Source organism: Carcharhinus amblyrhynchos, chromosome 8 (genome assembly GCF_965287045.1).
Source record: "Carcharhinus amblyrhynchos chromosome 8, sCarAmb.v2.hapA, whole genome shotgun sequence".
Classification (NCBI taxonomy): domain Eukaryota; kingdom Metazoa; phylum Chordata; class Chondrichthyes; order Carcharhiniformes; family Carcharhinidae; genus Carcharhinus; species Carcharhinus amblyrhynchos.
The window spans coordinates 18,010,370-18,082,458 of record NC_137331.1 but is presented as its reverse complement, the minus strand read 5'-3'; the positions used below and the strand labels follow the sequence as shown (position 1 = coordinate 18,082,458).

Genomic DNA, 72,089 nt, shown 5'->3' with positions numbered 1-72,089 from the left:
TCCACCAATCTTGGCGTCGTCAGCAAATTTACTAACCCACCCTTTAGCCCCTTCTTCCAAGTCATTGCTAAATATCACAAAAAGCAGAGGACCCAGAACTGACCCCTGTGGTTCACCGCTGGTAACTGGCCTCCAGTCTGAAAATTTTCCCTCCACCACCAAGCTCTGTCTTCTATGAGACAGCCAGTTACTTATCCAATTGGCCAAATTTCCTTCTATCCCACACATCCTTATCTTCTTCATCAGCCTACCACAGGGAACCTTATCAAACGCCTTACTAAAATCCATGTATGCGACATCAACTGCTCTACCTTTGTCCACATACTTAGTTACCTGCTCAAAGAATTCAGTCAAATTTGTGAGGCAGGACTTACCCCTCACGAAACCATGCTGACTATCCCAGATTAAACTGCATCTTTCCAAGTGGTCATAAATCCTATTGCTCAGGACCCTTTCCATTAACTTACCGACCACCGAAGTAAGACTAACTGGCCTATAATTACCAGGGTCATTCCTAGTTCCTTTCTTGAAGAGTGGAACAACATTCGCCACTCTCCAATCCTCTGGCACTATCCCCTTGGACAGTGAGGACCCAAAGATCAAAGCCAAAGTCTCCGCAATCTCATCCCTTGCCTCCCAAAGAATCCTAGGATGTATCCCATCTGGCCCAGGCGATTTATCTACCCACAGGCTTTTCAAAATTGTCAATTCATCTCCCCTCAGAACATCTACCTCCTCCATCATATCACACTCTCATCCTCAAAACATGGCCCCTCTCCTTGGTGAACACTGAAAAAAAGTATTCATTCAACACCTCACCCATCTCTTCTAACTCCATGCACAAGTTCCCACTACTATCCTTGACCGGTCCTAACCTCACCCTGGCCATTCTTTTATTTCTCACATCAGAGTAAAAAGCCTTGGGGATTTCCTTGATCCGACCCGTCAAGGACTTCTCATGCCCCCTCCTAGCTCTCCTAAGCCCTTTTTAACTCATTCCTTGCTACCTTGTAACACTCAAGCGACCAACTGAACCTTGTTTTCTCATCTTTACATAAGCTTCCTTTTCCCTCTTGACAAGACATTCAACCTCCTTTGTGAACCATGGTTCCCTCACTCGGCCATTTCCTCCCTGCCTGACAGGGACATACCTGTCAAGGACACACAGTATTTGTTCCTTGAACAAGCTTCATTTTTCATTTATGCCTTTACCTGACAGTTTCTGTTCCGATCTTATGCTCCCTAATTCTTGCCTAATCGCATCATAATTACCCCTGCTCCAATTATAAACCTTGCCCTGCTCCATTGCAATAATGAAAGACACCAAATTGTGGTCACTATCTCCAAAGTGCCTTTCCACAAACAAATCTAACACTGGCCCGATTCATTCCCCAGTACCAAGTCCAATGTGGCTCCATCTCTTTTCCGCCTATCCACATATTGTGTCAGGAAACCCTCCTGCACACACTGTACAAAAACTGCCCTATCTGAACTATTCAACCTATAAAGGTTCCAATCAATATTTGGATAGTTAAAGTCACCCATGATAACTACCCTGTGACCTCCTCACCTATCTATAATCTGCTTTGCAATTTCCTCCTCCACATTTCTATTACTGTTTGGGGCCTATAGAAAACTCCTAACAATGTGACCGCTCCTTTCCTATTTCTAACTTAAGTCCATATTACCTCAGTCGGCAGAGGTACCTTCAGCAGCTGTTAAACTATCCTTGATTAACAATGCTATTCCTCCATCTCTTTTACCATCTTCCCTCATCTTACTGAAACGTCTATACCCTGGAACTGCCAACAACCATTCCTGTCCCTGTTCTAACCATGTCTACGTAATGGCCATAACATCGTAGTCCTAAATACCAATCCAAACTCCAAATTACCTACCTTATTCTGGATGCTCCTTGCATTGAACATAGAACATTACAGCGCAGAACAGGCCCTTCGGCCCACGATGTTGCGCCGACCAGTTAAAAAAAAACAACAACAATGACCCACTAACCTAAACCAATCCCTTTTCGTCCATAAACCTGTCCACAGACCTCTTAAACGCCCCCAAACTAGGCGCATTTACAACTGCAGCAGGCAGGGCATTCCAATCCCTCACCACCCTCTGGGTAAAGAACCTACCCCTGACATCTGTCCTATAACTACCCCCCCTTAGTTTAAAGCCATGCCCCCTCGTGCTAGATTTTTCCATCAGAGGAAAAAGGCTATCACTATCCACCCTATCTAAACCTCTAATCATCTTATATGTTTCAATAAGATCCCCTCTTAGCCGCCTTCTTTCCAGCGAAAACAACCCCAAATCCCTCAGCCTCTCCTCATAGGATCTCCCCTCCATACCAGGCAACATCCTGGTAAACCTCCTCTGCACCCTCTCCAAAGCCTCCACATCCTTCCTGTAATGTGGGGACCAGAACTGCACACAATACTCCAAGTGTGGCCGCACCAGAGTTGTGTACAGTTGCAACATAACGCTACGACTCCTAAATTCAATCCCCCTACCAGTAAACGCCAAGACACTGTATGCCTTCTTAACAACCTTATCTATTTGATTCCCAACTTTCAGGGATCTATGTACACATACACCTAGATCCCTCTGCTCCTCCACACTATTCAAAGTCTTCCCGTTAGCCCTATACTCAACACATCTGTTATTCCTACCAAAGTGAATTACCTCACATTTCTCTGCATTAAACTCCATCCGCCACCTCTCGGCCCAGCTCTGCAACCTGTCTAAGTCTTCCTGCACACTATGACACCCTTCCTCACTATCTACCACACCTCCGACTTTGGTGTCATCAGCAAATTTACTGATCCACCCAACTATACCCTCATCCAGATCATTAATAAAAATCACAAACAGCAGTGGCCCCAACACAGATCCCTGAGGCACACCACTTGTAACCGAACTCCATGATGAATATTTACCTTCAACCACTACCCTCTGTCTCCTATCCGCTAGCCAATTCCTAATCCAGTTCCCTAGATCACCCCCAATCCCATACATCTGCATTTTGTGCAGAAGCCTACCATGGTGAACCTTATCAAACGCCTTACTAAAATCCATATACACCACGTCCACTGCCTTACCCCCATCCACCTCTTTGGTCACTTTCTCAAAAAACTCAATAAGGTTAGTAAGGCACGACCTACCCGCCACAAAACCATGCTGACTATCTCCAATCAACTCATTACTCTCCAAATAACTATAAATCCTATCCCTAATAATTTTTTCCAAAACCTTGCCCACAACAGAAGTGAGACTCACCGGTCTATAATTCCCGGGGAAGTCTCTGTTCCCCTTCTTAAACAATGGGACAACATTCGCTAACCTCCAATCATCTGGTACTATACCAGAGGCCAACAACGACCTGAAGATCAGAGCCAGAGGCTCTGCAATCACTTCTCTTGCCTCCCAGAGAATCCTGGGGTAAATCCCATCCGGACCAGGGGACTTATCTATTTTCAGACCCTCCAGAATATCCAGCACATCCTCCTTATCAACTGTAGCACTGTCAATTCTACTCCCCTGCAACCCAGTGTCCTCCTCAGCTATATCCATGTCCCCCTGCGTGAACACCAAAGAGAAATATTGGTTCAATGCTTCACCAATCTCCTCCGGTTCCACACATAACTTCCCTCTGCCGTCTATAACTGGCCCTAACCTTGCCACACTTAACCCACTTCAACCCACAGTAGACACACTTCAACCCACCATCCTGTCTGCCGGTACACTCCTGCGATCTTGATACCTTCCTCAGTACCTCACTACAGTCAACACTGGCTTCTGGACTACAGCTTTTTTTCCCCATCCCCCTGACAAATTAGTTTAAACCCCCTGAAGAGCCGTAGCAAATTTCCCTCTCAGGATATGTAGTTCAGATGCAAATGGCCCTGATTGAACAGGTCCTACCTTCCCCAGAAAATGCTCCAATTATCCATGAAAATGAAACTTCCTCTCCAGTACCATCCTTGCAGCCACATGTTTATCTGCATTCTCTCCCTGTTCCTCAACTCGCTAGCATGTGGCACTGGCAGCAAACCAGAGATGACAACATGCTTTGTCCTGGCTCTCAGCTTCCATCCTAGCTCCCTAAATTCCTGTTTTAAATCCCCGTCCCTTCTCCTACTTATGTCGTTGGTACTGATGTGTACCATGGCTTGTGACTGATCCCTGTCCCCCTTAAGGATCCTGAAAACATGGTCCGAGGCACCACGGACCTGGTACCCTGAGTCTCTTTTGCTGCTGGAGAACCTCCTATCTGTCCCTGTAACTATTGAGTCCCCAATAATGATTACCCTTCTGCTCTCCCCCTTCCCTTCTGAGGCACAGGGACAGACTTAGCGCTGGAGATCCAGTCACCTTGGCTTACCACTAGTAGGTCATCCCCCTCAGCAGTAGTGTCCAATGTGGTATACTTACTGCTGAGAGGAATGAGCACAGGAGGTCCCTGCACTGGCTGCTTCCTCCCAGCCCCTCTCCTGTCACCCATCTATCTTCATGCTTTGGAGTATCTAAATCCCTGAAGCTTTTATCTACGATCACCTCTGCCTCCCAAATGATCTGAAGTTCATCCAGCTCCGGTTCCCTAACACGCTTTTTGAGGAACTGGAGATAGGTGCACTTAACATAAGAACATAAGAAATTGGCCATCTAGAGTTGGCCATCTAGCCCTTCGAGCCTGTCCCGCCATTCAATAAGATCATGGCTGATCTGTTGTGGCTCAGTCCCACATTGCTGCCCTCTCCCCATAACCCTTAATCCCCTCGCTTATCAAAAACCCATCAACCCGCATCTTAAAATTATTTAGCGAGGCAGCCTCCACCACTTCAACGGGCAGAGAATTCCAGAGATTCACCACCCTTTGAGTGAAGAAGTTCCTCCTCAACTCTGTTCTAAACTGCCCCCCCTTTATCTTGAGGCTATGCCCTCTAGTCCTACTGTCCTTTCTGAGCGGGAAGAGTCTCTCCACCTCTATCCTATCCATCCCAATCCCTCACCTCAAACATTCTGCACTGCCTTACCTGCCATTCCCTCTAGATAACTTGCTGATAAAAAGAAAGAATGATCTTGCCTGATATTCCTTCACTTCCCTTAGGTAGAGGAAGAAGCGAAAGTAAGAAGTGAAGGAAAAAAAAGAAGAAAGCTTACCTGGTCTCACTCCAAGTTTTTTTTTAGGTTCGAGGAGGGGGAAGGGTGGGTGACTCTACCCAGTTTCTGGGGTTTTCTCCCTGTTCAAATTTATTGGGCAAAAACAAAAAAACTTCCCACATCTCACTGGGGCCTACTTCAGTTTTACACCTCCAGCTGCCTTAGAAATACTCCAGAAAAAAAAGTAAGTTAAAAATCCTTCGTACCTACTGGTTCTCCTCACTTGAATCACCTGTCTAGCTGCTCCACTGGAACAGTGAGAGCATCACTACAACAATACATCTTATACTGATGACAGGATCCAGATGCTCCCTTTTTTCCAGGTTATCTTTTCATTGCTTGGAGGTCTTGGGATGCTGAGTTAGGCACCGGTTGGTTGGATATTTCCCTACAAGGAATCCGTATATTGTAGCTCTGTTTCTGTCATCCTGTGGAGGAGGGTGTGCACCATGGGTCATGGGCTCATGGTTTTATCCTGAGATCCCTCATCCTTTCTGATTTCCTTCTTTTATTCATACGAGAGGAGATATTTACAATGACTGATAATCTGAATTATTTATATGAATATTCATTGGTCTTTCATGTATGTTTATGTGGAATAATGATTGCTCTGTACTATACTCGATTTTGAGAATTTGTTGCATTTTGTGGTGTATATGAAATGAAAACTTTCAATAAAAAATCCTTTAAAAAATCTACTAAGTCTGTTTTATGTCTACCCAGCTTTTGTAAAGCAAGGGACAATTGCTGAATGAGTAATTACGGCTGTGTTTGTTCACTGTGTCTTCTGCCGATGTAAAATGGCTGCAGACACCTGTCTGCGCATGTGCACTTGTTCGTGCTTGCTCTGAAAACCTGAGACAATCTCACTGACAACAGAAAACAGATGTACAAATTGAAATTGTCACTTCGAATTTGTGGTTAAATAAAATATGATCTATATATTTCATATTCTCTTGAACTTCTAAAAAAATTGTTACAGATTTTCTGTATTCCTAACTTTTTAAAATTCAGATGACGCAGCAAATTGCTTTTTCACTAAAGTTCAATTTTAGAAAATGCCTTAAAAACATTTGTTCTTTAAAACTTGGGCTGACAGCACTTTTACAAAATGCTTGCCTGAGCCCCATTTCTACTCTCCGTTTCACCCACCCGCCTTCCATCTATCTCCATAGCCCCACTTCCCACCTCTCCAACGTTTGTGTTATTAACTTGGGCATATTGAACCATCCAGCTACAGAGCATCCAATACAACCAGTGAGGAGGATCACATACTCAAAAGGGCCAATTTCCCGACCCATTTTTAATGTCTCCAGGTGTTTCAGTAGCTTCAGGTGCAAGAACGTGAAAATCATTTGCATTTTGCATTTTAAAGGAAATTTGAAGTCTCCATCACCTCTGTATATATTCTTTTGTTTGAAATAGGTGCATGCCAGGGAAAAAGAAAAAGCGAAAGGTCATTTCCGAGACAAACATAGGTATTATATTTTGCTTTGAATAAAATACCCCTTTCTGGTTTCAAAATCTTAAAACAAAAATGAGTAAAAAGTATCACACTAAAGTTAGAACATGAATGGCAGTCAGATCTTTGTCACTTGCAGTGATGTCACAGAGTGAAGGGGTACAACTGCACAGGCATTGTGTTGGCAGCAAACGCAGCCGTCTTTGTTAGTATTATACTCAATTGAGTTCTTTATGGATAACCTGACCAGAAATAGGTAAATTCAGGTTGCCCCCTCCTTTCCTCTTTGTCCTCATTCTCATGTTACAAACCCCCTGCTCCTCATATGACTACTCCTCAATTGCTCACCATATAACTTAGGAAGGGCTGTTCTCTCGTAGCAAGGTTGTGCGGCATGTAGTAGACTACAATGAATCTTGACACCAACTGTGCCGAGTACTGCAGAGCTTCTGAAAGCAATACAGGCAGCAGAAGCATTGTTTCAGCACACAGTGGTTTGCTCTGTCACATTCAATGTTGCAGCATTAATTTCATTGGATGCATAAATTGTCGATGGTGGTGAAGAAAGCATTTGGCATGATTGGTTTCATTGGGCAGAACATTGAATACAGGAATTCGGCTTTCTTGTTGAAGTTGGACAAGGCATTAGTGAGGCCATGCTTGGAATATTGTGTACTGTTCTGGTCACCCTATTATCAAAAGGATATTATTAAACTAGCAAGATTTACTCGGATGCTACCGAGACTTGATGGTTTGAGTTATAAGGAGAGGTTGGATAGTCTGGGATTTTTTTCCTTGGAGCATAGGGGGCTTAGGGGTCATTGTGTAGAGATCTATAACATAATGAGGGGCATAGATAAGGTAGATAGTCAACATCTTTTCCCAAAGATAGGGGAATCTAAAACTAGAGAGCATTGGCTTAAGGAGAGATACAAATGGGTCCAAAGAGGAAATTTATTCACACAGAGGTTGATAAGAGGTAGTAATAGAAGGGTTACAATTTTGTCTTTTAAGAAGCATTTAGATAGTTTGGAGCAGCTTGTGCTAGAGCCCAGTATGTTACAGGCATTTCTGGATCTGGTGATGTGTAATGAGGCAGACTTGATCAGGGAACTTAAGGTGAAGGAACCCCTAGGGGGCAATGATCACAGTTTGATAGAATTCATCTTGTAGTTTGAGAGGGAGATGTTGGAATCGGATATAATGATGCCAACATTGAGTAAAGGAAACTATAAGACCATGAGGGAGGAACTGGCCAGATTTAATTGGAAAGGGAGCCTAGCAGGAAACACTGGAACAACGGCAAGAGTTTTTGGGGATAATTCAGAAGGTACAACATAAATTCATTCCAAGGAAGAGGAAGCATGTTAAGGAGAGGACAAGATATCCATGGCTGAAAAGGGAAGCCAGAGATAGCATAAAAGCAAAGGAAAGAGTATGTCAAGAGGCGAGGAGTAGTGGGAAGCCAGAGAATTGGGAAGCCTTTAAAAGCAAGCAGAGGAAATTAAAAAAATAATAAGGGTGGAGAAGATGAAATATAAAGGTAAGCTAGCTAGTAATATAAAAGAACATTGCAAGAGTTTTTTTAAGTATATAGTAGGTAAGAGAGAGGCAAGAACCGACAATAGACCACTGGAGAAGTAGTGTGGGACACAAAGATATGGCAGAGGAACTGAATGGGTACTTTGTATGAGTCACAGCAGAATACACCAATAACATGCCAGAACTTCAAGAAAGTCATGGGACACAGTAAATATAGTGGCCATCACTAAGGAGAAGGTGCTAGAGAAGCTGAAAGGTCTGAAAGTGGATAAATCACCCAGACTGGATGGATTACACCCCAGGTTCTAAAGAAGATAGGCTTTGCTGGTAATCTTTCAGGAATTACTGGATTCAGGGAAAGTCTCAGAGGGCTGAAAAAAGCTAATGGAACTCCCCTGTTTAAGAAGGGAGCGAGGCAGAAGATGGAAAATTATAGGCCAGTTAGTCTGACCTCGGTCATGAATAGAATCTTGGAGTCCATTATTAAGGATGAAATTGCAGAGTACTTGGAAATGTATGATAAAATAGGGCTGAGTTAGCACAGTTTCGTCAAAGAGGGGTCATGTTTGACAAATCTGTTAGAATTCTTTGAGGAAGTAATGAAGAAATTAGACAAAGGAGAGCCAGTGGACGTGATTTATTTCAATTTCCAGAAAACCTTTGACAAAGGGGTCTTACAGGAGGCTGCTAAATAAACTAAGAGCCAATGGTGTTAGAGGCAGGGTACTGGCATGAATAGAAGATTGGCTGACAGACAGAAGGCAGAGTGTGGGATAAAGGGGTCCTTTTCAGGATGGCAACCAGTGACTACTGGTGTTCCACAGGGGTCAGTGTTGGGACCACAAAATTTCACTAGAAACATTAATTAACCAGGACTGAACCAGGAGCCCCAAGTCCCTTTGTGCTTAACAAACATAACATAACCTCACACTTTCACTGGAAGATGGATCTGAGGGCATGGTTGCTAAATTTGCAGATGCCACAAAGATATAGAAATAGAGAAGAAAGGAGCAGGAGGAGGCAATTTGGCTCTTTGAGCCTGCTCCGCCATTCATTACAATCATGGCTGATCATCCAACTCAATAGTCTAATCCTGCTTTCTCCCCATAATCTTTGATCCCATTCACCCCAAGTGCTGTATCTGGCTGCCTCTTGAATACATTCAATGTTTTGGCATCAACTACTTCCTGTGATAATGAATTCCTCAGATTCATCACACTTTGGGTGAAGAAATGTCTCCTCACCTCCATCCTAAATGATCTACCACAAATCCTCAGACTGTGACCCCTGGTTCTGGACCCCACCCCCCGCATCGGGAATATCTTCCCTGCATCTACCTTGTCTAGTCCTGTTAGAATTTTAGAAGTGTCTGTGAAATCCACACTCATTCGTCTGAACTCCAGCAAAACAATCCTAACCTAGTCAATCTCTCCTCATACATCAGTCCCGTCATCCCTGAAATCACCTTGGCTGTATTCCCTCAAGAGCAAGAACATCCTTCCTCAGAAAAAGAGATCAAAACTGCATACAGTATTCTAGGTGTGGCCTCACCACGGCCCTGTATAATTGCAACAACACCCCTGCTCCTGTACTCAAAACCTCTTGCAATGAAGGTCAACATACCATTTGTCTCCTTTACTGCCTGCTGCACTTGCATGCTTACCTTCAGCGACTGCTGTACGAGGACAGCCAGGAACCATTGCACACTCCTGTCTTTCAATTTATAGTCATTCAGGTAGTAATCTGCCTTCTTGTTTTTGCTTCCAAAGTAAATAACCTCACATTTATGTAGAGGGACAGATACTATTGAGGAGATGGGAAGAGCTGTGGAGGCCAGGTCATTAAGTGTCTTTAAGACAGCGATAAATAAGTTCTTGATCAATAGGGGGATCAAGGTTACGGTGAGAAGGTAGAAGAATGGGAATATGAATGAAGTCAGCCACGATTGAATGGCAGAGCAGACTCAGTGGTCTTATGGGTGAAGTATTTCAAGACAAGACTGCCACTTATACCAGTTCCACTTTTGCATATAGGTTATGCTGACCCTACATCTGTGGACATATAACCTGATGTGGAGATGCTGGCATTGGACTGGGGCAAACACAGTAAGAAGTCTCACAACACCAGGTTAAAGTCCAATCCAATCAATGAGTTCATTGAGAACTCTCCATTCACCCGACGAAGGGGCAAACCCCGAAAGCTTGTGAGTTTACTATCAAATAAACTGGTTGGACTTTAACCTGGTGTTGTGAGACTTCCTACTGACATATAACATGGACAGTGGCCAGGACTTCTGTTGGTATTACTGTGCATGCAGAATGATGTGCATTATGCTGAACGTCAGCTCACTTTGTGTATCAATGGTCTGGTTACCATCATCTGACCGTATAGCTTGGCCAGACATTTTTGGGCAAATTTTTCCATCCTCCTGCCATGGGAATCATAGTGGGAGAGATGCGGACCATGGAAACGTCTGTTGACCTTGGGCAGGATTTTCTGTTTTGTGGTGAGCACGGCTGAAAAATTCCGCCCATGGCATCTCGACACTGTTTGGCACACACACTTGGTTGTTTAGAATGTTGTGCCGATCTGAATTTTCACTGTGGCTTTTATGATGTTACACCACTTGTTTTGGCTTTTGCTTTGTGCATCGACACTTGCATTGTCCTCTGGTGGCACATGCCTTGCAGACAGGATTGAAAACTAAACAGTTTCTGAATGCATGTATGAGATTGCACTGTCTATGTTGCTTACTAGGCATGCCTGAATTGGCTAGTGTGTCAATAGTGAACGAATGACACATAACCTGTGGACCCTGTATAACCAGTAGCATGGTTTCATATGTGCATCAACTTTGCATTATTGCTTCTACAGTACAACCTTTTTGGGTTGGTCCATGAGGTCTTTGTCCGCAATGCTTCTATCGGGATAGGGTATATCACAAGCTTGATTATTCTTTCAGCTATCTCTGCTGCCGTGAAGTCATAGTCACGTCCCTGACCTCTAAATCTACCTATAAATTGATCATTGCTTTCTGTTGGTTATTTTCTAATGGGCATAAAGTCCAGATGAAATTCAGTTTCACTCGGAATCAATCTTCAATACTAGAGTAATGTATAGTTAGAAAGAACAGAAGAGGTCTTTTGGCCCATTGAGTCTACACTGACAAAATTATATCTGGCCCATTGGCTTGAATGTTATGACATTTCAAATGCTCATCTGTGTACTTTTTAAAGGTTGTCAGGTTTCTTGCCTCTACAACCCTCCCAGGCAGTGCATTCGAAATTCCCACCATCCTCTGGGTGAAAAGATCTTTCCTCAGATTCCTTCTAAACCTTCTGTTCCTCACCTCAACCTCATTATTGACCCTTCAAGTAGGGTTGATTCCGATCCCTCTTGTCCACACCTCTCATAATCTTACGTACCTCAATCAGGACCCCTCTCAGCCTTCTCAGCTGTAAAGAAACAAACCCAACCTAAGCAGCATAGCTCAAATGCACTGTCCCAGACAAAATGTTTGTAAATCTCCTCTGCACCCTCTCCACTGCGATCACACCTTTCTATAGTGAGGCAACCAAAACCACATACAGTACTCCAGCTGTGGCCAAACCAAATAAAAATAGAAAATGCTGGAAAATCTCAGCAGGTCTGACAGCATCTGTGGGAGGAGAATAGAGCCAGCATTTCAAGTCTAGATGACCCTTTGTCAGAACTGTCCTTACCAATATAACCTCCAATATAACCTCCCTGTCCTTATAATCTATGGCACAATTGATAAAGGCAAGTGTCCTGTACGCCTTCTTAACTACCCTATTAATCTGTCTGTGCCTTCAGGAATATGTGGACAAGGACCCCAAGATCTCTCTGTTCCTCTGAGATTTTAATTCCCTTTCATTCATTGAGTACTCCTTTGTTACTCCTTCCAAAGCACATCAGCTTGCACTTTTCAGGGTTAAATTCCATCTGCCACTGATTTACCCATTGTAGTATGCCATCTTTTGCAGTGAGCTGCTGTCTTCTCTTCTAAAACAGGTGGAATTGGTGCAGTACTGGCCTTTACATTTCTCCCATTAGCATTAATTGTTTAATTTTTGTGAGGACCGGGTCCTTTTGCCTCCAAAGATATGTATTAGGGGCCCAAATTTATTATTTTCATTCTAAGTGCTGAATCTGGATGCAATTCAGATTTGACTTGGAAATCTGCTTTCAGGCGCCCCCATTAGCACTTAGCCTGAAAAAAAAATCACGAATCTGAATTGTGCTGTGGGCAGAGCTTACCACGCTTGAAACAATCAGAGCTATGAACTGCGCATGCGTAGTGAGGAAAAATATTTGAAAATCGCGCTGCTGTCACGTCGCTCCCGTGCCGTGAAAAGCGGATAAAGTGGCCCCGGAGCAAAAAGCAGGAGCAATGTCTCCCCACAGGCATTGCTCTCCTCCCACAACGTAACTGCCCCCTTATCCACCACACCACGCCACCTCCCCCCCCCCCACCGCTACCCAGACTGATTGCGACTCTCTGCCCCCATTCCTCCAACCGTCCGCCCACAGAGGGGCAGCGGACCCCTCTGCCCCTGCCCCATCCCCCCCTCCCAGAGATCCATGTGGCCTCTCCCCTCCCCCACCAGACAACAATCTGGCCTCCCTCCCCCTCAATCGGACATTAATCAGGCTTCCCTCCTCCCCATCCACCAGAGATACGTCTGACCCACCGCCTCCCTCGCATCCCCGCCACCAGAAAATGATCGGGCCTCCCTTCTCCTGCACCCCTACCAGAGAATGATCTGACCTGCCTCACTCCACCCTCCCCCACTGCGACCAGGGAATGATCTGGCCCACTTCCCCTCCCCCCTGCCAGAAATACATCTGACCCGCCTCGTCCTCCCTCCCCCACACCAGAGAATGATCTGGTCCGCCTCCCTCCCCCCTCCACCACCGATCTGAGTCAGAGAGCCTTTGGAAGTGCTGGAGCGCCTGAAACCTTGAAAGACGGCGACTGAGGGGGGGATCTAATAGAGGTATATAAGATTATGAAGGGTATAGATAGAGTAAACAGAGGTAAGCTATTTCCTATGTTAGAGACACACAGTACGAGGGGCCATGGGCTTAAGGTGAGGGGGGAGAGGTATAACACAGATATTAGAGGGAGGTTTTTCACACAGAGGGTAGTGGGGGTATGGAATGCTCTGCCAAGTAAGGTGGTGGAGGCAAACATGCTAGAGTCATTTAAGAGTAACTTAGACAGGCACATGAGTGGGTTGGAGGTGGGTGGATATAGGAGATTGTTTTAAATAAGATTCATTCGCATTGGGGCGTCCCTGGTAATGTAAATGGATATGGTATGATAATAATGTTTTTTCTCTTTTAATTCACAGGTTTTAAGTCAGTCTGCCTTGTTGTCCAACGAGGGGCATACACGCGATGGGTTGTACTTGGGCTGCTCTTGATTGTTCGAGATTGGCCTGGTGCTTCATGTCGTTAGTGTGTGCTTAAACTGGACCAGATGCTGGGCAACACGACAGCTCAGTGACTATCACTGTTTGCTGTGCAGACACATGGATTTGGGCCGGTGTCTGTGGGAGTTTGCGCATTCTCCCCGTGCTTGCGTGGGTTTTCTCCGGGTGCTCCGGTTTCCTCCCACACCCCAAAGATGTGCTATTAGGCTGATTGGAAGTAATAAATTGTCCCTAAATTAGTTTCCCTCAATGTGGATTGCCATAAAAATAATAGGTAAGGGTCATGGGTGGAGGGGGGGACTGGTAATGTTAAAATGGCGGCGTGGGCTCGTTGGGCCGAAGGGCCTGTTTCCCGGGCTGTTTTTGTTCTTTGAAACAGACCTTTGCCAAGCATGTCTGTTTCGTGCTGAATCTGGACACACGACACAATGGTAAAGGGGAAATGCTGAAAAAGTTGGGCAGGCAGTTTATTAATTCAATTTAAATGCATGCAAATGGAGAGGCATGATGCCTGAAAATGGCTTACCCCAAGCAAAGCCAGCTATTGGTGAACATATTCCTTAGGACCGTATTTTTTTTCTTAGTCATCACTGAAATAACTCAAAGAACAAAAGAACAAAGACAATGATATAGCACAAGAATTGTAGCCTTCAGCCCTCCAAGCCTGCACCAACCATGCTTCCCGACTGAACTAAAGCCCACTACCCTTCCAGGGACCATATCCCTCTATTCCCACCCTATTCATGTATTTGTCCAGACGCCCCGTGAAATTCACTATTCTATTTTTTTCTCTATCTCCCCCAGCAGTGAGTTGCAGCACTCACCACCCTTTGTGTAATCTCCTTTAAAACTTCCCCCTCGCACCCTAAACCTATGCACCCTAGTAATTGACTCTGCCACTCCGGGAAAAAGCTTCTGACTATCCACACTGTCCATGCCCCTCATAATCTTGTAGATAACTCTTCAGGGGTTGGTTTCCCTTCACCAGATTCCCTTTATTTACAAATTCAAGTCTATTCCTAAGAGTGCTCAGGCACAAAGTCAGAATCTGAAGTGTCAGTAGTCCTGACACTCCTCAATTAATATACAGATGAGACTCCTTGATTGGAAAGGCAATCATTACCTCAGTCAGAGAGCTCATACTCCAAAAGGCCAACCTCATGGGCATCGTTGAGGTCATTACAATGGTCCAGACCTTGAAAACGAGCTTAAAGAAACAGCCTGCTGCTTCCTTGGACATCAGACTTTCCAGATTACTGTTTGACTACAGAATAACCCCCAAGAACTCCTGGAATAGCACCAGCTGAGTTGCTCATGAGCAACTGACTGCACCAGGTTGAACCTGATTGAGGGTGGCATGGTGGCACGGTGGGTTAGCACTACTGCCTCACAGCACCAGGGTTCTGGGTTTAATTCCGACCTCGGGTCATGTCTGGCTGGAGTTTGTACATTCTCCTCGTGTCTCCTCCAGATGCTTTGGTTTCCTCCCACAATCCAAAAATGTACGGGTTAGGTTGATTGACCATGCTAACTTGACCCTAGTGTCAGGGGATTTGCAGGGTAAAGATGTGCAGATACAGGAATATGGCCTGGGTGGGATTGTAGTTGATGCAGGCTTGATGGGCTAAATGGCCTCCTTCTGCACTGTAGGGATCCTATTCTATGATCTTTGACTTCCCCGAACCTAAGGGGCAAGGTGGAAACGCATCACCCCTTTTGAAGAGCGGGCACTGGAGCTTGCAGGAGACAAGGAAATGCAGACCATTAGTGTCAGTATGTGTCGGACTGGAGTATAGAAGTGAGCACGTGCCAACCCTCCACTTCATGGAGAAATGTCAAGTAAGTTGCACGCAGCCCAGATTCCTCTCCCTCCCTTCTACTTAACCTTGTGTCCTGTGTTGCAGGAAGGGACCTTGATGCGTCCAGGCCATCTGGCATCGCGGCCCCTACTGCTGTTCCCATCCATCCTGTCCCTGGCAGCTCAGGGGACTTCTCGGAGTAAACCAGTGAAGGGATCTCCGAAGTCGATGTCAGTTTGGTGTCAGCTTCCACCTCGCAATTCACCATCCCAAGGACTATCACATCATTAGGTCAAGTTAATGGCGAGGCATCTGGGTCACTGTCTGGTGCTCATGACACATCTGCTGATGTATATTGGGATGTATATTGGAGGAAAGAAAGTCCGAGGCCACGCTGGGGCCTGCCGGAGGCGAGGGCTCAGCTGGCCCCAGGTTACATGTTGGGCCTCTGTGATCACTTTTCCCTGTTGGGAGTTGCAGCAACAGAGCAGGAAATGCAGGAGGGGCTGATGGCAGCCCTGCACCAACTGAAAGGCTGTTGGAAGGAGTCCCAAAGCTTCCAGGTGGGCCAACTATTGCCTGTCTTGTGTGGTTCCCAGGCCAACACTGGCATCCATAGTGGAAAGCCTGGGGTAGGTGATCCTCACCATGAGTGGCATGTGCCAAGCGAAGGCTGAGTCACAGCAGACCACGGCGGAATCCCAGAAGGCCAGGGCCCAGTCACAGCAGGCCACAGCTGAGGGTCTCAACAGGCCTCTTGAGTTTCTGCAGCCCATGACTGCAGAGCTTATTGGAGACCCAGCAGGATAGCGCTGGGACACATTGGACTACAGTAGCACTCCTTGAGAATGTGGCTGAGTCACAGGGGACCATGGCTGAGGAGCTGCAGAACATGGACCAGTCTCAGAGGGCATGCTGGCGCCATTGGCAGGCAGCACTCAACTCGGGTGGCCATCACAGAGGGCTTGACCACCATGGCTAGGTCCCAAGTGGTCTTCCAGGACTGGCAAGGCCAGGTGACACCAGAGCTTTTGGCGCTCACTGCAGAAGCCCAGCACTCAATGGAGTGACCCAGAAGCCCAAAGGACTCCGAGTGTGGAGGAAGAGCTCTGGCCTATGCCAGGTCCTTCCAGCCAGGAGACTGTGGCTGTGGCTACGCCTTCTGACTCCCTCCTTCCTGACACTGGGGCATATCAGGGGCAGTGGGATGAAGAGGGTGTTATGGATACATCCCAGACACCTGGAAGCCGGTTAGGGCCCTCAAGGTCCAGGCCCTCCAAAGGACGCTTGCTAAGGGCATTACAAGCCAGGGTAGGCACCTGGCCACCTCCACCTCCAATGTACATCCTGGGGAGACACACCCTCCCTGCCCGAAGTGCAACATGGACGCCACAAAACAACCTCTTCTGAGCTGCATGGAGCAACTCACTCACTTTCATTGATCAAGAACTTGAATCCAGCTTTTGTAGAGGAGTTGTTTTCCAGATGGATCTGTCTGCGACAAATGAGGTGGTAAAGGCAAGCGAGCTGGGATAATTGCATGCATCATAATGTCATTCGTGAAGTTCGCTAATACATTACGATGCATGCAGAAACATTAAAATTGATGTCTTGCCCATTTTCAGCAGGCTCCCTAATGTGCCAACTTTTTTTCTGTGGTAAGGTGGAAATGGATGGGAAAATGGGTGCCATTCGCACCAGTCATTTTATGCCTGATTTTATGGCATTTTCCCACCGCAAAACGGGTGTAAAGAAGTCGTAAAATTCTGCCTACTGAGTTCAAAATGGACACAGCAGACATAGCCACATTTACTCCCTTACCACCCGAAGGAAGGAGTGAACCCGTTCCTCGATGCTGTAGACAAAAGAAACCACCACTGGTTCATTACACCCCGCCTATTTTGGACGCAAAACTTATGAAACCAGCCCCAGCGCTTAAACGCCTCAAGAGTCTCTCTACACCAATCTGAAATCCCTATTTTCTTCAAGAAGGTAGCCATCATTCCAGTACCAAAGAAAAGCAAGACAGGATGCCTTAATGACTATTGTCCGGTGGCTCTGACATCCATCATTATGAAGTGCTTCGAAAGGTTAGTCATGGCACGAATCAGTTATGGCCATCCAGATTGCCTGGATCCATTACAGTAAGCCTATCACTGCAACAGGTCCACAGCAGATGCCATCTCCCCAGCCCTACACTCAACCCTGGAACACCTGGATAACAAGGACACCGATGTCAGACTCCTATTTATTGACTACAATTCAGCCCTGAACACCATTATTCCTACAAAACCTATCTCCAAACTCTGTGGCCTTGGGCTAAGCTTCTCCCTCTGCAGTTGGATCCTAAACTTCCTAACCCACAGATCACAATCTGTAAGGATAGAATCTGATGAACTGGTGCAACGACAATAATCCCTCCCTCAATGTCAACAAAATAAAGGAGATAGTCATCGAGTTCAGGAAGCATAGTGGAGGACATGTTCCTGTCTACATCAACGGGGACAAAGTAAAAATGGTTGAGAGCTTCAAGTTTCTAAGTGTCCAGATCACCAACAGTCTGACATGGTCCGCCCATGGCAATGCTATGGTTAAGAAAGCCCACCAATGCCTCTACTTTCTCAGAAGGCTAAGGAAATTTGGCATGTCTGCTATGACTCTCACCAACCTTTACAGATGCACCATAGAAAGCATTCTTTCTGGTTGTATCACAGCTTGGCATGGCTCCTGCTCTGTCCAAGACCGCAAAAAACTACACAGAGTTGTGAACGAAGCCCAGTCCATCACCCCAAAATAGCCTCCCATTGAATGACTCTGATTATACTTCCCGCTGCCTCGGAAAAGCAGCCAGCATAATCAAGAATCTCACGCACCCTGGACATACTCTCTTCACCTTCATTGGGAAAAAGGATAGAAAACTGATTGGCAGAGAGGAAACAAAGAATAGAAATTATTGGGTTATTTTCAAATTGGCAGGCAGTAACTAGGGGAGTGCCACAGGGATCGTTGCTGAGACCCCAGCTATTCATAATGTGTATTCATGATCTGGATGAGAGGACAAAATGTAACTTCTCAAAGTTTGCACATGATACTAAATTGGGTGGGAGAGTGAACTGTGATAAGAGTGCAGAGATCCTTCAGCAAGGTCTCGATGAATGGACAAATCCATTGCAGATGCAGTACGATTTGTATAAATGTGAGGTTATTCACTTTGGAAGCAAAAACAAGAAGCCATTACTTCCTGAATGGCTGTAAATTGGGAGCAGGACCTGGGTGTCCTTGTGCAAGGACAAGATAAGAATGCAGCTGCAGCAGGCAGTGAAGAAGGCAAATGGTACATTGGCCTTTATTGCAAGAGGTTTTGAGTACAGGAGCAAGGATGTGTTGTTGCAATTTTTCAGGGCCTTGGTGAGGTCACACCTAGAATATTGTGTGCAGTTTTGGCCTGCTTTTTTAAGGAAGAATGTCCTTGCTTCTGAGGGAGTGCAGTGAAGGTTTACCAGGCTGATTCCAAGGATAGCAGGACTGATGCATGAGGAGAGATTGACTAGAGTTTGTTGAAGTTCAGATGGGTGAGGGGGGATCTCATAGAGACTCATAAAGTTCTAACAGGACCACACAGGATACATGCAGGGAGGATATTCTGATGGTAGGGGAGTCCAGAACCAGGGGTCACAGTCTGAGGATTTGGGGTAGACCATTTAGGACAAAGATGAGGAGCCATTTCTTCACCCAAATAGTGGTGAGGGTGTGGAATTCATTATCACAGGAAATAGTTGATGTCAAACATTGAATCTATTCAAAAGGCGGTTAGATATAGCACTTTGGCCGAATGGGATCAAAGGTTATGAGGAGAAAGCTATTGAGTTGGATGATCAGCCATGATAGTAATGAATAGTGGAACTGGCACGAAGGGCTAAATTGCCTCCTCCTACTGCTATCTCCTACCTTTCTATACAAAAGTCTGAGGACACATACCAAGAACAGCTTCTTCCCTGCTGCCGTCAGATTTTGATCGTACCTACCTTATATTAAGCTGATCTTTCTCAACACAGTAGCTATAACTGTAACTCCACATTTTGCATTCTTTCCTTTTCTTTTCTATGTATAGATTGTAAGAAACCATACTTTTCACTCTATACTAATGCATGTGATAATAATAAATAAAATAAAATCAATTCACAGCAAACAAATCACCAAAGTTCCTTGAACCTAGAGGGGAAAGGATGTAATGGCTTTAACAAGGCCCACAATGTAGACCACTTGGAATATGAACTCCCTGATTAAGGCAATAATAGCTTGTCCAATCATGGACCTCTGCATGTGTACATAATTTGGATTGTCCAGCTTACTGGCACTCCGGGTTTATGCTCTGTTCAAGAAAGTACCTGTTGGAGTGTAGCTCACTGTGTAAATAAATATAGATTTGGTGAAGGGACATCAGCCTCAGAGGAGTTATTTCAGGCATGACACTAGGAAATTCTGTGGAACAATTCTGTGACATGTTTGTCATAGATCTGTAAAGGTGTAAGGGCATGTCAGTAGGGTGGTGAAAAAGACATATGGGACACTTGCCTTTATCAGTCGAGGTGTAAATTAGAGAAGCAGGGGAGCCATGTGGAGTTATATAGAACTTTAGTGAGGTCACAGCTAGGGTACTGCGTGCAGTCATTCTTACAGGAATGTGCCGGTCTTGAATTCCTATCAATTTACACTTGAAAGCCTCCCACATGCCAGATGTTGATTTGCCCTTAAACATCTGCCCCCAATCTACATTCTTCAGTTCCTGTCTAATATTTTTGTTATTAGCCTTCCCCCAGTTTAACACGTTAACTTGAGGACTACACTTATCTTCATCTGTCAGTATGTTAAAGCTTACTGAGTAAGCTCGTTAAAGCTTACTGAGTGGGCGGCACGGTAGCACAGTGGTTAGCACTGCTGCTTCACAGCTCCAGGGACCTGGGTTCAATTCCCGGCTCAGGTCACTGCCTGTGTGGAGTTTGCACATTCTCCTCATATCTGCATGGGCTTCCCCTGGGTGCTCCAGTTTCCTCCCACAGTCCAAAGATGTGCAGGTTAGGTTGATTGGCCGTGCTAAAATTGCCCGTAGTGTCCTGAGATGCGCAGGTTAGAGGGATTAGCAGGTAAAATATGTCGGGATATGAGGATAGGGCCTGGTGGGATTGTGGTCAGTGCAGACTCGGTGGCTTAAGGGCCTCTTTCTTCACTGTAGGGTTCTATGATTCTATGAATTGTGGTCACTGTTCCCAAACTGCTCCCCTTCTGAAACATTGACCACCAAGCCAGGCTCATTCCCCAATACCAGATCCAGTATGGCCTCTTCCCCAGTTGGACTATCTACATACTGTATCAAGAAGCCCTCCAGGATGTCCCTTACAAATTCTGTCCCGTCCATACCCCTAGCATTAAGTGAGTCCCAGTCAATATAGGGTAATGTAAAATCTCCCACCATAACAACCCTGTTACTTTTACACCTTGCCAAAATCTGCCTGCATATCTGTTTCTCTATCTCCCCCTGGCAGTTGCGTGGTTATAGTAAACCCCCAACATTTTGACTGCACCCCTCCTATTCCTAAGCTCTACCCATTTTGCTTCACTGTATGAGCCCTCCATGGTGTCTTCCCACAGTACAGCTGTGATATTCTCCATAACCAGTATGCCACTCCCCCCCCCAGCTTTTACATCCCCCTCTATCCCGCCTGAAGTACCTGTACCCTGGGACGTTAAGCTGCCAATTCTGCCCTTCTCCTAACCAAGTCTCTGTAATAGCAACAACATCATAGTTCCTCGTACTGATGCATGCTCTAAGTTCATCTGCCTTACCTGTACACTTGTCACATTGAAACAAATGCACTTCAGTCCACCAGACTTTGATGAGCAACCTCACCCTGCCTGCTCTTTCTCTGAGTTTTACTGGGCCTACTTTCTGGTTCTCCTTCAGCTAATTCACCTTTGCTTTGGTTTTCTGCCTGCAAAACTAGTTTAAATCCTCCCATGCGACACTAACAAACCTCTGGGCCAGAACAGTCCAAAGATGTGCAGGTTAGGTTGATAGGCCATGCTCAGAAATTGCCCCTTAGTGTCCTGGGATGCATAGGTTAGAGGGATCTGTAGGTAAAATATGTAGGGATATGGGGGTAAGGCCTGGGTGAGATTGTGTTCGGTGCAGACTCGATGGGCCGAAGGGCCTCTATCTGCACTGTCGGGTTCTATGATTTATGTTTATGCCCCTCCAGTTTAGATGCAACCATCCTTCTTGTACAGATCCTGCCTGCCCCTGAAGAGACCCCAATGGTCCAGATCCCTGAAACCCTCCCTCCTATGTCAGCTGTTTAGCCACATGTTAAGCTGCACTATCCTCTTATTCTTAGCCTTACCAGCATGTGGCACAGGGAGTAATCCTGAGACTACAACCCGAGAGGTCCTGCTTTTTAACTTTCCACCGAACTCCCTAAACTGCTGCTGCAGGACCTCATCACTCTTCCTACTATGTCATTATGATCAATATATACCATGACCTCTGGCTGTTCACCCTCTCCCCTCAGAATGCTTTCTGCCCATTCAGAGACATCCTGGACCCTTCTACCAGGGAGGCAACATATCATCCTCGAGTCTCTTTTACGTCCACAGAAGCACCAATCTGCACCCTTAACTGTAGAGTCCCCTATAACTATTGCTCTAGTGCTCTTTGTCCCTCCCTGCTTAACAACAGACTCAGCTGTGGTGCCACTGCTTTGGCTGCTGCTGCTTTCATTCCCTGATAGGCCATCCTCCCCAACAGTATCCAAAATGGTATATCTGTTAGAGAGGGGGACGACCACAGGGGTTCCTGCACTGACTGCCTGCCACTTCCAGTGTTTACCCATCTATGTGCCTGTGTAACCATGTCTCTAGAGCTCCTATCCATGATGCTTTCCACCATCTTCATGCTCATCCGTATAATGATCCTTGAAGTCTCCTGATATCTTACAGAGCACTTCACTGCTTCAGCGGCAATGAATATGAATTGGGGACTATCACTTTAAGCTCACTTGAACTTGACGTTAATGCCATGTTTAATCCCAACAAATGGGCCAGAGTTATCAGGCCATTCACACCAGAGGGATTGTGGTCCCCCTGGCAGTAAACTGCCTAATGCAGGTTTCCCAGCAGTGTGGAGTGGCTTCAATGGAAATTCCCATTGACAGTGGTGGACCAACAATGCGCTACCTCCAGCCATCAAGAAAATGCTGAGGAGAGCCCAGAGAAACTCACCCATGGTTGTTGATAACAGGAAAGTGTTAATTTAAGTGCTGGCCACCAAAATGCCATCCAGCCTCTTTAGTGAACACATGCAGGTCTTTTAAGTGGCATTCAGTCAAACAACTGATTCTGTATGGCTCTTCTGGGTTCAATTCTTTTACCAAGTTGGCACCTTGCATTAAATATGTGTCAAATTAGGGTTGCCGCTTGAGACTCATCTCGGCCCCTTCAGAGGCCCTTCAACATCAAAGTATCCAGTGAAATTCGCTCCCTTCATATCTAAGTCACATTTACATTGCCATTAAGTCAGTCCTGCTTTTATTGTCTTTCTCGAAATGATTGTTTGATGATGTGCCAGTACCTTGGATCATTGTTTTATCCAATCAGTGGAATGAAAAATGATTGCAGAGTGTTAGCATGGGACCGGTGTGACATTTCTATTTTCCACATTTGTAATCCTTATGACCAAGTTAGGAGAGACTGCCAGTTTAGTGATCACTTAGTGATGAATTATTGTTAGCTTTATGACATGTCTTATACGGATGAGCAACTGAATTGGGACTGTCCAAATTCATTTCACTTAGATTTCTCTGTCTGACACAGGGTGAGGAGACAGTTTCATCCCATTAGTTTGAACAAGGAACTAATTCATATTCAGTGGGCATTATCCAATCAGAGCCATGATATGAAACTGAACAATATTGTGATAGTACTACAAGGGCATCATGAATTGAAGAATATTGTTTTTCATCTTCCCTTTTCATGTTTTCTACATGCCTACTTTACAGTTCTACTAATTGAACCTCAAAGGGTTTGCATTTTGACCGATGCTTTGCAAGGCTTCACTCCTGAGATGAAATATAATTTGTTGTGAAGTGCAGAGGTTTAAATGCTCAAATTACCACAATCCTAATTTCCAATTGTTAAAGTAACTACTTAAAAAAGGAGTGCAGCACAAATCTACGATGCGAGTGCCATATTGTTTTCACCAGTTCATGCTGTTGTCAAGCAACGTTCTTAACCAAGAGTGGCACCACATAAAATTCACTGTGCGTACTGCTGGGAAGTCATTACCTCAATTGGTAAGATGGTTGGCTCATGATGCAGAGTGACACCAATATCATGGGTTCAATTCCAATACCAGCTGAGGTTATTCATGAAGGCTGGCATTCTCAGCCTTGCCCTTCACCTGAGATATGGTGAATTAATTCTCTCCCTCATGGAATTCAAAGAACTCCATTAATGGATGGAGCAAACTGATAAAATCATGCAAGAGATTGTGATCTCACTGGCACTGCATATCCGGTGTGATCAGCCTCTCGCCCATTTCCAGCAAGAGTATATATAATATATGAGAGTGAGTGAATATATTATTTAAATTATTTCAATTTTTCATTAACATGTGTTTGGTGAGCCTGCGATTCAAGTGTCCAGATTCACTTGCCATCAGGACAGTTCTGTCCAGCAATGAAACCACCTAGTCCCCAACAATGGGGAGCAATTGTGTTGGCCTCACTGGTAGAACCATGGAAGTTGAGGGGTAGGGTGCCCCATGCACATTGTTATCCTGGCACTTTGGCAGTGCCAGCATGGCACCTTGGCAATGCCCATGGGGTGGAATCTGAAGGAGTGGGATTTGAAGAGATGTGGCCAGGCCATGTCCAATTGGGGAGAGGTGGCCCGCTGCACACTCTGCAGCTGCGATTGGTGAGGGAGGGAGGAGGGTGCCCGCTGCACACTCTGCAGGCGATCATTGGGTGGGGGGCTACGATCAGTCTAGGCAGCAGGGGATGGGAGATATGATATTTCCGGGCAGTCTAAAGCTTGTGATCGTCTATGGGCCCCATGATAACTTGGAGAGTGGTTTGTTGAGGCCAGCTGCAGCAGCAGAAGCCTGATAGAACGCTCTCTGTCAGGCCTCTGCTGTTGCAATCGCCTATGTGCAGCCACAGAGGTCTGCAGATGCGCAATAACTCCCTCTGCTGCTAGATCAAGCTGGCTTGCAAATTAAGCCCCACCCATTGTCAGCTGTTTCTGGAAACAGTTTTGCCCATTTTTTCAAGCACTATGTGCATAAGGTTGGGAATAAAGACTCACCCCAAAAAACAAATCTGAAACTCTCCTATGTTCATGATAGCTGGGCACTTAGAATTTCTATCTTTAAAATTCCGTCTATAATGTCTTGCACAACCTCAGGCTTCTCAAAATATTTTTGAAGTATAGTCATTGTTGTAATGTAGGAAACACAACTACCAATGTGTGCACAACATGGTCCAGAAAACAACCATGAACAACCATCTGTTTTTTGATATTAGGAGGGGTAAATGCAAGAGATTAGGAGAACTTTCCTGTCCCTGTAATTGGAACATTTAGATCCAGCTGAGAACTTAATGGTCCATAACTTCCAGGTTCCCCACCGCCACATTTGGGGAATGATGTGATGAGGCAACTCTCATCACATCATAAGGGTTTACCCAGCAATTGCCCAAAAGTTTTTTGAGAAGGTGACCAAAGAGGTGGATGGGGGCAAGGCAGTTGACGTGGTATATATGGATTTTAGTAAGGCGTTCGATAAGGTTCACCATGGTAGGCTTCTGCAGAAAATGCAGATGTATGGGATTGTGGGCAATCTAGGAAGTTGGATCAGGAATTGGCTATCAGATAGGAGACAGAGGGTGGTGGTTGATGGTAAATATTCATCATGGAGTTCGGTTACGAGTGGTGTGCCTCAGGGATCTGTTTTGGGGCCACTGTTGTTTGTAATCTTTATTAATGATCTGGATGAGGGTATAGTTGGGTGGATTAGTAAATTTGCTGATGACACCAAAGTCGGAGGTGTGGTAGATTGTGAGGAAGGGTGTCATAGTCTGCAGGGAGACTTAGATAGGTTGCAGAGCTGGGCCGAGAGGTAGCAGATGGAATTTAATGCGGAGAAGTGTGAGGTAATTCACTTTGGTAGGAGCAACAGATGTGTCGAGTATAGGGCTAACGGGAGGACTTTGAATAGTGTGGATGAACAGAGGGATCTAGGTGTATGTGTACATAGATCCCTGAAAGCTGGGAATCAAGTAGATAAGGTTGTTAAGAAGGCGTACAGTGTCTTGGCGTTTATTGGTAGGGGGATTGAATTTAGGAGTCGCAGCGTCATGTTGCAACTGTACACTACTCTGGTGCGGCCGCACTTGGAGTACTGTATGCAGTTCTGGTCCCCACATTACAAGAAGGATGTGGAGGCTTTGGAGAGGGTGCAGAGGAGGTTTACTAGGATGTTGCCTGGTATGGTGGGGAGGTCCTATGAGGAGAGACTGAGGGATTTAGGGTTGTTTTCGTTGGAAAGAAGGCGGCTAAGAGGGGATCTTATTGAAACATATAAGATGATTAGAGGTTTAGATAGGGTGGATAGTGATAGCCTTTTTCCTCGGATGGAGAAAGCTAGCACGAGGGGGCATGGCTTTAAATTAAGGGGGGGTAGCTACAGGACGGATGTCAGGGGTAGGTTCTTTACCCAGCGGGTGGTGAGGGATTGGAATGCCCTGCCTGCTGCAGTTGTAAATGCGCCTAGTTTGGGGGCGTTTAAGAGATCTGTGGATAGGTTTATGGACGAAAAGGGATTGGTATAGGCTAGTGGGTCATTGTTTTTGTAACTGGTCAGCGCAACATCGTGGGCCGAAGGGCCTGTTCTGTGCTGTAATGTTCTATGTTCTATGTTCTAAAAGTGCTATCCTCCCCTGGACAATTGCATTGAGCTGAGAATCATCTGACAGAAGTGATTTAAATTGCTAACTTCAGATGGTCTGCCAGTTTTACCCTGATAGTAACTCTGAAAAAGTTAGAAGGTAAAAAACACTTCCAACTCCAGGGTAACTACCTAAACACCCAGACCCACCTCTCGCGGGAAACACACACACACATACACATACCCTACCTGGTCCGACCTGACCCCCACTCTAGCTCCAACACCCCACCTTGCTCTGACCACCCCCTCTGCTAGATACCCCTCTCTGGTCCGATATTGCCATGGCCCTGACTCCCCCCATGGCCTGAGAAATCAGCCCTGCCCTATCTGGGACATCCCCACCCTCTATGCCAACCCAATCTGCAAGTATGACATTGTAAATATAAATCTGTTCCAAAATTACAGTTCAAGATAAGAAATAGAAACTAAGCATGTTTTTGATTATTCTGATTTTTAATATTTCATTAGGTTAGGAATCAAAATAGGCCTCATAACAAATTATTAAAATATGTGATCATTGAGAAGCATAATTTCCAACAATCATCCTATATGGGATTTTTGAAAAAGTGACAAATTCATCAGGGGGAGCTGTATCATCTTCATGTTAGGTCCTGAGAAGTATTAAAGTGCTGCCTAATAATCCAAACCAAGATATAGTTGATAATGCAATAGAGCAAAATTATATTTTATTATCAGAGCAAGGTAATGTTACCAATAGTTTGTTAAGTTTAGTAATTCAGCATAAAATGTATTTTACATAGGATCACACACCTCCCACATGAACATTTTTTTACGTTCTCTATATGAAATATATACAAATGTTTTTTTCTGTAACTCACTGTTTAAAACATTGTAATGCTACAGGTCAAATTCAGTTTCTCACATCTCGAATGCAAAATGTTTTCAGCTCTTTCATTATAAAATTGGCACAACTATGTTATCTTCAAACTGGAAATGTCGTGCCTCAATTGTAAAGAAAATAGAATGAAAATTTACAACCAGATAAACAAAATATGCCACTCAGTGAATTTAAGGTATTACCTAATCTTGGGTTCACATTGGCTTTATGACTTACTCAAGCTTCACTCTTGTGCTTTATGGTTTCGGTTGAACCTTTTGGTTGGATTTCTGTTTTGTAACTATGTTCTTTATGGGTGTTTGAACAACAATTAAATCCCTATATTTTCTCAATGTCATCCGATTGAGGACATATCAGAAGGAACTTCAGCTGTTTACATTTTATCAAGATGGTTTGGTTCAGTAACTTATTTATCTGCATTTGTGAATTACTGTTGCTTTGGTGCACTCAATTTCATTCAATTTATTTTGATTTGAAGCAGTTCTGAGCAAAAATAAGTGTTTTAAATTTAATGATTTGAGTTTAAGATGCTGAACAAACATGACATCCTTGCTTTAACTGTACATCACGCACTGCTGTTTGACATTAAATAATGAAGATTAAGACATTATAGCCTGCATATAACATTCAAAATTGTATACTGTGTCAACATTTAACACTGCTGTATACCATAGCAAGTTTCAGCAAACTCATAATCTCAGTGCTTTTACCATTGTAAGTATGATTATTCTGTCAAAAAGGAAAGAAATCTACCAGAGAACAAAGTGACTGTAAGAAGCTTGATCAGGCTGCAAGGATTTTGCTGTTCTTCTCATGGATTAGGTGTCATTCTTTTCCCTAGAGGAGAAACACGGATTTGAAATTCAGTACATTTGTGGAGTCTATATATGTTTGTGTAATGGGCAAACACCAAGGGAGTACAGGTTACCAAAGGAATTCCATTGAAGAATAAAGACTTGATACTGGTGAATTATAATTAGAGTATGTATAGTTGTCTGACATAATGTATCAATTAAATATTACATTAGAATTGGTGAACTAATACAGTCTTCAGTCACGATACAGTTAGTTATAAGAAACAGAATAGCATGAATGTTTTCTATTGATTTTCAGTGTAGCAGGATTGCAGTTTTGTTTGTTTTCAACATTTTATCTTGGGCCTATGTATTTAACAATACTAACATTACTAGGATTTCTACCTGATTATTCTCTGTGTAAATTTTCTGTTTTATTTTGGAACTAGCCAGAAGGGAAAGGATGTAACATTAAATGGTCTTTTACATTTGTAAGTAAATTGAGAATTCTCAAATCTCCTTTAATATTCAAACATTTTGTTTGGAAGTATGGAATGTAACTGCAAATTGATTGTTGACTTTGCCAATTGCTAGAATGACTTCAAGTACTGAAAAATATGTGACCAAAACCATCATTTAAGAAAGTTGGTCTGTCTTAATTATATTTTAAGCCCTCATTTTATGTTGCCCCGTTTTAAATTATTTTGATTGTTACAGCTATCAGGCGGCACAGTAGCACAGCGGTTAGTACTGCTGCTTCACAGTTCCAGGGACCTAGGTTTGATTCCTGGGTTGGGTCACTGTCTGTGTGGAGTTTGCATGTTCTCCCCGTGTCTGTGTGGGTTTCATCCGGGTGCTCCAGTTTCCTTCCACAGTCCAAAGATGTGCAGGTTAGGTGCATTGGCTATGCTAAAATTGCCCCTTAGTATCATCAGATGCATAGATTAGAGGGATTAGCAGGTAAAATATGTAGGAATATAGGGGTAGGGACTGGCTGGGATTGTGGTTTGTGCAGACTCAATGGGCCAAATGGCCTCTTTCTGCACTGTAGGGTTTCTATGATTATAAAATGTTGGTTAGGCTACACTTGGAACACTGTATCCAATTCTGGTCACCACACTACCCGAAGGACATGGAGGCTTTGGAGAAAGTACAGAAAACGTTTACCAGCATGTTGCCTGGTAAACCTGGTATTAGCTATAAGGAAAGTTGAATAAACTGGGATTGTTCTCCCTCAAAAGATGGAGGCTGAGGAGCGACCTGATAGAAGTTTATAAAATGAGGGTCAGAAATAGGTTGTATAGATGGAAGTTTTTTCCCAGGTCAGAAATGACAATTACAAGAGGGCACAAGTTCAATGTAAAGGGGAAAGGTTCAGTAGAGATGTGCAGGGGCCTGGAATGCACTGCCAAATGAGGTCATTGAGGCAGAAATGTTAGCGACATTTAAGACTCACCTTGATAGACTCCTGAACAGACAGGAAATAGAGAGATACAGGCAGTTGGTCTAGGTAGGACAAAGTGATCGGCATTTGCTTGGAGGGCTGAAGCACACTTTCTGTGCTGTAGTGTTATTTGCTGTTTGATTTAATGCTGTGTTTTCACTGAGGCCAGTAGTTGCATTTAGCATGGTGACTTTAATGTCACTTTGCACCCTGCTTCCTTGACTCAAATGTAGAGTGGATGTTGGATGCAGTAGAGGAGAGGTCACCATGCTTCCTTGACTCAGCTGTAGAATGGATGCTGGGTGCAATGGTGCACCCCCCCCCCACCCCCTCACTCCCCCAACCCCAACAATGGCATATCCCCTAGATCTCTTGGACAGCGGGAAGGACAAGGTGACACATGACACCTGTGACACCCAAAAATCAGCTAGAGCCGTCCAGGTCCAGATCCTTCAGAGGATGCCCACCAAGGGCAGCACGGGCCAGAGGGCACAAAATGCAGCAGGCCGCCTCCACTTCTGCTGTGCATTCTGGGAAGATGCCTGGAAGGAGTGCGATGGATTAAGATTAAGAAGATAGAGAATCACTGAGTTGACGTGGGTGAAGTCACACAGCTTCAGTTAGGGAGAAAAGGACACTCAATGTAAATAATCACATTTATAGAAATCTGCACATCAAAACTTATATGCCTTTCATTCTCACTGCTCTTCTACGATGGAGAGAGAATTTATCCCCCCATTGGACCACTGAATCTCCTACAGGCCCCTCAGCCACACCCAGAATTGTGAAGCAATAAAGTCCATCAGTCTCAGACAATCTTGTATGACAACATCACCCGCCTATAAGCCAAAACCTCATGCTTTCCACCCCTTTAAACTGTGGCCCAAAAGAAATTGCCCTCCTTTTGCAGTCAGGCATGAGACTGGATGTCAGTGGACTCTCATTAGAAAGATAGGAGTCAGACTTTCTCAGAATCTGAGGAGCACCACAACTTTTCTCACAACAAATCATCATCACCCTCCTGCCTTGCGAAGAGATCCGCTGACATTTTCAACCCAGCCTCATCACCCTGGTGTGATGTCAAATGGATCCTTGGAGGGAGAGTTGGGAGCACTGGTCATGGGAAGGGGGAAGAGTTTGAAGGGAAGGGGTGGCGAGGTTCAGAGAAAGCTGGGGAGACAAAAGGGCAGAATTTTTCCAAAAAATTTCTAAGTGCCATAACGGTGAGAAAAATGTGGTGAACCGTGCCGGTCTCTCAGGCACGCTACATATCGCAATTTTCCGACACTTTGTTACTTCTTTATTTTGGGTTTCATGCAGTATTGAGAGGGCCTAAGTACGCTGTTGAACTGGCTGCACAGAGCTTTGGCACTGTTTCACACCGATGCTCCAATCATACAGTTTTAGAGTGCACTGGGAGATCCCCTCCTGCCCCCACCCCCACTGACACTGGGACCCCCCCGCCCTCATCAGTGGCATTACCCCCCTCCTCCAACACAGATCACCCACATCAAGACACGTGCCCCTACCAGACACCGACATGTTTGTCATCTCTTTCACAATCCACCCCTTCATGACTCCCCTCACAAAGCCCCATCCGGGCCCCACTTCCCTGGCAGGGCTCCTAGCGCACTGGCGGCACCCAACTGGTGCCACTGGGGTGCCTGGTGGCCACCACTGGGGTGCATAGTGGGCACCGCCATAGTGTCCACTGGGTACTGCCAAATGGGCACTGTCTGGCCATGCTTCCGGCCACCTGGAGGACTCCAGTAGCCTCAAAGCGTCCAACGTGACCATCGCAGCAGGTCTGAGATAGAGTAGACCTGTACTGATTCTCGCCGTTATGGCAGAAAACTAAAGGCCGGAAGATTCCCTGCACTAGATTTTGAATGGGCTATGCATATTTCAGTGCTACTTTAAATATGCAAATCAGTTTTGCGCCTTTCTCGGTGTAAAGCGGTTCGCCCCATTGTAGAGGTGCCAGCCACCAATTGAGTTTTTAGTGTCGCTGGGCACAGCGAGATGGTAAAATCATGCCTAAGGGATCTTGAAAAGGGGGAACAAGGGCATAGGGAAGGGAAAATATGGGGAATAGGAAGGGGGAGAACAAGGGATCAGGCAAGGGGAAAGTTTGAGGTTAAATGGGGTGGTGTGGTTTAAACTGCCAGACAAAGGCCCTCCTAGTTGGTGAATCTGGAGGCTGTGATGGCCTCCCTGGTCCTCTAGTCTTGTCAAATCCTTGCCACCATCTGTTCTCCATCCTCTGGGTCTCCTCAGGCTCTTTCCAGCACCTGCCCTGGCCCTCCTCTTGCTCTGACAAGATTATGTGTTTGTCTTCCATCATGTCGCCCCACTGCTAAGTTGGAGAGGATACAGCATGTGACCACTATCTGCAAGACCCACTGGAGGCAGTATTATAATGCACTTGGCCAAAGTGGTCCAAGCAACAGAACTGCATTTTCAGCTGCTCTATGCACCACTCTATGTTGTTCCTGGTGGCAGAGTGAGCCTCATTGCATCAGGTTTCCACCTCAATCACAGGCCTTTGAGCTGCCATTTTCAGCCAAGACTTTAGCAGAGTAACTTGTTTCCCCACTAGCCAATCCCTCGGTTTAAGGTGATGCTCAAAGACTCCGGGAACCTTCGAGTATCCCAGGATGTGGGCACTGTATACGCTCTCAAAATAGTGTGCACAGGCGTACATGATGTTCAGCTCATGGCAGCAGACAATCTGAATGTTTAGGGAGTGCACCCCTTCCTGTTGATGAAGGGCAGCCCCTGTCGAGATGATGCTCCATGGACAACATGAGTGCTATCAATTGCCCTCTAGATTTGGGGTCTCCTGGCAATAGCTGAGAAGCTTGTTGCACTAGCCGCCTGATGGACCTGGCCCAGGTGAAAGTTGATGTAGTCCAATGCCTTGGCATACAGGGCATTTGTCACCTCTGGATGCACCATTGTGCTGATGTTTGTGATAATCTCCACAGGTCTTCACTCAAGCCCTGGAAAGAGACTATTGCAAAAAAAAATTCAGGCTGCCATAACCTTCATGGCTAGCAAGAGCAAGTACCCTCCTCCTCTTGGTGCAAGGGCTGCAATGACTTGGGCACGGATGCCACACTATTTCCTTTTGAAGTTTGAGTCCTCAGTGGCACATGTCCAACAGCTCCATTAAAAGGCTAGTGACTCCTGTAGACCTGTGGCCCAAGGTAGTGCTGTCTTCTCACCCTTTCCTTGACCTGATAGGTGGCTGGATTTTAGTCTGGGTGAAGCCTCCGGTTCTTCAGGTGCTGGCCCGAGTAATGCTGGATCAAGCCTTGGCAGACCCTAGCACTCTTACCACCATCTGGCTGCCCTAACAAACTGGATTGGCTGCAATCCAGAAATCATCATTGATCTGTGAGAAGGTGGAGAAGGAGAGAGACAGTCAGCAAAGTCATTCATCTCTAGGTCCCCAAGTACTCCCAACTTCCATAGTCACCCTGAGTTTGGGAACTGAACAACCCCTCACCATTCCCACCACCCAGCACAGTCTTGAAGAGCTGTTACCTATAATAGCTAACTTATATGATCATGCCCCATAGCCCCTCATTGTGGCTCATGGCTTCCTCCCTTGATGTGATCCCTCCCTTCATATCATCAGTCATTGTGTGCCTCCTTTTCCGGCTTTGTTTGAGGTTTTGCAGTGAAGAAGAAAAGTCATTGTCTTTAAAAAGTGGTATGAGAAAGCATTTTTGTTTTCTAAGAAGGGGCAGACTTAAAAACATAGGTCAGACAAAACAACTGTAGTGAAAAGAGGAAGCATTTGAGGTGTAATAGAATGTGAACTGATTGTATCAACAATGAAACCTTTGGTCTACCCCAAAATGGTCAATCATAAATGCTTTTAGCGAGTAATGGACCATTTGTTCCTTGTATAAATGAACTGTTAATGAAAGTGGCTCGGAGAGGTTTAAGAGCAGCTGAGGCTCATTCAAGCTAAATGTGGCTTCATGGTTTCTGGATCCACAATTGTTTGGTCAATGATGCAAGACACCACACCATCCCTCATGCTTGGCCTGCGGCTGTCAGGCCCTACCTGTGACTGCCCTTCTCCTGAGGCTTCCTTGATGCTGGTGAGATAGCTGAATTATGATGTACCATTGATAAGAGGTTCATGACTAGCAAGAATATGAAAGGGCACAAGTGGTCTCTAAGGTGAAGAAGAATGCCCAGTAGATGCTTAGGCTTGAACATGATACCATCTCCTTTCTGTCAAGTAGCCACACTCCTTACAGCAGGGTAGCCACTTTAGGACCTTTGACTTCAAGAACGAATAACAGCCATTTTTCCACTCCCTTCCAAAATATTAAGTTGATAGTCCAGTGACATGTAACCAGCCCCTTGCACTGAAAAGTTTCAAGTGCCACAATCCCCTCCCACCCAAATCAGAAACCCTTTGGGCTAGTGGCAGAATCATCGAGGTGGTTGATGTGGCCTTTGAGGCCCTAATGTTGAGATTTACAGTGACTCAAATGGGGTGTCCTCATTGAGGGAGCCCAGGGCCTTCTTGTCTGAACTGTGGCAGATACTTATGTGGTGATGTTACTATTGTACTACAGGCGTGTGGCTTATTCTTAAGATGCTAAAGTGAAACCACAGCTTAAAGATTACTTTAATTGAGATGTACCTTATAGGAAGCGTGGCGAGGTGAAAAAAGAAGCACTGGGAGAAAAAATATTTTCCGGCTTTGTTTGAGGTTTTGCAATGAAGAAGAAAAGTCATTGTCTTTAAAAAGTGGTATGAGAAAGCATTTTTGTTTTCTAAGAAGGGGCAGACTTAAAAACTTGGGTCAGACAAAACAACTATGATGAAAAGAGGAAGCATTTAAGGCGTAATAGAATGTGAACTGATTATATCAACAATGAAATCTTTGATCTGCCCCGAAGCTGTCAATCATAAATGCTTTTAGCAAGTAATGGATAATTTGTTCCTTGTGTAAATGCACTGTTAATGAAAGCAGCTAAGAGAGGTTTAAGAGCAGCTGAGGCTCATTCAAGCTAAAAAGAGGCATCTCCCTAGTGAAACTGACAGCTCCTTTCAATCAAAGCAGTTCAAAGAGATTTGCTAACACCCAGGCACCTGAAATCAACCAAGGGCTGTCCTGTACTGATATACAGTGCAACTGATAATAATAACAGTTCAAAGAGGTCCACCAACACCTGGGGCTCATAAGATCAATCACCTTTGGAATGGAGTGTTGCAACAACTTACACATGTTCATGAGACATGCATGTGAACAAGAGACTTCAAAGCTCTTATATAAAACAGACAGGACTCAACAACATTATCGGTAAGGAAGTATGAGGAACGATAGGTTTGCTAATGCACTTAGGTAATACAATGGTAATTAAAACAACCAATATGAGAGTAAGCTACCCCATTTAACATAAATATACATTTTAAAATAAAAAATAGATTCCTCCGCATGTTCTGATTGTTAGAATTGCATTTGAATTGTTTTGAAGAGTTATCTTTGGACATAGTAGCTACCTTATTCTCAAAAATGCCTGGTACATATTTTAAAAGGTTATCTACAATTAGATTTTATTTTTAGGATCTTCCTCCCTTTCTTCAACTATCTATCCTGCCCACAGAAGACACAGGAGTAATCTGGAATATGTAAGTTCCACCTGCTTATATAATGTTTTAAAATTTTATATTGATGTGGATTTGATTTCACTCCCAGTTAAAATGGCAAAACCTCATGAGAGATACATATAGAACATATAAATGAAAACTACTGGTTTAAACTTAATTTTACAAACCTTTCTGATTTATTTAAGATCAATGGTTAGAAAATTGTGACTTTTGTTGGTGAGTGCAAGTGATTTCAGCAAAAATATTGTGGGTTGATAAATCCTAAATATTGTTAGTGATTACAGTGCAACGTTTTGTAGAATCAGTTTTTACAAATACACAATTTATTGTAATTGGAAGTTTATTTGCATAAGCCTGCATGGAATTACATACAATATAAAAAAATAGTTCTGGCTAGGAAGAGCAAGCACTGATAGTAGATATTTACATATAAGAAGAGATGTTGCTGAAGCAGCTATAATTAAGAGTTAATCTATTATGGCTGTATTTTTGTTACATTAATAGCTAGCTTTGAAAATTAACATCCATGTAGCATTTGTTTTGAAATGTAATGAGAACAAGTACTCCCATGTACAAATCTCAAGGGGTATTTTTCAACAGAAGAAAAAGGTTTTTGTGGTTTTATTTTCAGTAGTACACAAACCACAACTGTCAGTTTAGGAATCACATTTATTTATAAATCATGTTTTTAAGTTAAACATGGTTAGCAGGTGTCTTGATTTCTGTTCCCCCATCCACTATCAACGCTGTCTTTCTTGTATCAAAATTCTAAGTTGTGGTCCTTTGGTACTTGTTGTTTCTAGATACATAATAATTACCTTAATCATTGTCTTTGATTGCTTGTATAAAGACAAGAATAAATCCTTATTATTCTTTTTAATTTTAGTTACTAATTTAATACCATCAAAGATCATCATTGAGCATCAATGTTAGCTTCTTAAGCTGAATACATCATACGTGCTGTATTCCAAAAAATGAATCTAAACACTACTACTTTATTACCATTCTTGTGAAACCTGTTGTATTGAATTAACAGCTTCTGGAAAGAATAAGCTTTCAATTTTTAGAAAACAATGTTTTTCACCACATAACCCTTCTGGAGTCAGTTCTACAAAATATTGACAATAAAATATGATGATAGCACAAATGCATGTGTATATTGTTAATAGATGAGAGAAATGTAGGATTAAGGGGTTTGTCTATAATTTGTCTATAATATTAGAATATAATATCATAGACAAAGCTAAATAATTGAAGCACTTTACCTAGAATTTTGATGAAAATTGTTTTTGTATTATTTTGGCATTAAAAGAAACTCTGAATATTTTATATACCAATGTCAAATTTAAATTAGTTTCCAATCAGGTTTAATTAGGCTAAACAAAAATATGTGACTATCACTGAGGGAACGGTACCAAAAATGCAGTTTAATTCTGAAGATATTGCTATGATATACGTGTTTATAGGTGAATATTTATTTTCAGTATTTCAGATTTTGACAAGTTACTGATTTTTAGGACTGTGCACTTCAATCTTTGATATTTTGAGATAAGCATTTGTATTAATAATCTGGACTCAGTGATCGGCTTATATCAAAGCCAGTATTGTAGTAAGAAATTTGGAATTGTTATCATCCCTCAGCAGGCATCTTCTGAGCAACTCATTTAATTTTTCACGATGATAAGTTCTTTTACATGATGCAAATGCATGGTAATTTCATTGGAAAAGGGTTGCCAATTACTGCCTTGTAAACTCCAGTCCTCCGGAGTGATCTATGCAAACAGGACGCACTTTCAATTTGCTGTGGCTGTCCTACTCTGTTAGATCAGGGAGCCGATTGCTGGGGTTTGCAAGAAAAAAATTAATCCATTTAACAATCTGCGGCTTAAACTTAAGGATTTTCCGTTTTTTCAGAATATCAATACGCTCCAATTCAAGAGCGGATTCCTTGCATTCAGGCATCTGCTGGTGATAACAGCCGAGTTGGCATGAAGAGAGGCAGAGATGGATTAATTATGCAGAGAACATGGAAATTGCAGCTTATCATCGACCAGCAAAGGAGCCGAGCTCACATAATCAGCAAATGAGAAACACAATGCAATGGCACGTTAGAGGCAACCAGAGTGCACATTACATATTAGATTTTTCCTGAAATTAAAAAAATACAGATAAATAGTAAGAAGAATAAAATAATATTAAAACAAATTAATGATAAAAAGTATTTTTTATTGAAGGTACCCTCCTTTCAAACTCATGAATAGTTTTTTTCTCCTTGCTGTCTAATACAAATATATAGAGGAGTATGCACAATATATGATACTTCCAGCTACCATTAGACCCAATATGCAAAAGTAGCTGCTGCTGCTGTCAGTCTTGCATGAAACAAATATGCCAAAGAGATGGCTGCCATCCAGGTTTATATTAACCCGTTCATCGCCCCTGAGGAGGGCAAGAACTATGTAGGGAAGATTTATTTTAATAAGTTATCAAAGGAAAATAATCTTAAGCATGTGAAACAAAGCCAGTCAGGAATGCCTAATTTTTGGTCAAATCTAATAATTGGGTAACATTGCCATTTTTCCAGCTTTTTGCTCAGAGATGCCTAAGGATGATTGACCTACTGACTCTTCCTATCTCCTGGCAAAGTAGCTGAATTTGATTCCCAACAGCACGGTTGAGATTGGGAATTCATTATACATGTATTCTGCTGTCAAAATAGCACTGGGCTTCTGTAAACCCATTGTTAATTTAGATCTCTTAAGACAAAAACATAACTTTTTTAAAGATTACAAAATTCATTTGGCAGAATATTTTGAATTGAATGGGCTAAGGTTCCCATCATGATGTGCCTCCAACCATTCAGAATGAAGTGGATAAGACACAAAGTTGGTCTACCCACCTCATTTGCATTACTTTAAGGCCTGCTGTTCACAACACTGCTGGTATGGTCTTTTACACAGCACATTCCCCATCACACTATATAGGCAGCCTTTTTTTCTTAAAGGCAGGCTGCCTATGTAGTGTGATGGGTGACGACAGGATTTTCACAGTAACTTCACTGTGGTGTTAATGTAAGCCTACGTGACACAAATAAATAAACTTAAAATGTTATTCTTTTTGGTAAGATGCAAGGAGTGCACATGTTCTTGCAATTGTAATTGCAAAGGCCAGCATCATGTGAGTGAATATATGCAGCTGCTTGTACATGTGAGTGAACCAAGCCCGTCTGGCAATTTTGAATTGGTTGTTGGTGTAATTCTTAGTACTGTCAGGGTTGTCCAACTGCAGAATCACATCTAATATTGGGCAATATGTTTTGTATTTTGCAAGCATGGATGATTGAATACAGTCAATACTTCACTTGTTGCTGAATAGCTGAAGGTATGTGGAGCAATGAATGATGGGTGCGTGGCTGGTCGTTTTGGTAAGTGAGGATGGGTAAAGTATCTTATGATAGATGTGTAGCAAGAATGCCAAGTAGAGTTTCTGCTTGAATGATGGGGATGTGCATTGAGCAATATAGTAAAAAGTCTGACAACACCAGGTTTTAGTCCAACCGATTTATTTGATAGTAAACTCACAAGCTTTCGAGGGGACTCCCTCTTCGTCAGGTGAATGGAGAGTTCTGGCCTTGGACAGAGCATATAAAACACAGACAGTTTAGAGATTACTGATTAGAATGCGAGTCTTTACACCTAACCTGCTGTTCAAGTCCTAAAGTGGCCGACAATGTGTGTGGAAGGAGCACTGATCACAGATTAAAGAGATGTGTATTGTCTCCAGACAGCACAGTGAGTGAGGTTTTGCAAACCCAGGCAAGTCATAGAACATAGAACATTACAGCGCAGAACAGGCCCTTCGGCCCACGATGTTGCGCCGACCAGTTAAAAAGCAATGACCCTCTAACCTAAACCAAACCCTTTCCATCCATAAACCTATCCACGGATCTCTTGAACGCCCCCAAACTAGGCGCATTTACAACTGCAGCAGGCAGGGCATTCCAATCCCTCACCACCCTCTGGGTAAAGAACCTACCCCTGACATCCGTCATGGGGGTTACAGATAGTGCGACATGAACCCAAGATCCCTGTTAAGACTGTCCTCATGTGTGTGGAACTTGGCTATCAGTCTCTGCTCAGCGACTCTGCGCTGTCGTGTGTCGTGTTTACTATCAAATAAATCGGTTGGACTAAAACCTGGTGTTGTCAGACTTTTTACTGTGTTTACCCCAGTCCAATGCCGGCACATCCATTGAGCAATATGACAGGGTAGTGTTGTGGTGGATAGATGACATGTAAAGAAGCTTTCATTGATATTGGTCATCTGTGTGGAATCATTAGGCTCTTTTGACACTGCCGCTAAGCCCTTGGGTTTACTCTCTGGGCCACCTTCTCCTAACTCCCTTCTACAGATGGTCTTGAGGGTTTCTTGGCCCACCATGGAATTATGGCATCTTTCCTCCAGGTCCAACTGCACCTACAATATGTCCAGTGCTAGTTTCATCTAGTTGGATTGTTCTACGTGCCCTGGTGCTCATTTCTAAAGATTTTTCACTTTAAGAGGCAGCCTGCCTTTAAGAAAAAAAAGGCTGCCTATATAGTGTGATGGGGAATCAATGTTGAAGGTGTCATGTGCTGTGTAAAAGACCACACCAGCAGTGTTGTGAACAGCAGGCCTTAAAGTAATGCAAATGAGGTGGGTAGACCAACTTTGCACTGAGCAGAGTCGCTGAGCAGAGACTGATAGCCAAGTTCCACACACATGAGGACGGTCTCAACAGGGATCTTGGGTTCATGTCGCACTATCTGTAACCCCCGTGACTTGCTTGGGTTTGCAAAACCTCACTCACTGTGCTGTCTGGAGACAATACACATCTCTGTAACCTGTGATCAGCGCTCCTTCCACACACATTGTCGGCCACTTTAGGACTTGAACAGCAGGTTAGGTGTAAAGATTCGCATTCTAATCAGTAATCTCTAAACTGTCTGTGCTTTATATGCTCTGTCCGAGGCCAGAATTCTCCATTCACCTGACGAAGAGGGAGTCCCCTCGAAAGCTTGTGAGTTTACTATCAAATAAATCGGTTGGACTAAAACCTGGTGTTGTCAAACTTTTTACTATGTACTCAATGGCCATGCCTGTAGGTGCTAGAGGCACGTAGGTCACACACCTCCCTCCCAAATAGGGGATTAAGGCTTCCCTTTGTCTGGTAAACAAGTCTGTTTGACCAGAGAGTGTCCATTGTCTTTGGGATGGCCTATTTCCTGCGTATACAGTCATCTTGAGCTGCACCTTGTTTATCTCTGTCTTTTAAGCTGCAGTCTGCTGTTTCAGTGCTTGTCCAATTAGCCCAGCATGCTCTGTAAATCACTATTTTAGGTGGCCCATTGGCCACAATCCCCCCCGTTTGATCCAGAACGCAAAGCATGATGGATCACAAATTCAGGATCAGTATCTATCAGGAATTCCCCAGTCACTCAACGGTCAAGCAAGGCCTAAGTATTGGCATGCACAATAATAATACATCCCTACAACATATTTACATTCCAGAAGTTACAGACAGCAACATTCTACAAATACAAACAACCACATATTCTAAACACCATTATTACAATAAGCTAATTACAAACCAACATTCAAACAACAAAGCATTACAATAAGTATTCACGAGTCCAGGGTACATTCTGCTATTAAGATTTTCAACTGTCCATTATCGTTCATTAGTGCAAATAGCAATCCGGTGGGCTCTCTGTAAATATTCTGCTAATGAATTAGAGGGGACTGTGATTTGAGGGCGGACCCCACTTCTTGTCATTGTGTCAAACCACAAATAGCCGGGATATGAAAAGTTAATCTTGCTTGGAGTGTCCTGCATGATTATTCTGATGATGAGTCTGAAGAAGTAGATCGTTGGTTGCATCTTTGTTGTCGTCCATCATTGTCCTGAGGAGATCAATGTAATTTCTGCTGTTATTGCATCTAATATTTGATATATATACACATGTATTTAAACTGTTCCTGCCCTCCCCCTGTGTTTTTTCTGAAGCTGCATTACATTCAGATAACCCACTGGCAAAGATTTGACTCCCAAGTGGCAGCATTCTGTTCAAAAGACCAAGCCAGCTGGTGAAAGTACAACAAATGACATTTGATTTTTAAAAATCGATATAGTTTTCAAGAAATGAGTTTTAAAACAAAAGACCATCAGTTTGCTTTCAAAGAGTCTTGCAATAAGTTACATGAAAAGGCTGCTGCGTAGGAGATCTTTCATTACTTTTCGGTGGCAAGGAAAATGACTCAAAAGTAACTGGGTACATTGTTGGAATACTCAACTTGCAGTCTCAAACCCTCGACAGATGTTCCATGCCAATTTTCCAAGTGAAGACGTTTAAATTAATTAAAAGTCACATGCTTCTATTTAAAGAAATGTTCAATCCTCATAAAGAGTTAACACGAGTCAACAACTGGATAACAAGATTAATCATGGTGAAAATTGTTTTCCAGCATTTTAACATAAAGGCAAATCAAATTTCATCAGATACTGCCTTTCTGTGGTTCCGGGAGCCATTTTAGGAACAAGATGGAAGGTCGATCCTGAACCTGGCAAAAATGCTTTTGTTGCTTTGATCAGTCATAGTCCCTGTATGAGCGGCCTCCGTAACCACCACCATAGTAGTGTTCACCTTGGCCACATATCCATGCGAATTTATTGAGTTTTTTGAGAAAGTGACCAAAGAGGTGGATGGGGGTAGGGCAGTTGACGTGGTATATATGGACTTTAGTAAGGTGTTTGATAAGGTTCACCATGGAAGGCTTCTGCAGAAAATGCAGATGTATGGGATTGAGGGTGATTTAGTTAATTGGATCAGGAATTGGCTAGCAGATAGGAGACAGAGGGTGGTGGTTGATGGTAAGTATTCGTCATGGAGTTCGGTTACAAGTGGTGTGCCTCAGGGATCTGTTTTGGGGCCACTGCTGTTTGTAATTTTTATAAATGATCTGGATGAGGATATAGTTGGGTGGATTAGTAAATTTGCTGATGACACCAAAGTCGGAGGTGTGGTAGATAGTGAGGAGGGGTGTCATAGTTTACAAAGAGACTTGGACAAGTTGCAGAGCTGGGCCGAGAGGTGGCGGATGGAGTTCAATGCAGAGAAGTGTGAGGTAATTCACTTTGGCAGGAATAACAGATGTGTAGAGTATAGGGCTAACGGTAGGACTCTGAATAGTGTTGATGAGCAGAGGGATCTAGGTGTATGCGTACATAGATCCCTGAAAGTTGGGAATCAAGTAGATAGGGTTGTTAAGAAGGCATACGGTGTCTTGGCGTTTATTGGTAGGGGGATTGAGTTTAGGAGCCGCAGCGTCATGTTGCAACTGTACAAAACTCTGGTGCGGCCGCACTTGGAGTATTGTGTGCAGTTCTGGTCCCCACATTATAGGAAGGATGTGGAGGCATTGGAGAGGGTGCAGAGGAGGTTTACCAGGATGTTGCCTGGTATGGAGGGGAGGTCCTATGAGGAGAGACTGAGGGATTTGAGGTTGTTTTCGTTAGAAAGAAGGCGGCTAAGAGGGGACCTTATTGAAACATATAAGATGATTAGAGGTTTAGATAGGGTGGACAGTGATAGCCTTTTTCCTCGGATGGAGAAAGCTAGCACGAGGGGGCATTGCTTTAAATTAGGGGGTGGTAGTTATAGGACGGATGTCAGGGGTAGGTTCTTTACCCAGAGGGTGGTGAGGGATTGGAATGCCCTGCCTGCTGCAGTTGTAAATGCGCCGAGTTTGGGGGCGTTTAAGAGATCCGTGGATAGGTTTATGGATGGAAAGGGATTGGTTTAGGTTAGAGGGTCATTGCTTTTTAATTGGTTGGCGCAACATCGTGGGCCGAAGGGCCCGTTCTGCGCTGTAATGTTCTATGTTCTAATAGCTATCCCAGTCTCCCATATTGTACCGGCCTCCGCCACTACAGCCGCTTTTCCTGTCACTATCCCAATAGCCACCTCCACTCCTGTGGCCTCTGTTACTGTAGCTGGTGCTATAGCCACTTTGACCATACTCATGGCTGCCTCCAGACCTTTTCTTGGCATGACCCACTTGGATTTGGCCCCCATCGAGGGATTTTCCGTACATTGCCTGCAGCGCGTCTCTGGCATCCTCTAGGTTTTTGAAAGTGATGAAGCTGAAACCGCAGGACGCCATGGTGTCTTTGTCTTTAATCACTCAGAGATCTGCCCGTATTTGGAGAAAACCTCTTCCAGGGACTGCTCGTCTGTGTTGAAGTTCAGGCTGCCGACAAACAACTTTCCTGCTTCAGTTATGGTGGCGGGATTGCTGAACACTTGAGTGTGTGAAGCTGTAGAAGCTGGCCTAACTGGTGGAGCCAGTAGTCCTAGTGGTCTCAGATACTGTGTATATGGCGATAGGGGTCTCCTACAATCTCGGGCGAAGTGTCCTGGCTGCCCACAATTAAAACCTGTCCCTCTGTCTCTCCCCGGGGCTGCTGCGTAAGATGGAGCTGTACCTTTCTGGTGTTGGTGATCCCCTCTACCCTCATTTCTCTATACTGGACCCTGGCTAGCCCACATCGGAAGCATTCTTGCCTCCCTTTCTGACCATGACATCGGGGCTCCCTGAACTTCCTGTTGCCAGGCTCAAGCTAATTGTCAGAGAACCCATGCTTCATTGTGTGAGGTCTCTGTGGGGTCAAAATTAGCGCAGGCTTTCTTGCCTTCCTTTGTGGTGTACGAGACTGATTTCTTAGCCCATTTGGATGAATCAGCCTCATTTAATCCAGCCCGATCTAATTCCCCGTATACACCAGTGAAGTGGATCCATAAACGACTGGCAAAGGCAGTCGGATGTTCCCCTTTTCTCTGTCTACATTTATTTAACCCGTTTACAAGAACCCCTTTATAAACCCCATTGCAGTCAATATTGCTTCCTTGATCTCGTTTAAGGTTCCTTCCCTGACATTTTGAGGGGCTGGCAAGGCAGACCGCACAGATTTACTTAAGCACATGACTATCAGCTTCACTTCTTCCCTTTCATCTAGCCCATGCATTACCTTCTGCTGCCGCAAATCCTCAAAGAAACTGTGTGGATCAGCCAATGGCTCAGAGGTTGTGATTTTATTTGCGATCTCAGCCTATTGTGCCACCGTAAATGGGGTCGTGTATGTAATAGCTGGGCCCTGATTCTCTCCTACCTGACATGCAGTCATCACTGGGTGCATTAGTACTGGAGGTGAATCTGGGGGCGCGATGGGTATGACTTTCCCTGGGAAAGATGGTGGTGCATCCCAATCCTCGGTTCGCATAACGTAAAGTCTAGCATTCTCCTTTAACTCTCCCCAATCCGCATCCTCTTCCTCCTCTTCCTCTACTGTCCCGAAGATACGCATAAATCCATTTTGAACCGACAGTAGGGATTCCAGCCATGAAATTTCTTGTTGGCATTTGGAGTGGTCAGTGGTTGCCTGTCTCTGTTCTTTACTGGCTTGATGTAATACTTTTATTGCTGCCTGCAGATCAATAAATCTAGCTTCCAATCATGCTCCTGCCCACTCGGCTTCACCTTTGGCCAAGACAGCACGCTGGGCGTCTTGGTAAGTTCTCTCATAGTGGGTTTGAAAATTGACCAGATGTAATAAATTTGCCTGGTTGGTTCTCTTTAGTTCATCCAGCTATCTGTCCTTTTCGGCTCTTATTTGTTCTATCCTCTCCTGCTGTTGTTTCTTCAGTTTCTTAATCTCCTCCTTTTTCTCCTGTGCCCGCTTCGATTCCACTAGTTCCTTACAAACTGTGTTTAATTCCTTTTCTGTTCCTAGCAGTTGTCCTAAGCAGCTCACAATGGCAGTCGCTTTCTCACATTTGCCTGCCCGTTTTCCCCGAATTTTCCTCAGATTGTCCCAAGACTTCTGCTCTAGGGATCCCAGTCCCATCTCAGTGTTGGCACAAGATTCTGCCCATAGGGGCCACCCTTTCTTCTCAATATATTCTTCGATTTTTGTTTCCCATATGGGACACTTTGCCTCTGTGCTGTTTCCTGCCATTCTGTATTCAACAACAAGGAGTAGGGAGTTGATCGGACTGAGGGTACGGCTTTGGGCTATGTTCCGGTCCTAATCCCTCCGGATTCTAATGGAGTTTATCCTATCCTCATTAGTACAATGCATGCACAATAAACAATTTCCTGAAAAAATTTATTTGTCCAATAAGGAGCTTACACCTGTTGGCTCTGAGCTTTAAATAATCATTCAATATAGATTCTGTGGGATTCGATATTGGAGCAACAAAATTATTTCTTGTTGATGTCCTGGTAGAGTAACCAATTATTGTGCCTGCCGCACAGTCTGTTTTAACCCTTATACGATGGACAAAGAATTATGAGTAGACTTCTTGTTAGTACAACCAATATTTATTTAAAATACACAATCAATAATCACCCACCCAACAATAAGCTATCTGACGGAAAATACCAAAGTACAAATCCAATACTAGACCTTGACTTAACTTTGCGTGACTGGCAAGTACCCAAGCAGATATTGGCCTTTATCTGTGCGCTGGTTTCTGTAATCCTCTGTGTAGTCTGGTCCGTTGGTCTGGTCTGACACTCTGGCTCTGGTCTTCCTTCTTGGGTGTAATGGCTGTCCTTGTGCTGGTTGTTGCTGGCGACGGTCATCATCGTTGTAGCTCGTTCGTGGGGTCAGAGAGAGAGAGAGCTTCTGTTGTGCAACAACTTTATCCCTCCTTGGATTTGTGTCCTTTTTGGGTGGTCTCCTGATTCTCGTCAATCAATCAATCAGGGCTTGATCACCATGGTCAATAGGAGTCCAATCAGGTGCTGCCACACCGATCCCTGGGAGTGTACCCAACAGCCATGTCTGTAGGTGCTGGAGGCACATACCTCCCTCCCAATAAGGGGTTAAGGCTCCTCTTTGTCTGGTAAACAAGTCTGTTTGACCAGAAAGTGTCCATTGTCTTTGGGATGGCCTATTTCCTGTGCATTCAGTCATCTTGAGCTGCAGCCTTTTAATCTCTGTCTTTTAAGCTGCAGTCTGCTGTTTCAGTGGCTGTCCAATTATCCCAGCATGCTCTGTGAATCACCATTTTAGGTGGCCACAACATGCAGACTCCACATATAAAGTGACTCAAGCTAGGAATCGAACCAGGTCCCTGAAGCTGTGAAGCAGTAGTGCTGATCACTGTGCTGTCCCTTTATATGTGCAAATTATCTAATGAAAATCTTCCTCTTGTATACCTTCAAACCTAATTAACATTTAGGGCTGAGGCAACTGAAGACACAACCACCAACGATTAAATCCGAGACAGTTTACAGCAAAGATGCTTTAAAACAAAATATGACGCCAGGCGAGGTAAGGAGATGTTAGATGTCCAAAAGGTTGCTCAAAGAGGTGGATTTTCAAAAGGGCCTTAAAGGATGAAAGCAAAAGGCGCAGAAGGATAGGGAGGGTATTGCAGCTAGGACACTAGTGTGGCCATCAGTGGTCGAGCAACTATTAGTTACAAGTAAGGCTTACATTAACACTACAATGAAGTTACTGTGAAATTCCCCTAGTCGTCACACTTTGGCACCTGTTCAGGTCAGTGTACCTAACCAGCATGCCTTTCAGACTGTGGGAGGAAACCGGAGCACCCGGAGGAAACCCACACAGACACAGGGAGAATGTGCAAACTCCCCAGAGAAAGTGACCCAAACCTGAGTTCCTGGCACTGTGAGGCAAAGTGCCACCCACAAACCAGGGATGCACAAGATGCCAGAATTAGCAGAGCACAAAAATCTTACACGGTTTCAGAAATTGAGATTACAGGGCTAGGGAGGGACAAGGCCATGGAGGAATTTGGAAACAAGGTTGAGTATTCTAAGATCAAGGTCTTATGTCAGAATTATTGTGGTGTGGAAGGAGGCACCAACTCTCCAAATAAACTTCATGAACTAGAGCCGATCCCCTGCCTTTTCCATGTAGTGCTGCCTATTGTTTCTATTCAAGTCATCTAATACCCTCATAGTTACCTCAATTAAGCCTGACTCCACCACACTTCCAGGCAGTCCTTTCCAAACCATTCACTGTGTGAAAAAGGTTTTCCCGCGTCACATTTGCTTCTTTTGCAGAGCACTTTAAACCTATGCCCTCTCATTCTACCAGCGGGAACAATGGGCAGCGTTTTACGACCTTGCATCCATTTTGTGGCAGGAGCATTTCATAAAATCGAGCATAAAGCAGCTAGTGGGAAATCACTCATTTTTGTGCCCATTCCCATTTTACCACAGAAAAAAAAAATCAGCGCAATCGGGAGCCTGCCCAAAATGAATGAGATGTCAATTTACATGTTCTTGCATTCATTGTGTCATTAGCTTGCTTCACGCCCAGTCATCTCAGGTCATCTGCCTTTACCACCTCATTTGCCACAGCCAGATCAGTCTGGAAAACAACTCCTTTATAAAAGTTGGATTCTGTAAGGGTGAGAGGAGGTAAGTCTCTGTGTTCAAACTGCTCTGTGCTGCTCAGAGAGAGTTGCTTCGTTGTGGACATGTGTTTCAGTCAGGGGTGAGGGGGCCTGTGTGGGGGACTGTTGTTGATCATGGAGTCCAATCTCGGACTCTCAGCATGGACCTAGTTCGATGTGCTGACCTCGGGTCTTGGGAATGCTTCAGGGACCTAGTGCAGGCAACAGGAAGTACTGTTGCAAGTGTGGGATGTGCTGGAAACTCTCTGAAGTGGCAGTGCAGTAGCCTCAGGACTTGTCAAGTAGCAGGTCTATGGTCACAACTGCATTGGTTGTGGGTGTGTACTGGTTGGAAGTTGGAAATGGGGTGCTGTGTTGCTGGGGGGCTATGGGTGGAATTGGGGGTTATGGGGGGTCTATGTTGCTGGGGGGCTTTCAGTTGTATGGGAGGTGTGTTGCTGAGAGGCCGTGGGGAGGTATCAGGAGTATAAGAACATAACATAAGAAATAGGAGCAGGACTAGGCCATCTAGCCCTTTGAGCCTGCCCCGCCATTCAATAAGATCATGGCTGATCTCAAGTGGATCAGTTCCACTCTCCCGTTTTCTCCCCATGACCCTTAATTCCCTTGTCTATCAGAAACCTATCTACCCGTGACTTAAATATATTCAGCGAGGTAGACTCCACCACTTCAACGGGCAGAGAATTCCAAAGATTCACCACCCTTTGAGTGAAGAAGTTCCTCCTCAACTCTGATCTAAACTGCACCCCCCTCCCCCCCGCCCCGCTTATCTTGAGGCTGTGTCCTCTAGTCCTGCTATCCTTTCTAAGCGGGAAGAATCTCTCTACTTCTACCCTATCCATCCCTTTCATTATCTTATATGTCTCTATAATTTTCTAAGTATCAAAACAGTGAGAAAACAGGAACTTTTCACGCTGACCTTTTCAAAGTTCTCCATGTCACAATCTTCCTACACTTAGTGCAATGGAAGTGCCTCCATGCAATTCACACTGTCATGGAGGTTCCAGGCATATGACTCACCCAAAGTGGCCACAGCTATGCACCATTAAGCAGGGGGAGCTCGATTTAAACACTAATAATATACATACAGTCAGTCATGCCAGGAAGATGGCATCTCATAGAGCTGCTCCATGATTTAAGGAGGGGGAGCTGGGACGGCTGCTGAACACTGTGGAGCAGAGAAGGGCCATCTTCCGATCCAGAGACAATTGGTGGCTCACAGGTGGGGTCAGCAATGTGGCCTGGGAAGCGGTTACTGTGGCAGTAAGTGCCCATGCACTGGCATCGAGGACTGGGGGCCAACATGGCAAGAAAATGAACAACCTTATTATAGCAGTGATGGTGAATGTCAATCCATCCTGGCATCAGTCCTGTCGGCCATACTGGACTGTCCATGTTGATCCATTCCCTGACATCCCGTGGCCTTTAAGCACCTGACCCCCTCGAACTTTCCTTCAACCTCTCTGGCAACCCCAGTCACAGCCCCTACCTGCTGAGGCACAATCCTGACCGGCTACACTCAATTGCCCCACCTCCAACACCCAGCTCCCTTCCAGCCATAAGGTTTTTACTCCCCCCTTCTGTCTCCGCATGAGAAGATGGCCCATAATTGCCGGGAGCAGGTGAAGAATGGAGGTGGGATCCCAGAACAGCATATCATCACTGCAGCGTGTGATGGCACTGTCAGAGAAGTCCAAGGATAGAGCTGTGATTAACAGCCAGGTTGGGGAGTGCCACAGAAATGAGGAGCCTCAAAACCTTCATTAATATGATCTATCTCAAGTAAGTTGCAATCTGCCCAGATATTTCCCCTTCCCATGGATCTTGCTTTACAAGAGCTGACCCCAATGAGGCCAGGATCTCAGGAGTCAGTGCCCGTCCCTGCTGTCCCTGCGGAGACCCCAGTCAACAGCTCAGAGGAAGGGTCCAATGACACCTCCAAGGTAAGCACCCAACAGTCAATATAGGCATCATCCACACCATCACCAGTGCAGATACATCACCTCGGTGAGTAATGTTAGCAATGAGGCTCCTGGATCACTTTCTGGTGAGCACCACATAGCCGTTGATGGACATCAGGTAGAGGCTGGAACATCCAAGGGTTCAGGCATGTGGTGGTCTCCCAAAGCCAAGGAGTCAGCTGGACACCAGCCAGTTGTCAAACCACTGGGATCAGTTCTCCCGGAGCTGCTGGAGCAGAACCCGGGGAGATATAGGAGGGGCTGTGAGTAACGTTCCAGCAATTGCAAGCTGTTTTGAAGAGTTCTACGGCCTTCAGTCACAGGGGATGGTACGGCACTGTATGTACCCAGACCAACTGTACAAGAGAGGTGAGTGCAGTATAAAGCCTGAGGCAGGAAATGATAGACATGGGTGGCAGGGTCCAAGCCATGGCTGAGTCAGGGACTGAAGACTTGGTCCAAACTCAGAGGACCATTGATTAGGGCTCGCATACGATGGGGCAGAAGCAGTTGAGCATCCAGGACTGGCAGAGCCAGGTGATGCAGAGGCCTCTGGAGCTCACTCCAGCTGCCCCTGAGATCGTGGAGTGTCCTGACGCCCACGGCAACCCAAGGACAGAGCAGGGGCCGGAGCATGCTAGGCCATTCTACCCTTGGATGTTCACCAAGGGCATTAGAAACTATGGGGCACAGAACACAGCTGACCACCTCCCCTTCTGATGAGCATCCTCAGGGGCACCAAGATGTTGTCGTAGGTTACATAAGGTTAAGAAGTTGTAGGGTCACCAAGAGAGCGCAGATGAAGGCATGCACCAGTTAGGGTTCCATTAATTGTCATTTAGAAAATCACTATTAAATTTATGGCACCCCATAGCCTTAACTAATGTGTTTGCAATCCGCTTCCTCCAAGGATGACCTCACCCCAACAGTATGAATAAAGGCTCAGAGCATTGTTCTGCCCAAGAGAGGCTCTTCAACCTTCAGTGTCTGCAATCCCCAGTTCTAAACACCTGTACCAGACTGCTGACTGCTGTAGAACTCCAAGCAGTCATTCAAAGCAATCAAAACAGTGGGGGATCCGTAGGCCTCACAGTGACAGACAAACTGGTATGGCATTTTCTGCACCCACTGAACCCTAGTTCAGCCTCCCCAGCACCACTCCTTCCAACTCTCAAGGCATTGGACAACCCTAACTAAAATGTGCTGCCAGTTGCCATCAGAGAACAGGTAAGAGTCAGACCTGTGTGGGAGCAGGACAGCATCACAGAGTGCCGCATAGAGAGTCATCATTAATCCCCTACTGCTAGGACCAATAACTCACTAACACAACCAACCCATCACCTCAGAGATTCACGGCATTCATTCCGGAAGCGGAACCAAGCTGGGGCAAACGGAGAGATAGCCAGCTGAAGGTAAGACTTTGTTTCATAATCTGAAAATACTGGTAAAGTGACGTCACAGGAGACTGTGATCCGATTGACTGTAAGGGAGTCTGGGCTGAATTTAAAAATCTATTCTGAGTTACTGATTTAATTACTGATTTTAATTTGATTTCAGATCAAGAGGGATAAATAATCAGTTTAAAATAAAATCAATTAAATAGTATAGGAGATTAGTGTATTTAGCTATTAATATTTATAGTGGAAATCTAGCACCAGGGACTGTATAGCTAATTATAAACTGAATTTTTAAGTGATTTATTTGTAAATAAATTAATTAGTGGTATAAATGTCAGTCAGCGGGGTAAAGTGCTTCATCTGTGAGATGTGGGAGACCCATGAGGCTTCAAGCATTCCGGACAACTTCATCTGTAGGAAGTGCACCCAATTGCAGCTCCTCACAGACCACATGGATTGGTTGGAGCAACAGTTGGATGCACTTAGGAGCATACAGGTGTGTCATAGATGGTCACACCCAAGGTGCAGGCAGATAGATGGGTGACCGATAGAAAGAACAGGCAGTCAGTGCTAGAATCCCCTGTGGCTATCCTCCTCTCTAACAGGTATACCGTGTTGTATACCGTTGGGGAAGGACAGCCGAGGATGGGAAAACAACAGCAGCCAGGGCAGTGGCAGCACGACTGGCTCTGTTGTTCAGCATGGAGGGCTAAGGTGCAGAAGATCGGTAGTTATAGGGAACTTCATAGTCAGGGGCACAGACAAGGCGTCCCTGTGGCAGGGAAAGAGACTCCAGGTTGGTATGTTGTCTCCCTGCTGCCAGGGCCAAGGATGTCTCTGAATGGGCATGGGACATTCTGAAAGGGGAGGGCGAACACCTAGAAGTCATGGTATACATGGAAGAATGACAGGTCCTACAAGGGGAGTTCAGGGAGTTAGGTAGTAAGTTAAAAAAGAGGACCTCTAGGGTTGTAATCTTAGAATTACTTCCTATATACTTCCTACATACTTTGACTCAGTATGTTGATAGGCCAACTAGAGGTGAGGCTATATTGGATTTGGTGCTGGGTAATGAGCCAGACCAGGTACTAGACTTGGAAGTTGGTGTGCATTTTGGTGATAGTGACCACAATTCGGTTATGTTCACCTTAGTGATGGATAGGGATAGGCATGAACCTCGGGTCAGTAGTTTTAGCTGGGGGAAGGGTAATTATGAGGCTATTAGGAGAGAATTAGGAAGCATAGGTTGGACTAGGAGATTACAGGGACTGGGAACGTCCGAAATGTGGAATTTTTTCAAGGAACAGCTACTGCGGGTCTGCAATAGGTATGTCCCTGTCAGGCAAGGAGGATTTGGTAGGGCTAGGGAACCGTGGTGTACTAAAAAAGTTGATTCGTTGGTTAGGAAGAAAAAGGAGGCTTATGTTCGGATGAGGCTTGAGGGCTCAGGTAGTGCATTAGAAAGCTTTAGATTGGCTAGGAGGGAGTTGAAGAGGGAGTTAAGAAGGGCTAAAAGAGGACATGAGATGACTTTGGCTGATAGGATTAAGGAGAATCCTAAGGCGTTCTATAGGTATGTCAAGAACAGAAGGGTGGTTAGGGCAAGATTAGGGCCAGTTATAGACAGTAGAGGGAAGTTGTGTGTGGAACCGGAAGAGATTGGAGAGGCATTGAACCAATATTTCTCTTCGGTGTTCACGCAGGGGGACATGAATGTAGCTGTGGAGGACTCTGGGGTGCAGGGGTGTAAAATAGAAAGTATTGCAGTTGAAACCAGGGATGTGCTGGGTATTCTAGAGGGCTTGAAAATAGATAAGTCCCCTGGTCCGGATGGGATTTACCCTAGGATTCTCTGGGAGGCCAGAGAGGTGATTGCAGAGCCTCTGGCTCTGATCTTCAGGTCATCGTTGGTCTCTGGTATAGTACCGGAAGATTGGAGGACAGCGAATGTTGTCCCATTGTTTAAGAAGGGGAACAGAGACTTCCCCGGGAATTATAGACCGGTGAGTCTTACTTCTGTTGTGGGCAAGGTTTTAGAAAGAATTATTAGGGATAGGATTTATAGTTATTTGGAGAGTAATGAATTGATTAGAGACAGTCAGCATGGTTTTATAGCAGGTAGGTCGTGCCTTACTAACCTTATTGAGTTCTTTGAGAAAGTGACCAAAGAGGTGGATAGGGGTAAGGCAGTTGACGTGGTATATATGGATTTTAGTAAGGCGTTTGATAAGGTTCACCATGGTGGGCTTCTGCAGAAAATGCAGATGTATGGGATTGGGGGTAATCTAGGTACTTGGATCAGGAATTGGCTGGCAGATAGGAGACAGAGGGTGGTGGTTGATGGTGAATATTCGTCATGGAGTTCGGTTACGAGCGGTGTGCCTCAGGGATCTGTTTTGGGGCCACTGCTGTTTGTAATTTTTATTAATGATCTGGATGAGGGTATAGTTGGGTGGATTAGTAAGTTTGTTGATGACACCAAAGTCGGTGGTGTGGTAGATTGTGAGGAAGGGTGTCATAGTTTGCAGGTTGACTTAGACAGGTTGCAGAGCTGGGCCGCGAGGTGGCGGATGGAGTTTAATGCGGAGAAGTGTGAGGTAATTCATTTCGGTAGGAGTAACAGATGTGTTCAGTATAGGGCTAATGGGAGGACTTTGAATAGTGTGGAGGAGCAGAGGGATCTAGGTGTATGTGTACATAGATCCCTGAAAGTTGGGAATCAAGTAGATAAGGTAGTTAAGAAGGCATACGGTGTCTTGGCGTTTATTGGTAGGGGGATTGAATTTAGGAGTCGCAGCGTCATGTTGCAACTGTACACAACTCTGGTGCGGCCGCACTTGGAGTACTGTGTGCAGTTCTGGTCCCCACATTACAGGAAGTACGTGGAGGCTTTGGAGAGGGTGCAGAGGAGGTTTACCAGGATGTTGCCTGGTATGGAGGGGAGGTCATATGAGGAGAGACTGAGGGATTTGGGGTTGTTTTCGCTGGAAAGAAGGAGGCTAAGAGGGGATCTTATTGAAACATATAAGATGATTAGAGGTTTAGATAGGGTGGATAGTGATAGCCTTTTTCCTCGGATGGAGAATGCTAGCACGAGGGGGCATGGCTTTAAATTAAGGGGTGGTAGTTATAGGACGGATGTCAGGGGTAGGTTCTTTACCCAGAGGGTGGTGAGGGATTGGAATGCCCTGCCTGCTGCGGTTGTAAATGCGCCTAGTTTGGGGGCATTTAAGAGAGCTGTGGATAGGTTTATGGACGAAAAGGGATTGGTTTAGATTAGTGGGTCAGTGTTTTTTTTTAAAAAAAAAACTGGTTGGCGCAACATCGTGGGCCGAAGGGCCTGTTCTGCGCTGTAATGTTCTATGTTCTATGTTCTATATGCCACATGCCAGTGAGGCTAGGAATGCAACTAAACATGTGGCTAAAGAGCTAGTGTAAGAGGAAGGGGTTCAGATATCTTCATCATTGGGATTTCTTCCAGGACAGGTGGGACCTGTACAAAAAGGACGAGTTATACTTAAACTGGAGGAGCACCAATATCTTGGCAGGTAGATTTGCTAGAGTCACTCGGGAGGGTTTAAACTAATATGGCAGGGGCTGGGAACCAGAGCAGTAGGTCAGCAAGAGGGAGAGCTACAGGCTAAGGCCAGTAAGATTAAGAGGAAGGGCAGGGCAGGGAGTAGTTGTTGAACACAGCAGGACTCGGGATCTGAAGTGCATATGTTTCAACACGAGGAGCATAACAGGTAAAATAATGAACTTAGAGTTTGGATTAGTACTTGGAACTATGATGTTGTTGCTATTACAGACACTTATTTGAAGGATGAACAGGATTGGCAGCTCAACGTTCCAGGATTTAGATGCTTCAGGAGGGATAAAAGGGTTGGGGGAGTTGAATTACTGGTTAAGGAGAATATCACAGCTGTATTGAGGGAGGACATCTCAGAGTGAGGCAATATGGGCAGAGCTCAGAAACAGGAAGGGTGCAGTCACAATGTTGGAAGTTTATTACTGGCCTCCCAACAGCCAGCAAGAGATAGAGGAGCAGATATGCAGACAGATTTTGGAAAGAGTTTTTTGAAGGGGTAACCAAGAAGGTAGATGAGGGTTGTGGGACCCATTAGGGAATGGGACCCATTTCTGTTAATAAAGGGCACCCCTTGAACCCACAGGGCCAACAGGATGATATGTGTGCCATCTATAGCCCCATGCACATGGGATATCCCAGCGATGACGGTGAAGCCTGTAGCCCAGGTATCCTGTTGAGCTTCACACACATCAAAGTTGATGTGGGGACCTCCTAGGTGTAGGGGCATCCATTACTCACAGGTGTACTACTACAAAGATGATTCAGAGATGCCACAGAGGTCTCTGCTGGAGGCCTGGAAGGACCCGGTGGCATAGACATTGAGGGCCACTGTGAACCGCCAGCAGCGTGTGTCCCTCTGCCCAACAAGGTGCAGGTCTGCAAGGACCTGGCACAGGTGCCACAATACCTCCTTAACGGAGCCTGCGGCAAGACGAACAGGACATCCTAGTCCTGTTTAGGCTGGGTCTCGTCTTGGACCCACTCTGATCCTCCCATCAGGCTAATGGATAGCTGTGTTCTGCCCCCTACTGGCAGCCCTCTGTCCTCCTGCTGTGCTCTTTGACCTGGGCTGGCCTTGCAGCAGGCCCTCCTCCTCCTCAGCAGCCACAGGAATCACTACCAGGTCTGTTGGCTCCAAAGTGAAAACCATTACTCCTTTGGAGTAGGGAATGTGGGGGGTGGGGAGGGGAAAGAGAGAGAAAAACAATTAGTAAGGTTATCCAATTGACGCCCCCCAGTCCCTCCCAGCCACCCATGTCCCAATGAGTCTGGAAGAAAGCAACCCAACACTATCCCCAGTGCCACGTGCCACCTCATTGGGTTGCCAGCTGCTGCCACATCATCACCATGGCGCACAGGAAAGTGTGAGGATATGGGTGCACCCACCTGTATGCCTGTTGTAGTAGCTTCCAGGAATGACTTGCTGTTCACAGACAGCAGAAAAGCACCCTTGTGACTAGCATGAGATGGGATCGCAACAAAGGTAGCACTGCAGAATTCAGGCAGTGTGAGGAGCTAGTGTGTTAACACCAGCAGAGGTCCCTTGATTGAGGCAACAGCTGCCATACCTGTTAGTGGGCCTGGGATGGAATGTCAGCAGTCAGCCACAGATCCTGTCTAGCAGACAAGTATCAGGATAACCATAGCAACATCAGTGAGGTTAGGAGTCAATCTCATAACCAATTCCTTGGGAGTTGTTCAGTGGCCAGCGGAACGCACGCAACAGAAGCCCCAAGCCAGCGGTGACGAAGGCCCTGAGAACCCCCATACTGGCACAACTAACCCCCCCACCCCATCCACATCATAGCAGCGACTGAGGCCCCCGCCCATGCACCTCAAAGATTAGTACTCGGTAGTACTCACCTCCCCACTCCTTCTCTACTTCTGCGCCTGAACCGCCCTTTGATTGAGCAGTAGTAACTTTGAGATGGGGCGGACTATAAACAAGCAAATAATGGATGCGTGCAAAAACGGAATGGTTATAATCATAGGGGATTTTAACCTGCATATTGATTGGTTGACTCAAGTCAGACGCGATGGACTTGAGGAAGAGTTCTTAGAATGCTGTCGGGATAGTTTCCTCGAACGGTAAGTTACAGAACCTACGAGGGAGCGAGTTATCTTGGATCTGGTCCTGTGTCATGAGACAGGTAGAATTAAAGATCTTGTGAGGGATCCTCTTGGGATGAGTGATCACAATATGGTTGAATTTCTAATACAGATGGAGGGTGAGAAAGTAAGGTCCCAAACCAGTGTCCTCTGCTTGAACAGAGGGGAGTACAATAGGATGAGGGCGGAATTGGCTAATGTAGACTGGAAGTGCAGACTAGTTGGTAGGACAGCTGAGGAACAGTGGAGGATTTTTAAGGAGATTTTTCTTAGTACTCAGCAAAAATATATTCCGGTGATAAAGAAGGAATGTAAGAAAAGGGATAACCAGCCGTGGATAACGAAGGAAATAAAGAAGACTATTAAATTAAAAACCGATGCGTACAGAGTGGCCAAAACTAGTGGGGAATTAGAAGATTGGGAAAGCTTTAAAAAACAACAAAGAACAACTAAGAAAGCGATAAAGAAAGGAAAGATAGATTATGAAACTGAACTAGCGCAAAACATAAAAACTGATAGTAAAAGTTTTTACAAATATACAAAAAGGAAAAGAGTGGCTAAAGTGAATATTGGACCCTTAGAAGACGAGAGGGGGTATTTGGTGGTGGGAAACGAGGAAATGGCCGAGACCTTAAACAAGTTTTTTGTGTCGGTCTTCACGGTAGAGGACACAAATAGCTTACCAAAAATTGACGGTCGTGGGACTGTAGGGGGTGAGGTCCTTAAAACGATTACTACTACTAAAGAGATGGTGCTTGGTAGGCTAATGGGACTGAAGGCTGACAAGTCCCTGGGCCCAGATGGAATACATCCCAGGGTACTGAAAGAAATGGCAGAAGTAATAGCAGATGCGTTAGTAGTAATTTATCAAAATTTGCTGGACTCTGGGGAAGTGCCTGCTGATTGGAAAACAGCTAATGTGATGCCACTGTTTAAAAAAAGGAAGTAGACAAAAGGTGGGTAACTACAGGCCAGTTAGCTTAACGTCCATAGTTGGGAAAATGCTGCCAGATGAAGTGGTGAAAGAGGGCTCACTTTTAACATTTAAGAAAAAACTTTACTACATTTTCACGTCCAAAAACAGGCGTGACATAATGGTAAAATCGGGCCCTTAATTTTGAGAAAATTGCGCCCCACATTTAATTTGGTACTAATTTACATAATCTTTGTTTACAGTTTTTCATCTAAATTTTAACCTATTTATTGCAGGCATTTTTGTATACTCATATTAAGTTAAGAGGAAGTGGTGGCATTGTGGTATTGTCTTTGGACTAGTGATCCAGAGACCCAGGGTAACGCTCAGGGGACCCGGGTTTGAATACCACTGTGGCAGATAATGAAATTTGAATTCAGTTAAAGTCAAATGATGACCATGAAACCATTGTTGTAAAAGGAAGGAAATTTGCTGTCCTTACCTAGTCTGAATTACATGTGACTCCAGATCCATAGCAATATGGTTGACTTTTAATTGCCCTTTGAAAATGGCTTAACAAGCCATTCAGGTCAAGGGCAATAAATTCTGGCCCAGCCAGTGAAACCCATGTCCCATGAAAGGATTTTTTGAAATGCTTGTTTCTTTCTCTTTTTTGTGGAATCATTTTGAAGATAAATAAAAGTAGTGACATACTCCAGTGACTTGTGGACACAGTTTTGTTCGGAAGTGGGAGGAGGAAGTAGGAAATGGAAGCTTAAATTTTCTGGTTCTCTAATTCGCTATATTTACATTTTTCACATTTATGGTGCAGTAGTGAATTAATGTTATACATTTAGCCGCACAATCAATTCCAAACCAAAATAATTTAACTGGTTGACCTTGGCGAATGAGTTTTGCATTTTCTAATCTGGCATCCATGGAAAATTGTGGGTATTCACCCTTCGAGCTTCCCAGATGAATGTAATTATTTGGATGCTGCTGGGTTCTGGCTGTGGCTTCTGAGTGCATTTTCTTAGCAGAGTCTCTTCCTCTTTCAATGTGTAAAAATGCATCAAAATTGACGTAGATACACATCCATGATGTCAGTATGTTAATCCAAGATTTGACCAAAAGAAGCTGTTAATCCTAGATTTCAGTCAAAGAAAACTCAAGCTTTTTAAAAAACCAGTTCTCATCTCCAAAATATATGGTGAGGGCCAGGAAAAGGAAATGAAAAGAGTTCAGAGTTATTTTTAAGCAGGAAACTGGTCAGGAAAGATAGCAGATATTGGATTGGGTAAAGAAAAGTAAAAATTAAAAATTAAAACATGTCAGGGAGAATAGGGGAAATAAAAATAAGCAGAATTAACACTTTCAAAAGTAAGCAATTATTGTTTAATTTATATCATGTCACTTCTGATATTGAAGGAGATTATGGTAATTTTAGTGTCATCATTGTGAACTAAACCCTTACACTACCATCCACCCCAGGGGGGATTTTCACTTTGGCAGCTGCTAGTTAACTAAAGAAAATTCATTTAAAAAAAAAACCAAGATATTTGATCAGTATGGTTGTTTTAATACCAAATCGATGACTGTGTGGGGCTTGTGCAATTATTTCTTCACACACCTTTATGGTCTATAATTGAAATGTAGAACTGGAGCCCAGCTGCTCCACAGGAGTAAAATTTAAAACTTTGCTTGTGCACAGAAATTGTAATGATTAAATATATCAAGATAAAAGTGAACATATAAAATGTGTGAATGATAATAAATGTGCCAAGCCCATGAGTTTACAACCTGCATTTGTGAAATGCGGACCATCATCTGCCTGAGGAAGCAGGTTGTGCAGCTTTCAAGCTGGAAGCAAAGAGGGGGAGCGTAATTATGGGGGCGATTCTCCCATTGCGACCCGCAACTTTTCTGGCAGATCAGGCTGGGAAATGCACGTCACCGGCCTTTTTCTGGGATTTACGCACGTACTGAGAACGCACGCGTATCTCCCACAGCCGGAGAACTGTCGGAGTCCAGACCACACTGGAAACCAGCGGGAAGACAGGTAAGTCGTTTGAATCTTTATTTAATGTAGTTTAGATATGTTTAGCATGCGTTTATTGGGAATTGCTGGTCCCAATTGAATCTCCTACCCCGCCAGGAGTACTTCATTCTGGCGGGGTTTAGAGTAAGTCTCCACATTCAGGAAACGAGCGAGAAACCCTGCCAGAATGAAGGGGGAGCACTTGGGGTCCCCCAGAAGGTCGGATGTCGAGGGGGTGCCCCCTGGACATGGGCACCCTGGCAGTGCCAGCCTGTGCCCCCGGCACTGTAGAACCATAGAAACCTTACAGTGCAGAAAGAGGCCATTTGGACTATCAAGTCTGCACCGACCACAATCCCACCCAGGCGCTTACCCCCACTTCCCTACATATCTTACCCGCTAATCCTTCTATGCATCTCAGGACATTAAGGGGCAACTTTAGCATGGCCACTCAACCTAACCCGCACATCTTTGCACTGTGGGAGGAAACCGGAGCACCCGGAGGAAACCCACGTAGACACGAGGAGAATGTGCAAACTCCACACAGACAGTGACCCAAGCCAGGAATAGAACCCAGGTCCCTGGAGCTGTGAAGCACCAGTGGTAAACACTGTGCCACCATGCTGCCCGAGGGGCAAAGTGCCCATGCCCGGGGGCACCTTGGCACTGCCCATTAGGCATTGGGCAGTGCCAAAGGGGTGGGGCCTATTGTGGGCGGGGCCTGGGGCAATTGGTGAGGGTGAGGGGTCCTACTACCACTATACATGCAGTTTGGCCTGTGCTGAAGGGAACCCAGTGATCGGGGCAGGCTGGGGAGGGGGGATGGTCTGCCGGGGTGGAGGGGAGCAGGGTCTGCCGGGATGAAGGGAGTGGGAGGATCACCATTGCTGCGGGGGGAGGGGGGGAGCGGTGCGTAGTGGGCTGGACATCGGGAATTATGGTGTCCACAGTCGGGCTGTGAGGGGGGGCGGGGGGTGGGATACTGGAGGGGCAGCACTGTGGTGGTCCCGGGCTTGCCACTGTTCGAGCTAGCGAGCAAACGGGGAGACAGACAGATCAGGGCCACTGCACATATGCAGAGTTCCAGAACTGTCAGACACTGACACGAATAGCCACTACCCCCATGGGCTTTTAATGAGATTCACAATTGTGACTTCTTCAGTGCACAGAGTGGGGAGATTTGAGTGTGAAGTGTCGAAGTTATTAACAGTTTTCCCACCAATTCAGCAGTTTTGGGAGAATCACCTTCAAAACTCTAAAACTTTTCTGCTGCCTCCCAGCAACCTGGGTTCAAAACTTGGCTTGGGTCACTGTCTGTGTGGAGTTTGCACATTCTCCTCGTGTCTGCGTGGGATTCTTCTGGGTGCTCCAGTTTCCTCCCACAGTCCAAAGATGTGCAGGTTAGGTTGATTAGCCATGCCAAAGATGTGCAGGTTAGGTGGACTGACCATGCCAAATTCTCTCTCATTGTAACAAGCGCCAGAGTGTGGGGATTTTCGCAGTAACTTCATTGCAGTGTTAATATAAGACTACTTTGTGATTCCTGACTCTGAGTCGCAGTAACTAATACCTATTTCTTCAGTTTACTTTCCCTGTCACAGTACTGTTTTAGCATGTTCATATGACATACCCTATACATTTTTCTTCTATCCGGCATCTTTACCAGATATTTCACCTGACTTAACTTCTTCTCAATTGATAGGGACAAATAATATTAAAACTATTTAACTACTTTAAGTTTTCAAGTCTTCCCCAATCACCTACCATAATATTAGCAGAAGCTCAGTGGAACCCCGGGCAAAACATTTTCTTTGCAGTTTCTGCAGCTTTTCCCTTGAGGTTATTGGCCTTAGTATGAGGTCACTACAGCCATGAAGTCTTATTTTTGCTATATTGCCTATGATGTACCAAAGCACGATCCTGGATTTTTTGCAGGTCCTTAACAACCAACTCAAGAACAACGTCTTCCCTGCTACCATTGGACTTTTGAATGGACCTAAGTCATATTAAATGTCTGTACACCCTAACTATGACTGTAACACCACATTCTGCACTCTTTTTTCCTTCTCTACATACAATATGCTTTGTCTATACAGGAGGCAAGAAACAGCACTTCTCACTCTATACTAATACATGTGACAATAATAAATCAAATCAAATCATCTTTTAAGTCAGAAAACTCAGCAATTTCTGTGGCAAGGAAATGTAGATTCTAAGTAGATCTAAGTGGTCTGTGCATGTTTGTTTCATAGGAAAATTTTAAAGAGAGGGACTTGAATTGGAAATGCAAATAGGAGGAGAGGAGAGTAGGAGACCAGAGGAGCATTTTAGTAGCTACAGCAGAGGCTAGAGCATCCTATACCCTATCACAAATGACAAATCAGCACACAGAAATGAGCCAGTTTCTCAACCAAAGGAAATCCAAATAAATGAATTTCCTTTAGAATTCCAAGTGTGGTAAGGCTACACTTGGAATACTGTGTGTAACTCTGGTCACCCCATTATAGAAAGGATATTATTAAACTCTAAAGGGTGCAGAAAAGATTTACTAGGATGCTACTAGGACTTGATGGATTGAATTATAAGGAGAGGCTGGATAGACTGGGACTTTTTTCTCTGGAATGCAGAAGGCTGAGAGGTGATTTTATAATGGTCTATAAAATAATGAGGGGCACAGATCAGCTAGATAGTCAATATCTTTTTTCAAAGGTAGGGGAGTATAAAACTAGAGGGCGTAGGTTTAATGTGAGAGGGGAGAGATACAAAAGTGTCCAGAGGAACAATTTTTTCACACAGAGGGTGGTGAGTGTCTGGAACAAGATGCCAGAAGTAGTAGTAGAGGCGGGTACAATTTTATCTTTTAAAAAGCATTTAGACAGTTACATGGGAACGATGGGTATAGCAGGATATGGGTCAAATGCGGGCAATTGTGATTAGCTTAGAGGTTTTAAAAAAGAAAGGGTGGCATGAATAAATTGGGCCAAAGGGCCTGTTTCCATGCTGTAAATCTCTATGACTCTATAACTATGATTGGGATACTTAAACATATGTTTAGCACAAAATTATTCATTTTTTTAAGATGCTATATTTCCTATATGCAAACTTCTGATTGGTGGGATGCCAAATCATAATTCAATAGGTAGAAAATGTAGTAATTACAAGTGTTATAAAGCAGAGGTTGATCTCCCCCCACCACCCCGAGAACCAACACAGAAACACCCAAAGAGGAGTATCTCGCCCTATAATCTGTAAACAGCATGAGTGAAATGGTGTGACTTGTTCTTCAGCAACTTTGAGTGTTTAAATAAACAACACATCCCTGACATGCTAAAATCAACATGTAATAATTTATTTATCTACCTAACAGTGAACAAATCAACTAAATTATTAACAAACTGAATAAATTCCTTCTATAACTATTCCCAAATAAAACAAGATTTTAATTATGTGCTGTTCAAACAATTACAATTCCCACTCATTAACAAAAAATAACATTTAGTTATTCTCTAAATTACAACCAGGTTTTGTGTCTTCCGGAATATTCTGGCCCTTCTCTGTTGATGCTTCTGCTTTTAACTTGTTTCTTCTTTGGTACCTTTGTTATCTAGATGGTGCTTTCTCTAAGACATAGGGCCCGATTTTACCAACAATTTGCGTCCATTTTCAGTAAAGTCGGGCGTGAGGCCTTTACCGCGATGTGCACCTGAGTCTGCGCAGATCGCTACTTTACCAAAACCCCCAAATGGCGGGGAACTGTTCCGTGCCCAAATCAGGCACAATGACGATTTAAATGTATTTGCATGCATTTAAATTGAATTAATGAACTGCCCACCCAACTCTATCATCATTTCCCCCTTTATCAACATGTTCGCCGATCTGGAACCCGCTTTTAGGGACCTGCTGAATAAAAGTCTGAGTTGAGTACTCCAGCCTCTGAAGAGCCCGTTTGGTGTTTGCAACTGTTGTCTGACTCAGATCATTGGTGGGGGTGGGGGTGTAGGCGGGTCAGATCATTCTCTGGTTGGAGGGGGAAGGAGGGGAGTGAGGTCAGATCGTTGTGTGGTTGGGGAGAAGGAGGAGGAGGAGGCGGGTCAGATGTATCTCTGGCAGGGCGGAGGGAGGGCTGATCATTGTCTGGTGGTGAGGGGGTTGTCTAGATAAGGAGGGCAATGATGTGTATGTGTGTGTGTTCCTTATCTACCCCATCACTACCCAGACTGATTGCCACCCCTGCTTCCCCTCCCCCCCACTGATCACCCACAGAATGGCAGTGGAACCCCCCTGCCCCCCCAAGAGATCCGTCTGCCCCTCCAGAGATCCATCTGCTCCCCCCCACCAGAGATCCATCTGTCCCCGTGCCCCAGTGGGTGAGTGGGCACATCAATGGCGGGTGCAGTATAATTTGTGTAAACGTGAGGTTATTCACTTTGTAAGCAAGAACAAGAAGGCAGATTACTACCTGGATGGCTGCAAATTGGGAGAGGGGAATGTGTAGCAGGACCTGGGTGTCCTTGTGCACTAGTCACTGAAGGTCAGCATGCAGGTGCAGCAGGCGGTAAAGAAGGAAAATGGCATGTTGGCCTTCATTGAAAGAAGTTTTGAGTACAGGAGCGGGAATGTGTTGTTGCAATTATACAAGGTCTTGCTGAGGCCAATCTCAGAGGATTGTGTGCAGTTTTGGTCACCTTTTCTGAGGAAGGATGTTCTCGTTCTCGAGAGAGTGCAGCAAAGGTTTACCAGGCTGATTTCAAGATTGGCGGGACTGATGTATGAGGAGAGATTGACTAGGTTAGGATTGGTTTTGCTGCAGTTCAGCCGAATGAGGGGGGATCTCATAGAGATTATAAAATTATAACAGAATACGCAGGGTAGATACAAGGAGGATATTCCCGATGGTGTGGACATCCAAAACCAGGGGTCACAGTCTGAGGATTCAGGATACACCATTCAGGATGAAGGTGAGGAGACATTTCTTCACCCAAAGAGTGGTGAGCCTGTGGAATTCACAGGAAGTAGTTGATGCCAAAACATTGAATGTATTCAAAAGGCGGCTGGATATGGCACTTAGGGCTGATGGTATCAAAGGTTATGGGGAAAAACAAGATTAGGCTACTAAGTTGGATGATCAGCCATGATCATAATGAATGGTGGAGCAGGCTCGAAGGGCCAAATGGCCTCCTCCTGCTCCTGTCTTCTATGTTTCTATGTTATTTATGTTATAAACTAGTTCAGATATGTAGATTTTATATAAAATGTTATTTAAATTGTAATTGTTAAACTAAAGCCCTGGATAAACAGACAATATCTGCTTCTCAGTCTCTGAGCAGTAGTACAAAATGTTGCATTGTATTCTTGATTTCAGTTGAATGACAGCTCTGATTTTAGGAGGGCTTGACTTAAGGCATACAGTGGAGATTTACCTCAAAAGGCCAATTAAGCAGTTCAATTGTAGTGCTGCTAAGATAGCACCACATCATGTGAACAACACATAATCTGCAGGGAGAGGCGTCTCGCTTGCGTTCTTAATGTCAGCTCATTTTAATTAATTGAATATTCTTCCTGGATGTGGTTGGCCAAGGCTCAGGGAGGACAATGTACGTGTGAGCAACTCTCAAGATAGTTACAGATAGTCAAGAAAACTATTTGGCCCTTCTAAATTCATCTATCCTGAAACACGCTTCTGCTTCTGAGTCTTCTGCATAAGAACATAGAACATTACAGCGCAGAACACGCCCTTCGGCCCACGATGTTGCGCCGACCAGTTAGAAAACAATGGCCCTCTAACCCAAACCAAACCCTTACCATCCATAAACCTATCCACGGATCTCTTAAACGCCCCCAAACTAGGCGCATTTACAACTGCAGCAGGCAGGGCATTCCAATCCCTCACCACCCTCTGGGTAAAGAACCTACCCCTGACATCCGTCCTATAACTACCACCCGTTAATTTAAAGCTATGCCCCCTCGTGCTAGCAGAGTTACTGATTCAGTTGTGCTGGCATCATAGACTAATAAATTCCACCAATGTTATAGACATATCGTTAGCTAAACCAGATGACCTGCTGAAATCGTAGTCCTCGACTCGATGGGCCAAAGGGCCTCTTTCTGCACTGTAGGGTTCTATGGTTCTTTGGTTCCTGATAATGAAATAATTTAAATGTAAATAATCTAAAGATGGGTCTAGAAGATTTCAAGTGATGAGGCTGTGACTATTTCCTTTGGTAACTTGTTCCATTGTAGGATTATCCATGGGAAGAAAGATTGTTGATGAACTGGCTTGAAAACAAAAGTTTGTTTGGATGATTGTTCATGTCATTTCCAAAGGCTACTTCTTTCTGTCAGGTTCCTAATCCTAAAGTTGTTAACAACAATGCTAACAACAGTGTGGATCTACCTATTCAATTCAATTTACAACAACAAATTGCATTTATACATCACTTTTAACTTTGAAAAATAATGCAAGAGACCTGAAACTGCATCTTATCTGGGCCGGGCATTGGACAAATAACTAGACAGCACAAAAACAGTGATATTTTTGAGATATGTGGTGGAAAATAGAACTGGATATTTTAGAGTTCATGCAGACACTGGTTATTTGGGAATTTCATTTGATCCCGAGCATGGGAAAGGGGGAAGGCAGTTGCATAAATCCATCCCTTGGCTCAGTGACAGGAAAACAGCACACTAAGCTTGAAAGATAGCAGTGTCAGTGGGAAGAGGCAACTGATCCATTCTGTGAAAAGGGCACTGAAGCCCATTAATGAATTCATTGTCAGCTTATTTAAATGGCTAGTTTTGTGTCTTCTTTCTAAGCAGCAGGTTTGATATATCATCACACCCTGTTCCACCCTCTCTAACAGCACTTGAGGACCACCAAGATGCGAACGTTTGCATTGGTAGAGGGACGCAAGAAAGATGTGACTGTGCTGGCTTCGAGATAATATCTTCCTTTGACTCCTCAGGAATTTGTTGAGCTGTGTGAGCTCCTGTTCCCCTGTAGCTGTCCCTCTGACAGAAATGACAGAAGGTAGTTATAGGAGATCAGAACAGTCAACAGATGCACATGCTGCTAACAATGAAATGACAGCTTAGACATTGACAGCTTGTGGTAAAAGAAACATTGCTGTGCATCCCTGCCAAGCATACACAGTGAGGCTTGGCTGGAGCCCAGACTTCCATTTCTTTGTTGAAACAGATCATAGAAGGGAAAACATTGCTTGGTTAATAGGTTTACAGACCTTATTTCTATTAATGATCTTGTCATTGGTGCAATGTTTATTTACACAAGATTAAGAGGTATCAAATGCTTACAGTTTCTGTTCCTGATAATTTAAAGCTCTCATTCATTGATTATCACTTTCATAAGGTTGTTGCAGCACTACTTTTAAGAAAGTTATGAATGGCCGATTTTTAAAAACATTTCTATACATGCAATTGTTACTGTAGGGTTCATTATTTCTCTAAAAGTGTATTCTAGGTGAATGGGCATGGAAATGCAATGAGTTCTCACAGAAGGAATGAGGGGCCAAGGATGATGGATGGAGGGCATAGGTTGACAGTAAGTTGACATGGGGCTATAAGGGGCTATGAGTACATGGGTTGACATGGAAGGTATGGCAGAAGCAATGATGGGCCATTGGAATAAGTGGATGGACATGGGTTGGAACAAAAGGTATGAGAGGAATTGGGCATGGGTGGGATGCATGAGTTGGCATGGATCGGAAATAAGTGTAGGTATACGGAATGTGGGCAAGACAGCCTAATATTTAGCAAAACAACAGGCACAAAATCCCAGAAAACAGGGGCAGTCAGGTTAACCAGCTTGCCTTGGCACGTGGCAGTCCTGTGGCTGCCTCTGATCTGCTGCCAGATTAGTAGGCCTAGCCCTATCCTTTACACCACCCGAACCTAAGTCTCCCCTACTCTATCCATGACTGAAAATAACACATATGGGGCACTTTTTCCCTAGGTTGATGAGCTGAAATTTCTCACGCAAACTACCCATACAAATGTTGAAAGTCTAGCACTATACCTTGACCTTCCAAGTCAAGATCAATTCTCCCCACTGTAATGATCTCATCCTTTATTAACAGAATTAACCCACCTCCTTTATACTTCTTCCAACTTCTGAAGTGAACTTCTGAATATTTAGGTCCCAACACTGGTCATTTTGCAGCTATGGGAATGATTTTACTATTGAGTTGCGCCCATTTACAGGCTCGAAAATTTGACAATGTTGGATGTGAGGCGAGTAGTGCAATCTGCGCCCACCTCCATGCTGGTTCCCACTTTACCAAGACCCAAAAATGGGAACCTGCGCAAAACAGGTGTGACAGCCATTTAAATATATTTGCATTGTTTTCAATCCATTTAACAAGCTGCACCCCCCATTCTACCGTTTGCCAATCTGGAATCAGCCTGAAACGGACATGCTCCATAGAAGTCCAATTCAGATGCTCCATCACTGAGGGTTAGTGGGGAGGTAAGTGCCTACCATCGGATGGCTTCATGCTGCTTACTTTTATGGCAGCCTTGTTGTTTTTCAGGTTGGGGGGCTCTGCATGTGTTAGGGGTGGGGGGGAACTGTTACTCAGCAGGGTGCATAAATACCAATTTGCACCACAGACCAGAGTCTCAACACTGACCTCGGGACTTGTGGATGCTGCTGGGTCCTAGAGCACTCAGCGCTCTTCCGGCTGAAGGTTGTGCACAAATTCCTTAGACGTTGCACCACTACAGCCTCAGAACTTCTCAGGGAGCTGTGTTGCTGGGGGGCATGAGGGTGGGAATGGGGGGTGTATATGTAGCTGGCGGGCATGTGGTAGGGAATGGGGGGGGGGTCTGTGTTGCTGGGGTGGGATGTGGTTTGGGAATGAGGGGATCTGTGTTGCTGAGGGACATGTGGGTGAATGGCCAATTTTTGAAAACGTTAACCCCCCTCCGCCTTCACCCTTCAGAGTGACGAGATGGCTTTTGCAATGCAATCAATTGACCTTGCTGTTCTTTTGGTTTTTGCTGGAGCTGAGGCACAGGAGCAGGAAGAAGAATTGTGGGCATAGGCGGCCCAGGCCTTGCCACTCACAGGAGTAGCGGGAGATGGCCACCAGAGGCAAGAGGTGGCTGCCATTCACCCACAGGGGGAGGCACAGGAGAAGGAGGGAACAGAAACCCCTGCCGTTCCGTACACAAGTGTTGTTTGAACAGATGTCAGACACAGTGTGCTGCCGACGACTCCACCTCCAAAAGGAGATAGTACAATACATGTGCCACTTGTTGCAGGACCTAGCACCTCAGGGCAGGAGGGGGCACCCACTCTGTGGCTGCCAATTTGACGGCTGCTCTGAATTTTTATGCCATTGGCTCCTTCCAGACCCCCAGTGGAGATGTATGTGGCATTTCACAATCAGCTGTGCGCACCTGTGTCAAAGTAGTCACGGATGCATCTATGCCCGCGCTGGCCAATACATCAAATTTCACTTGGCCCAGGCCCATCAGGAAGCCCGGGCTGCAGGGTTCGAGGCCATTGCGGTGATGCCTAATGTGTAGGGGGCCATCGACTGCACCCATGTTGCCCAGAAGGCCCCGCTGCAGAATCTGCAAAGGTTCGTCAATAGAAAAGGGTTCCACTCGCTAAATGTTCAACAGGTTTGTAACTACAATGTGAACATTTTGCATGTCTGCGTGAGGCACCCTGGCAGCGTGCATGACAGCTTCATTCTGAGGAACTCTGACATGCTGGAGGCCTTTGCGGAGGAGCCCAGGTTGCAGGGGTGGCTCAGAGGTGACATGGATTACCTTTTTGGACATAGCTGATGATGCCTGTGCGAGGCCTGTGACTGAGACGGAGACCTGGTATAATGAGGCCCATGTAGCCACCTGATCTATAGTGGAGAGGTGCGTAGGGTTCTTGAAAATGTGGTCCAGTGCCTGGACCACTCTGGCGGAGCCCTACAATACAACCAGTGATTTCTTCCCACATTGTGGTAGTGTGCTGTGCCCTACACAACCTGGCACTGCAGAGAGGTGATCCTTTGGAGGAGGAGGAGGATGCAGAGGCCAACCAGCCGGGCATCGCAGGGGAGGAGGCCACCCAGCAGGAGGAGGAAGAGGACCATGCTGAGCGACACCACTCAGGCACTGGAGGGCTGGCAGCTCGACTGAGGCATGTGAGGGCGGCTAGGGAGGCACTGATCACCAGGTTCTTCACTAACTAGGGGCCTGTGCCTGTGCACATAGGTTCCATGTCCCCCTTCTCGGTCTATGTCTGTGTAATGGGTAAGGGATCTGTAAACCCCCATACAAGGCCCCGGGGCATGTTGGGCGGGGGAGAGAAGGAATCACCCATGGGGTCTGGGGAACCAATGGCCTCATCTTCTCAGTGACACAGCATTGAGAGGCCTCCCCAACTGACATCAACATGAAGCATTCCTCCAGTGAATGTCGAGGGGAGAAGATTCCTGTTCGAGACAAATCTGAGACAAATTTGTCACAGGTGAGTGATGAGAAAACATTTAATGATTACAATAAAGGTGTTTAAATAAGAAGTTCTAACATAAAAACATGTGAACGGAAAATGTAAAGATGCTTAAAAATCTAACTAGTGCAGTCCTTCACCTGTGCCATCTTCATGCAACTATAATTTCCTAACCTTACTTACCACAAGTGACCTACCACTACGTCTACATGTCTCCCCAAAATGTACATCAGAGATGAAGGGGGTCAGCTGTCTATCACGCCCCCTGGACTGTGATGTGCTTGGCAGGCAATCTCTGCAGGCTGTGGATCTTGAGGGCCCTGGCTGGATTCCAGGTGCCTGGGACGTTTCCATGACACCCTCTTTATCCCACTGCCCCGGAGATGCCCTGGCGTCAGGAAGGGGACAGTCAGAAGCTGTAGCCACAGCCACAGTCTCCTGGCTGGAAGCCCCTGACATGGGCTGAAGCCCTTCCTGGGATTGTGTTTGGTGCAGACTCGATGGGCTGAAGGGCCTCTTTCTGCACTGTAGTATTCTATGGTTCTATGGTTCCTCCTTCCTTGGGGTTCCTGTGGGCCCCTGGATGGCTCCGTGGGATGGCAATGCTTCTGTAGTGAGCTCCAGAAGCTCCGGCATCACCTGGCCCTGCCAGTCCTGGACGACCACCTGTGTCCGACCCATGTTGGTCAAGCCCACAGCGATGACCACCTGAATTGGGGGCCACCTGTCAATGGCCTCAGCAAGTGCCCTCTGAAACTGGGCAACGCTCAGCAGTCCCTCAGCCATGACCCACTGTGACTGGGTCACGTTCTCAAGGGCTGCTGCCATAGTGCTGTCTTAGTGCTGTCCTGCTGAGTCCCGTGCAAGTTCTCAAGCCTCTCAGCCCTGGGCCACAGAACCTTGAAAAGCCTGTTGAGTCCCTCATTCATGGCCCGCTGTAAGTCAGCCGCAGCCCTCTGGGACTCCGCTGTGGCCTGCTGTGACTTGGCCGTTGCTTGGAGCCTGCCACTCATGGTGAGGATTCCCCAGCCCAGGTTTTCCAGTGTGGATGCCACCCTTGCCGTGGTGGCCTGGGAACAATGCAAGACAAGCAATACCTGGTCCATCTGAAAGCTTTGGGACTGTTCCCAACAGCCTCACAGTTGGTCCAGTGTGGCTATCAGCCCTCCTGAATTCCCTGGTTCTGTTGTTGCAGCTAAAGGAGAAGTGATCGTAGAGGCCAAGCATGTGGCCTAGGGCCAGCTGAGTCCTTGCCTCCCGCAGGCCCCTGCATGCCAGAGGCCTTCGATGTCCCCTTCTCCATCCATTATACTTTATTGGATGTGTTGTGCTCACCAGAGAGTGACCCAGAAGCCTCACCACTAACGAACCCACCGACATGTCGGTATCTGGGATGAAGAGGGGTGTGAGGTGAAAGCTGACACCAAAATAGTGCCACCTTCGGCGGTCCCTTCATCCTTATCCTCTGGGAAGCTATCTGGCGCAAGATGGGCCAGAGCCACAGTGGGGGCCACGATGCCAGACGGCCCCGGAGCATCCGGATCTGTTCCTGCAACACAGGACACAAGGTTAAGTGCAAGAGAGGGGAAGAAATCAGGATGCAAAAGAACTTGATTAACATTTTTCCATTGAACATAGGACAAAGCACAAAGAAGATTGCATCACAGAAGCAGGCCCTTTGGCCTTGCAAGTCTGCAGCAAACAGGCTGTCCATCTGAATTGTAACCCCTGACCCTTCTGGTGACCATATGCCTCCATTCCTATCTCATTCATACATCTGTAAAGATGCCCCTTAAAGGCCATTCTCATATCTGCCTCCAAGACCTCCTGTGGCAGCGAGTTCTAGCCACCCACCACCCTCTGTATAAATAAACATGCCTCCATTAAACCTTGCCCTTCACATCTAAAACTCACGCTGCCTAGAAATTGCCTCAGATTGAGTGGAGGATTGAT

At 45.1% G+C, this 72,089-nt stretch overlaps 1 pseudogene; it reads right to left on the bottom strand.

The window, feature by feature from the left end:
• Positions 1-43,087: 43,087 nt before the first annotated feature.
• On the bottom strand, positions 43,088-44,483 carry LOC145346929 (RNA-binding protein 3 pseudogene; annotated as a pseudogene).
• Between the last annotated feature and the right edge of the window lie 27,606 nt (positions 44,484-72,089).